The following is a 72,089-nucleotide window of genomic DNA, read 5'->3' on the forward strand; positions in this document are numbered from 1 at the left end:
ATGACAGGTCTATACCACTTCAGAGATCTGAAGGGGACTCCTTACCTTCCCTGATTGTGGAAAAGCTCAATTCCCCTTTAGTGAAGTGAAGCTAAAAGCACTTCAGCATCTCACAAAGCATTTGGGAAAAGCACAGTGAGCATTGTGCAGCTCTGAGGTACTGACCACAGCAGAGAACATAAGTGTGCCCCAGGCAGCTGATAGGAGCTAGCTTTGCAGCCCTGTTTGTTTGCCCTCCAGACAGCTGAAGCATGCACTCCTCACACTCCTCTAAGCCTACCATGACACTGATGAAGAAGAATGATAAAACCAAGCAAGACAGTCAAATGTAGGACCCTGGGATGAACACTGTGTTTCCTAAGTGCAGCTGAGAGATGACAACATATCTAAAGAGAGAGGAAACCCATCCAAAAAGCACCAGCCATGTGCTAATTCCTACCTTGGCCAATGACCATGGTCACTTTGCTGGGCACTTCACAGCTTCCATCAGTCAAAGATTTTTGTCTTTTTCATCAGTAGCTTTGAGTCTTGCATATGGGAGGTGTTATGCATGGAAAGCTATTATTAAACAGAACCAAGCTGCTTTGTATTAGCAGACATGATCACATTGTAGCATAATTTCAAAACAGATTTATAACTCTTCTTCTCAAGAACACGTAACATTTTATCCAGACAACCCTATCAGATTTAATGCAAGTAACATGTTTAATATCAGCCAGTGACATCAAATCCATTCTGCCAAAACACACAAAACCTACGTAAAAATCCACACGTAAGTAAAATTCTTGAGTACATTACTTGAGTAAGGTTTAACGGATCTTGAAATAAAGTATTCTGTTTAACCAAAAATAAAATTTCACCCCAATTCTAAGCAGTTTTGTGCATAGGGAAGAAGAAATTTGCAAGAAGTACTTCAAAATATTCATGCTGCGTTACATAAAATTTGCAAGATGTAAAACGCATCTACATAAAAGCAAAGGCATCACAAAGATCCAGCCATACCTTCTCACCATCCTTTAGAACAAGGCAATAAAAAAAACTCTAATATTGATCACGACTATCTTACATAGTCTGTATACATCAAAACCATTTTTAAAAGACAGGTTTGTGACATAATAATTAATTTCTCTCTCTCTAGCTGTGAAAAAGCCATGTGTCCCAGTCATAAAACACCCTGCCCCAAAAGCTTTGCAAGCAGCTGTGTGCTACTGCTTACAATAAGAAACTCCACAGGACAGGAATTGGCATTCATTCATACAATTTGTACTATTACCCATAGAGGAAATCAGTACTTTTTATTACCACCCAGAGCTGTGATGCTCTGTGTTTGGAACTCGTGTCTGACAGGACTCCAATCTAATAAGCAGCATCAGACACAGTCTTGGTTTGCTTCAAGCTGGGAGAAACCAGACAGGGAATGATTTCCACAGGTGTAGGAGGTGGCACTCTGCTTAAGGTTCCTGCATGACATTGGGACACCTGGTATTTGCACTAGTTCCCCTTTTTGTGGGGGAGATCTAGAACGTCTATCTGACATAACACAATTGGATGGTAATCCATTTCTTCAGACTTCATTCACCTAAATGGGCTTTCATAGAGCTCTATCACGTTTCAAACGATAGCATCATTCTCTATTTCCAGCCTACAAATCATGGGGTAAACATTGCTGAGTCAAACCAAACTCCACAAGAGATCTACAATCTGAAGGGACTGCATAGGAAACGTTTTGCTTCTGAGCTCCTACCGGTACAAAACATGCTACATTAAAAATTATCATCGCTCTGATGACCAATAATCATCCATTCACCTCAGGCACAGTCCTCCCCCTCTTTGGTAGCTGAAATCAACAGCCATTTTAACTGCCTCATTTCAAACCACTTACCTGTTTCACTACAACACTCAGGTTTAAACACTAATGTCCTTTTCAGACTCATGGAATCAATGTCTGAGAGTAATTGCTGGCCAGCCATACTCTGTTTTTTTTTTTCCAGCAATCTCTCTAACAGGCAAAGTCAGCTAAAAAAAGAACAGTTGCTTCAGATAAATCCTATCTTTAACTCTGCGCAAACATTTTCCCATACTTTTAACGCAATGATAAACTAAAAAAAAAAAACTGATGGCAGAACAAAACCACAACATTAACATTTGACTTTTATAAGCATTTTGAATTTTATCATTAGTTAATGTGGGGTTTTTTTTTTTGCATGCAGACAGTTTTATTTCGTATATCTTGTTGCATAAAATGATCATTAAGAAGATATATTACGTAATTACTCTGTTCTGTTCTACTTCAGAGTAGGATTGCAGCCATAAATTTCACACACTATGCACTGTATGCAAAGGTTTCTGACAGAACCCCATGACCACGACTAACAGAATATGGGGAGAAAGTGTCATTCCATTTGACAAACTGACTGGTATCACTGTCAGCATAATAGTCCCAGATCTGCAGCAGAAGAGAACAACATTGATTGTCAACATCAAAAGGGTCAAGATGAATTAAATATTTATGGCTCTGGGCTGTGCTGACAGCTCTTGATGTGCTCTCAAAGCCAATGCATTTCTTCTGAAAGTTGGCCCACTAAGTCTGTAGTGGTTTCTGATGTTTATGTATTTATTTCCTATGCTATTGACAGCCTTGCATTGCAATGAACCAGCAATGCGCAGCTGAAAACCCCACATTTCCCATCTTCCTCAGCCACTGCCATGCATTCCTTTTCATAGAGGAAGCACAAAGTATTTGTTTCAGTAAAAACATAGTAAAAGAGCAGTAAATACACAAGAAACAACAAAAAAGTGGCTCGTATATAGATTTGTGCATCCATTTTCTCCCCAAAGTTGCTGAAAATTGGTGAAAACTCTAAATGCTCCAATTAAGAGTTGGATCTTTTTTGTTGTATTCCCATTAACTAATTAAAAACTAATAGCAGGTGAGACTCACCCTATTCTTAAGACTAAGTTTGTACAGTTTCAGTGACTGAAAGCATGGTAACATGATTCTAATATTAATAGGTGCAAGTGAATGGAGTAACTCATGTAGCACTGAAGCCACAGAAAGCCAGGAGTGTAACAACTGCCTCCCAAAATGATACAGGGGACACCAGTTCTTAACTAACCTGATTTTGCCCACCAATAGATTGCAGTTTAGGTTAATAGCACAGATTTCTAGATTTAGATAAGACCTTGAAGTACGCATCTAAGAATACAGCCTGACTGCAGTACACATTAAATGGGTTAAAAATATCTACCTACCTTGAAAACACAGACATTAATAGGGACTTGCCATCTGAAACTCAATTACTAGTCGATTCCCAAAGGGACTGGGATGGAACTCCTTCCAAAGAAATGAAGAAATGCTTTCATCAATAAGGAAAAGTAACTAAAGCAAAACTAGCAAAGGGAATTGGTATTGAAAATTCCTGCAAACTGAGAAAAGATAAGAGTACTGACAAAGAAATCAGAGCCATTTGGGAAATGGGCCCATTTGAACAAAATAGATCTAAAATAAAAACTCACAAAATTGCTCATCTGGGAAAAAGAAATCTAAAAAATTCTGAATGCAAAGGTCTATGCAACATCCAAGCCTTATTTCTGCTGAGATCTAAGCCACGCAGACAGATATTTGTCTATTTCTAACTCATCTCTACTGATCAACATCCCACAGCCCTGGCAAGTAAACTCAGCCTCTAATTTTCTTTCATAACAAGAAAGGCTTCCCCTCACATCTAGAGGAAAATATCCTCAGCTGCAATTTCAGTTCACATTTATTTCTCAGCCAGTCCCCAGCAGGCACGAGCACCAAGGCATACTGTGTCCTTGCAACAACATTTTACAGCAGCAGCCTGCAACAACCTGCCCTTTTCCCTCAGCTGTCTTTTCACAAAGAACAGTTTACTCAATTTTTCTTCCCTGGTCCTGTTTTCAAGACTAGGGAGCAATACTCAGAGAACAGCGATGGAAAAAGGATGGGTTGCAGTCAAGAAGAGACAACGTGAGCTCCCAGCACAGTTCAGTGGCAAAGACTGAATCCATTTGTTTGAAATGTTAAAGGAGAGTAGGTAAGACTGCCTTCATGTTTTCCACTTTTAAAAGGAGGATAATGAACTAAAGATCCTCCTCTTTCACTGCTGTGAGCACCTGCCTTACTTCTCATTTGAATTCACCCAGTTTCACTCTCCAGCACTTGGTTATCATTCCTTCCCAGTTAGATTAAGAAGTCCTCCAGCACCCTACATTTCCTCCCCAAAAAAATACTTACCTTCTACAGTGCAACCAAACCACCTTTCCTTCTTTTCGATAAGCTGAACAGGCTGCATTCCTGGAATCCACTGCTACAAGGCGTACTGGAAATCATTTTTCCAAAGTAATTTGCCAAGATGAGATTTGTAATTTTCTCAGAAATTCAATTTTTTGAAAGCAGTATTTTGAGAGTTTCAATCAGCCTGTGATGAAAGCCAGAGTCTTTCCTGTACACTCATCTTGATATCCCTTCTATCCAAGGGAACAGTTTCATGGTGAATTCCCATGGCTCCCTCCCCTTCTGCATCCATAGTACCTAGGCTGACTTCTTGATTGCATAAATCAGTGCAAGGTTCTTTGTTCCTATACTGCCAAACCCCAGTATCCACACAGTCCTTCCAAATACACAGATCTAGAGTTCTCCCAGCCAACAGATGGTCTACTGTTTCCACTTTGCTCGCCTCTCTGTTCAGCTAGCTCTGTGCAGACAAGAGGAGTGAAGTGATCCTTATGCTCCCAGTCTTCTTGAAACTCAGCATTCATCTCCAGCCGCACCTGTATTCACCTCCATTTTTCATCTTTTTGTATTTCAGTATTATTTTACTGCTCACTCTTATTTTCCCCTTTGTTTTTCTACCTTTTTCCACCTCTGCTTTCTCCTTGCTCAACACCCCTTCTGTGTTTTGATCTTGCATTCGCACCTCCTTTTTCAGCATTGCTGTGTGGATACCTTCTGGCTGACATTTCCCATCCCTTCTCCCAGTATTACCATTGCTCCCTTTCATTTCATTTTGAACCAATTCACAGTAAAGGCAAAAAGAAAAACCTTGACTGCTTCCAAAGTGTATTTTCAAGCTCTGAAAATCTGTCACGCTTAGTTTTACAGCCCACATTTAATGAACAAGTTAAACCACTGGCAAAAAGACAACAAGGCAAAGAACCACACAGAACCGTACAGCCTAAGCATGAAGGCTGATCTGAAAGTAATGCCTCCAATTTGATTATGTTGGCCCATGACATCAGAGTTGGATGATGGTGGTATGGCAGAGAAAATGGGCAAACAGACGGGATGTGTCTGACATGGAAATGAGCTTGAAGCAAAGGTGTGGTATAGAATTCCTCCATGCAGAAACGATAGCAGCCATTCATTGATGAGTGCTGAATGTTTATGGAGACCGAATAATGGATGTCGGCACAGTGAGGGCTGGGTGGTGCATTTCATAGTGCTGACACTGACAGTGGGTCACCTACACTGGCACAGATGTTTACAAGCACAGTAGGCAAGCTCTTGTTAATCAACAGTGAAAATGCACAGTGGTGAATGTATTGAAAAACAGTGTTTTATAGCTGAGAATTTGTTCTATCAAATACTGCCTTTGTGCTCTTTGCATCTGTTGCATGGAAATAAATAGGAGGCATTACTCACGGAGCAACCAACATACTCTCTGCCCCAATGAGCATCAACAGCCAAGCGGTGGGGGCATTTCCCCAGACAGACTGGAAGCCCAGCCTCCAACACAGCCAGCCATCACATGGGCAGGGCGCCGAGCCTGAGCCTTCATCTCCTGCAGCATTCTCCTCACTACAGAGCAAAGCAGCCTGAGCTCACCTGCCCACTCGTTTTCCCTTCCATCTCCTCAGTCCTACTTATATTCATACATATAATCTTCTAGGGAAGAAAAAAAAAAAAAGCTGATCTCAAATTATCAATATTTGCCAATAAAAATGTTTAAGTAAAGCTTCACCACCAGTTACTAGTGAATTAATAATCGTGTGATGTTTCATTTTCTGACCTACATACAAAAGAGTTTTCTCTAGAAAACGCAACCTGAGATTAGTAGGCAACAGCTAATTTTCCAATTAACTGCAGAACAATTCCAGCTTTCAGCTTACATTATAACCAGAAAATAAGGTTAGGACAGAAAAATGCTTTTCCACATTAATGACATTTGGCACCAGCAATCCGCAGTTACTTTGGTGCAGTACTTAAATGACTAGCAATTGACACATAAAGCTCAGTGAGCTAATGGCATTCCGTAGCAGCAAGAAACATACTTCGTCAAGATTATATTTCCTCAGGACCAGATTAATCTAGTTACAGTTTATTTATTTATTTTAAGGAAGTGGCATTTACAGACACGCAAGGCAAATTATGTGCTTATTAATTTCTCCTGGTTGTGTTGTAAGATGTTACTAGCTCCAAGAAGCCACTCAAAACAATGCGAGTTCACTGTTGTCACCCTCAATCACTGCATATGAAAATGTGTGCAAAACTCTGTTGATATCATGCACATCTTTTGCAAATACCATGTGTCTGATATTCCCTCCAAGGCTGCAGACTGAGCAGAAAGAAAGCAGCATTTGCTGTAACAAATGTCAGTGTTGATTCTTGCCAAGACAACTCTTCCATGGATAAGCATTTTTAAGAAACATCATGGGCCAACGTTACTAGAAGCTTCCATATAAAAGTTTTTTTTAATGCGTTTGAAATAAATAACAAAACTCTATGGTTTTATTGCAGAAACACTTTTCTTCAAATCTGATTAAGAGGTGTTAATTAAGTCTAAAAGGGCAGCGACGCACAAATACCACTGGACTGCATGACCTTTCAAAGAAGGAATCTCTCTCATAGGTCATTTTCATAAGATCACATAATATCCCACATTGGAAGAGACTTGCAAGGATCGAGTCCAACCGCTGGCTCTGCACAGCACCACCCCCAAATCCAAACCATATGTTGAGAGCATTGTCCAAATGCTCCTTGAGCTCTGGCAGCTCGATGACATGCCCACCACTCTGGTGCAGAACCTTCTCCTAACTTTCCCTCCCTGACACAGCTCCGTTCCACTCCCTCAGGTCCCATCATCATCACCAAGAGACCAGCACAACCCCTCCACTCCCCATTTCCACAGACATCATCTGTCTTTTCCCCATTCTCTGTATTGTCTTTTAAACAAGGAAACGCTGAGGTTGGAGAAGGAGTTTGTCTGAAGTCAGTGCACTGAGATTTGTGTGGTATCTCTGGTCCAGGCTAGTTTTAGATACCCAAATTAGCACTTTAAAGGCTCCATAAGGTGAACTGACAATGCCCCATGACAGCTCCCTCCTGCTATCATGCCAATTTTTTGCATTATTAATGCTACAGACGCCTCTACTTCAAAGAACTCCACGATGTTTCAAGGAACACAGTTTCATGTACACACATGAAGTGCTTTCATGAGGGTTTATTCTTAGTTCAGCAGTATTAACAAGAAGGAGCTTCTTAACGTTCAGGTCAAATTGGTTTGGCATTCAGATTTCAACCAAAAAAAAAAAAAACCCCTCACTGTATGTAGATAGGTTCTAGCATTCAAGCTGTTTTGAGGCTGCAGGTAAAGGAGAATCAGGAAAAAAACTGTGAGAAAAATTTGAGCAAATGAAATTTGGTACAGCAGACAAGTGTAATGCATTCCGTGCTGGACTGCTGTGAAGCAGAAGTAAAAAATTCAACCTGGAACTAGCATGTAACCCTTCTGTAAGGAAATATATATTAGAAAACAATATTTCCTGCGATCTAAGGTGGATGATCTAACAGGTATTTTCTGACTGCAGGAATGCAATGCATGAAGTATGGGTTACACGGGTACAACAGGAAAGGCAGTTAAAGCGTTCACTGGGATTACTTTGGGAGCTCTTCTTCGCTTCCTTTGCAAATCACCACAACTCCTAAGCTAAACTGCCGAACAACAGCAGCCCACGTGACGCACACGCGGGCGCGCCCACTGCTGCCCCGGCTCTGAAGCAAAACTCCCGCCGTTGCCGCGGCAATGCCAAGTCGCGTCGGCACATCTCGCGAGAGCTGGCGGCCAATGCTGAGACACCGGCAGAGCGCGGCTGTGCACAGCGGCGCTCTGAGCGAAGTAGAGGGGAAGCGCTCGTTAGGAGCTTTTGTAGTTAACTCTCATAACCGGAGTTCGCTATATGCAGTGAATCATCTTCTGGGACAGTGCTTCTTAGCAGCTAGACTGCTGAGCGGCCCCATTGGTACCTCATTTACAAACACAGTGCTGGGGCAGGCCATGAAGAGTCACAGTGCAGCCTTTAGGAGAGCATGGTGGTTACAGCACCTGGGCCTGCATGGAAATTACACGGAATGCAGAGTATTTGCCAACTACCAGAGTCGTTCAAAGGGACAGAGCAGCAAATATCAAGCTGTAAAGCCAAGAAGCTATAAAAATACAACAGGAAACCGAGGCAGTTCCAACATCCAACAGGATTACTTTATGAGCTCCTTCTTCACTTCCTTCCCAAATCACCACACTCCTAAGAAAAACTAGCAGAAAATAGCATAGTGCACATACGCACAAAAAATAAAACATTTTAATCACCTTGGATTGATGCATTATCAAGTTGAAGTATGTCACTTCATTGCCAGCTAAGCTCCACAGCGCCATTCCAAGACTGAACATCCTTTCACTGCTGATGGTCAAACGTGTGCTGCAACCAGCTAACAGCTGCACCTCTGCTGTTCGCGAAAGCTGAGCAACAAAACAGAAAGCATTGCAGAAAAGGCACTTTATTTATAAGAGTGCTTAGTGCTAGAAACTATTTGAACAGCTCAATCACATTCTCCTTTGTTGAAAAAGCCTTCCTCTGGAAGGCTGCCCACATGAAAACACAGGCTACATCACGTTGAGATGTTATTTTATCTACTGCCATCACATCAACACCCACTTCTGACATCATGGGCCAACATCAGAAAAGTAGAAGGCATTACTTGCAGAGCAGCCCTCATAATAGCTACCCTTGCCTTGCATTTTGGCTCAGATTGGTAAGTGTAAGGGCAGCACCAGTTGCAGACACATGCTGCTCACAGGCTCTGCAAAGGCCTGTCCCTGTGCCACCACAGCACCCATCCCACAGAGAACAGGCAGACAGAAGGATCAAGCATTTCAGGTAGCACCAGCTGCACACCCTGTGCTCTCATCATTCCATGGACCAGGCTTGCTTCACCACAGCGCCTGCTTCGTGTTCAGCATCTTTGCCAAAGCACACAGGACAGTGATGGGGGAAATGAAGGCTCCCTGAAGGCAGCCCCCCACTCTTGGGGGGTGGGGGGGAGGGAGAGTGTAGCCAGACTGAAGAAATGGGACAGGACAACAGAAAAACATTTCAAACATTTATTTTTTAAACTACTCTACTCTGTATACGTGGCACTGCTCGCTTGAATCTTCTTTGCCACTGGAGATAATCCTTCTTGAAATAGGGGTTAGAGTAGCAGAGTAACTGCAAAGCACAAAAAGGAGGAGTTAGTTACCAGCATTTCAGAAGTGGAAAAACAAAAATACAATCACTAAAAATCTCCAGAGACCAACAGAGAGGACTCTCAGAGGCAATTTAAGCAGGAATATGTGGGAATAAAATGTTTTGGTACAGCCCTATTAAATACATAGGTCACTGCCAAAGTAATGCCTCCTATTTATTTCTGTGGAAACTACAACTACTACAAAGAGCACAGTCATATTGTTTGATACAGCAAGTCCTCAGCCACAAAACAATGTCATCTCTCACCACCCTTCTGCACCATCCACTGCCTCACTGTGCTCACATCCACTCCTTGGTCTCCATAAGCGTTCAGCAAGCAACCATGACCATCAATGGGTGTCATTTCTTTCCACGTGAAAGAATTCAGCTCCACCTCTGATGTCGTGGGCCCACATAAAATGGGAGGCATTGCCTTCAGAGCAGCCCTCATAACAACCACCCTCGCTTGCATTTTTGACATCTGTGAGCTGCAGAGAAATGTAGGATTCTCTGAAGCATAAGTACCCAAATATCACTAGTTGTCAGCCACCTCCCGTTGGACTGACTGGCCACCAAACCCATTGTCCTAAGAGCTATTTCACAGGGAGAAGGACTACATACCTCACTAGGAGTAGAAACCACTGCTTCCTCTGCCAGGAATTTATTACTTGAGGCAGAATTTGGGAAGTCCCCCTCCATAATGTAGAAGCTGTGGTGGTGAAGGAGACGAACAAAACCTTTCATGGTGACAACTCCAAAAATTTGGAGAGGCCCTCTCCTGGCCAGTACTTCTGTTATGAAGGACGGTTCCTCAGTCACTATGAAGTGTCCATCGTTGCCCCACCAGATGGACTGGAAGCGATCGCTTTCAACAACTTTTCAGAGGTTTCTCAGAAAGGAGCAGGATGACAAGTCCTTGGCTCTGGCGGAGCACTTCTCAGAAAGATGGTGACATGGTCTTTCGGCACGTGCTTCCCCAGTTTCTGGTGGGGAACTCTTTTCTTCTTGGAGAGGTCCTAAGGTAGCATCCTGAGCTGCTCTTTTACCACTGACTCGACGGGCAGCAGAAGCCAAGACTGCCAAGTCAGTGTTTGGAACAGAAACACCTGATGCTTCTGATGGTGTCTCCATTGGAATTCTTAATTTTTTGCCTTGACAAATCTCTGTCCACAACCAGCCAGCAAGGCCTGTCCTGCCACCAGCAGGAGGAAGTACAATGGCACCCGTGCTGTGAGGAGCAGGATCTCTACAAACATCACTATAGTGATACTCCACTGCATCACAGCAACATCCAGACCAGAGAACGTTGCTGGCAAAATGGGGCAGTGAGATACACGTTAATTAAGGAAATGTGAGCCAGGATATTTATGCTACCCAAACCAACAGATAAAAAGATACCTATATTATCCCTGGGTACTTTTTTATTAATGAGTTCATTGGATATATTTCTGTAGAAAGCTCTTTTTTGTCTATGAACTTCCAAAAGACATTCCCCTTGAGGGAACTGGGATTATTCATGCTGGATAAGAGGAGACTCAGGTGAGAGCTAATTGCTCTCTATAAAACTTCCTGAAAGGAGTTTGAGGAAATGGGGCTTGGCCTGTGCTCCCATATAACAGAAATGGGAAGAAAAGAGAGGTGATGGCCCTACGTTGCACCAAGGGATGGTCAGACTGGACATTAGGAACATTTATTCTCCAAAAAAGCCAGTATGCAGTGGCACAGCTTACCATGAAGTTGTTGAAGCCATCATTCCTGGAGGTGGTCAAGATCCACGGAGATGTGGCACTGAGAGATGTTTTCAGTGGTATGATAACAGTGGGTTGATGGCTGGACTTGGTGATCTCACTGGTCTGCTCCAACCTTAGTGATTTTGTGATTCTGTGATCAGAAATTGTACCAGCAAGCTCAGTTTTTTTTTTTTTTATACCAGCAAATATTTCAGTTACATTGTAAAAGCATCACTTCTCTTTTAGAAATATGCATACAAATTATTCATATTCTTACATAACAGCTCAGTGCATTCCTAACAGCTTGCCAAGATGGCTTGCCTTTATAAAGATACAGAACAAAAGAGAACAATAGTACATAATTGCTTTACAAATGGATTTATAGAGTAATTATATCATTAGTCCTGAGTGGTTCCAGCTTCCAAGTGTTCTGCTGCTAATCTTTTGAATACTTTTTTTGTTCGGAACTAAGTGGATATCACTGGGGGGAAAAAAACTTGCATGGCATAGAGCATATGACTTCACTTAGTTCCACTCAGCCCATTGAAGAGGAGTGATTTCCTATCCCCACTACCCTTAAGACAGACAAAGGAGGAGCACCTGACAGCTGCTTCCGTGTACTGCTTTAACAGTAACTATGCTCCCAAAGCATCCCACCTTGAATTTTATCTGTCTGGATGCAGTCATCTGTGGGAGAAGACTCCTGACCAGTCTGCCTGTCAGCCAGCACTGAGATCCACAGAATGTCAGCATGACACAGCAACAAGGCTTCTTGACAGATCTCAACATGCTCTAGGTCCACCACTGACAGCTTACCCGGCCTGCAGCCAGCCCTGCAGGAGCACATGCCCACATCTCCCTGCACTTTGGTTCCCCCCAGGACTTCAATTTCTGGATAACGTTGTTTGGAACTGCGCTAACATATCAGAAGTTATAATCAACACATCTGCAGCTACTGTGACCGTCTGCTACCTGCGAGCTAACTACAACATACAGTCCAGTGCATCTGATTAGCCAAGGACAGCAGAGTTGCTATCAGTTCAACACCTGCTCCCTCTGAAAATGTTTTGTCCCCAATAGCAGTAGCTGTAAAGCAATGTTCTGACACAAATTATTTCTGTTTCTCAGTGCCTTTATCTTTCTTCTGAACACTATCTTCTCAGATAGATAATTCATAGGGAAGGAGTCTTTGATAACATGTTGGGTCAGATCTAGAGCTGCTAATCCTATTTCTGACTTAGAGCGTATTCCAGTTTCCTTTACTTAATTTCTTCCCACGCATGAAACCCTATAGCCAATATCTCTGCAGAGCTTAGCATTTGTTCACAGCATGTAGATTTGACAAGACTAAATGCATTACTAAAGTAATTTAGTTGTTACTGCACACAATTACATAGGCTAGTCATCCCAGCAGAATGCTCCGACTCAATGAACAGACAAGAACTACTACAGAATCTGGTTCTATTCGCTGAAGCCACCTTTGTCAGAGAGATCTCAGGTACTACTATACTTCAACATGAAAGCTGTATTAATCATGTGTAGCTTACCATGATATAACAGCCAAAATCAGTAAGAAGTTGCATTTTGTAATGTATTAAAACATGTAGGCAATACACCACTCAAGAAGATTAGTTGTTTGCCTTTAAAAAACGTAAAGCAAGCATCATGTGCCAATAAATACTGGAATGAATACCCTTGCTCAACTGCCCCCCTTTCTCAGTTAGGACCCCTGAGGGCAGACTGCCCAGGACCACTGCCAGTCAGGAGTGGAGTGGTTGCCTCCAAGGACTCAGTCTCAGTCTGCTCTCCCAAAGCTCAAGGTTGGGATGCTACTACTTGCCTTACTGCTTTCCCTGAAGATGAAAAGCTCTCCCATCTTAAAGCTGCTGTCTCCAAGAACGCCCTCAAACCCACCTGCCCAACCTTGCTTATGAGAGGCAGCAGAACATCTGCCTCTGTTGTTTTCTTCATTATCTGTTTGGGAGATCTCATCAATGCACTTCAGAAACTCTCTGCATTACCTGTGCCCAAGTTGCCTTCCAGCAGACGCTGAGGTGGTTAAAGCTCCCAGCAAGAACCAGAGCCTACAAACATGAAGCTTCTTCCACTCTTCTATTTCCTCTTCTTAATCATGTAGTACAGATTAGACAACCACCATAATACTACCCACATTGTCCACCTGCAATCCTGGACCCACAGCTCTCTGCTGGCACATCACTCACTGCAGCACAGACCTCCATGCACCCCTGCTGCTTTCCAACAGGGCAGCTCCCCTCCTTCCTTCCCTGCCTGTCCTTCCCACAAGGCTCACATGCCCCGCTGCAGCACTGCTGTGCAAGTATCCCACTACACCTCTGTGGCCTATGAGGCTGCAGCTCTCTGATTCCTCCTGCCTACTCACCATACTGCTTGCTTATATGTGCACACACTTCATCTGGGCATCAGTCACTCTCATACAGCAGAAGTGAGCGTATCTCACCCACCGTGCTGTCCTCTCTGTAAGTGTATTTCTCTATTAAAGTCATTTTCACAGCAATTAAATAAGACCCCTGGGGTACCTTCCTTCTCCCTTTATCACTTTATTCACAAGCTAAAAATACCTCATGTACACTGCTTAACGCAGCTCATACCTGACAGGTGTGAAAAGACCCATTATACCATCACATCTGAGCCTCCAAAGTCATTAATGCTGCAAAACATGAGTGACTGACAGAGGCTTAGAAAGGTGCCAGAGAGGGAGCACTGGAAGGTACAGAACCATTTTGGTGAGACAAGAGCTACAATACTGCTTGCACAGGTTCTGGACAATCTCCAGAAAGCAAGCAATCACAGGTCACTCACCTAACCAGGGTTTTGTTTTAGCAGTTCTTAATGCTTTGCAGACAAAGTGTTTCCACAATACCACAAGTAAAAGACACTTGAGAGATCCCTGCACATTTAGTAGCTGGTTCCCCACCCACTGAAAATACGAGCACAAATGCTCTTACGCTGGGCTTTGCAAGAACAGCAGCTATCGAGCCACCTTTAAAACATGCATCCCTCAGTGTTTGCCCAGAAGGAATGGAACCACATGAAAGCTAAGAAACATGGGAATTGCAATTAATAATTACTGCTTACCAAGAGCTTATCATTTCTTAACTGTTTTCAAAACATTAATTAAATCACGAAGGCAGGAAAAGAAAAATAACGTCATTGCATTGACAAACACAAATGCTGTGATACACTAATGAACACATGCTATCTTCAGATTCACTACCTGACCCATTCCCTATATGTATCCAGGACAGCACGTGCTGTTTCGTCCTATTCTCAGCTCTAAGGACAGAGAAAGTTTGGGATTTTTTTTTTTTTGTATTCTGCTTCTTCCCATCCTCAGTCACCACATAAGGATTAATCTAAAATAGGAGCAGTAAGTTAAACGCTAATCTTGTTTTTAAGACTGACCTCAGTAAACATACAGTGAAGCTTCCTGGGACTCATCTGATTGCACAGTCAATCAAAGAATGGTTTGGGTTGGAAGGAACTCTTAAGACCATCTAGTTCTAACCCCCTGCTATAGGCAGGAACACCTCACTCGACACCAGGTTGCTCACATACCCATCCAGCCTGGCCTTGGGTGCTTCCAGGAAGGGGGGAATCCACCACCTCTCTGGGCAACCTGTTCCAGTGCCTTACCACCCTCACAGTAAAGAATTTCTTCCTAATATTTAGTCTAAATAGATCCTCTTCCGGTTCAAAGCCATTTCTTCTTATCCTTCCTATACTCTCACAAAAAAGTCTCTCCCCAGCTTTCCTGTAGCCCTCTTCAGGTCCTGGAAGGCTGCTGTGAAGGTCCCACAGTGCCTTCTCCAGGCAGAAGAACCTCAGCTCTATCAGCCTGTCCCCATAGGGTAGGTGCACCAGCCCTCCCATTATCTGTGTGGCCCACCACTGGACCAGCTCCAACAGCTCCATGTCCTTCTCATGCTGGGGGCTCCAGAACTGGATGCAGTACTCCAGGTAGGGTCACACAAGAGCAGAGGGGCAGAATCACTTCCCCCTCTACCTGCTGGTCACACTTTTGATGTAACCCAAGACACGGTTGGCCTTCTGGGCTGCAAGCATACGTGGTCAGTTCACACTGAATCTTTTAACAACCAACAGTGGTTGAGGAAGAGTTCAGCATCTACAGAAATCTTTCAAAAACAAAGAGATGGGGCTCTTTCCACCTCAAAAAGCTGTACAAAAAAGTCAGTGACAAAAATCTGAACTGAATAATCTCTATTTCAGAGCTAGAAACTGATAGCTAAGGTTAAAAATCAAGAATTAACTACCAAATAAATGCCTTGAAATGACAAAGACTGAGACTCCTACAGATCATTATAAATACTGAAATTAGTGACCCTACCTTCCATCAAGTTATTGGTGTTCTCTGCTAATATAAAATACACCCCAGATTTTAGCATCAGGTCAAGATTTTCAAGTGCAAGTTACATGCAACTGTTTATTTCAGACAAACCTGATCCATTCTCAGTGGTAAAGCCCAGAGATAACACTTTAATATTTCCCCATGTTATGAAACATTTTAAAAGAACCCTAAGTTTAATTCCTGAGTAATGAAATTCTCAGGAAAGCTGAAGAAATCACATGGCTCAGCCCTTGGAAACATTCAGCGCTTTACTGAAAGAGGAAACCGTGAGTATTTCAAGTGATTTAAATAAAAATGCACAAAAGAAATGGAGAGAAGAACTGCAGCTCAAGAGTCCCATGTATCTGCTGGTGACTGACATTCTTGCTCTACGTTCTCATTCTGCCAACAGTGTGAGGATTTGACCCTCTCCCACTCCCAATGCATTTGTGTTGAGAAAGTGAAGAATGATCAGATATTAGACTGATAAGTAACACGAGAGCCCAAAATGTTCAGAATGAAAAGGTGTGAAAATGCAACTTGCTCAGCAGAGACCTGAATCAAAACAGGCTGCTCCACGCAGCCAGCAGCAGACTGCCCCAAGCATCGCCTCTGATCTGTAAATGGAGGTTTTATTATTAAAATACTGTTGCCTCCCCACTGAGCCCTCCAGGAATACCTACTCAGCAGCTCTCAGCCCCACTCGCCTCAATTGCACAAAGCTTGCTGCCATCAAGGCCTGCACTTGAGCCACAGCTGAGAAGCCAAGAGACCTTCCCAGCTGAAATCTCCTCTTGTCTTTTTACAGCTGAGTGACAGAGAAGCCCCAAACACTCACTGCTCCTCATCTCACCTCAGCTGTCACTGAGGCCTTGCACTCCAGTTAACAATGACACAGCTGAGCGAGGGCATGCTTGAAGTAGTTTGTATTAGCAACAGGACACTGAACTCCCACCCAGCTCTACCTACAGGTCAGTGCTGTCAAAAGATGCTGAGATCTAAAAAGCAGATTATTATAGCTTCCAGGTGGGAGAGAGCAAATCAGATCATTTAGCAACAGAAGCTCTTGAATGAGAGCAGTAATAGTATCCCTTCCTGTATAGCGTTTTAACCCAGCCCAGCAAGTGTCCAGATCACTGACAGCTGAATGTGCCAGGCATATCTAGGAAAGGACTCCTCTTGTATCTGCCTAATTTCTTATGCTCTTTCCTTAAGCACCTACTACTTATCACTCTTAAAAAGATCCTGGGACTTAAGTCTAAGCTAATGCAGGTACTTGCATGTTTCAGATGAGATTCAGAATGAGGCTGCTTGGTTTTCCCCAAGACTGTCTAAATTAGACAAACAGGCCCCAATACTCTTACTGTGCATCACGCAAAATCTCTTTACCTACAATCCAACAATAGAAAGCTGCACTTTAAGCTGTTTCACAATGGAAACTCTCCTAAAATCTCTTTCGATATCTTGTCAAAATCAGCATGCTCTGTGACTAGATGACTGTCAGAGTGATCTATAGCCCCTAGCTAGCACTGTAATATAAGCTAAATTGCCTGAGTCACAAGCAATGATAGAGTCATTCTACAGGAAATTGGAAATCAATTCTTGTCATCACTGTACATAACTCCTTTATCAGAGTTCCAGTTCACCGGTGTAATGCAAGGGAAAGAGGCTGGGAACTGACAATCATGACAAGTTGAACAGTCACACACAAATATATGAAGTGCAGAAGTTCTGTCTGGAATAGCACTTTCCATATGGTATGTGCCAGGTCTGAGCAGCCTGACTGGGTAAAATATTAAAGGTTAACAGTGGTCACATACTTGTAAGCAGAAAAAGCCATAGGTGCGTTGCATTGTGTTACATCAGGAGGATGTATGTACCTGGGGTTAGAGCCTGAAAACGGGACCCACAGCCAGGAGGGTGTTCTTTGTGCAATGAATCCTGGCAAAAGAGAAGGGACAACCTTCTGCTAAATGACATACACAGTTCACAAGCTGTTTCGGAAGCCAGGGCCACAGCATCAGTGCCAGCAAGCTTACCAACAAGTCATACAATTTGCAACGCTTTCGGTCAGGATGCCATTACCAGCAGTAAGTCGTTAAATCAGTGTTGTTAGTAAGGAGGGTCCAGTCACTTGATCCTCAGAACTAAGAGGAAAAAAGAATCCAATACATTGCTATTCGTAAAGAATACCATCGCCTTTCTGTCGGTTATGTTACTCCGTATGTGCTAATGTCTCATTTTTACCTAGATTAATCATCTAATCTCATTAAAACAAGTACTAAATTTGTTTGAAAAGTTATATATTTTTTTAAATCTCGAAACAAACAACTTTTATTTCTGCTTCCTGAAGTGCCTTTGCAGGAAAGCAGACTCACCAAGCTTCCAAATATACACAGCAAAACCACAGCCACTTCACAGAGCTGCAGAATGGTTGAGGTTTCTTTACACAAACACTTCCAACTACATCATACTGACAGTCTGGGATGCAGGAATATGATCAGTGCATGTGGAGTCCAGCACAGCATATTCCTGAGCTTAACACAGCAGTCCTAACCAAAAACAAGCACTCCTACCAAAATACAAATTCAAAGAAAATGTAATACAAAGAGCTCTGTGTGAAGCGTATGAAAGTTTTGTTTCTTTCTCCCTGGCTAACTAGAGAAAAAGCAGTTCATCCACAAACCAAATGCAATTGGACAAACACTGTGGGTTCCTCTCCACGAGAGCCCAAGGGAAGCACTCTTCCATTAAGCAGAGCACAGACCATGAAGCAAACAACCCAACATCCCACCCATTGCCACAATGACTGGCAGAGCTTGGACTGCTTTACAAAGAGAGTCTGTTCCTTGCTCTGAAAGAGCTGCTTCACCACACTGCAACAATGTCTGGCATTAATCAGGCTAGAGGAGAGCCAAGGGGCTATCAGAAAATGAGAAACTAAATGCCATCATCTTGTGTTAATTAGCTGGATTTAGTTTACATAAGCCACTGATCTTTTTATTCTTACTGCCCTACAAATCTAAATATGATATTGTTTAGATTTTCATAACTATGTCTGAACAAAAACTCATTCATTCTCAACTTCTGAAGCATATGAATACTTTTCAGCTCTTCCATGCTATCACTCAGAAATATGGCTTTAGATGCTCATTTTTACACAGAGAGTAGTTGGGAAAGGAATTCATATTTCATAGCATAATAGTTGCAAGTTTTGTGTTGTTATTATTATTATTTTTTTTTTTTAAGAAAAATATAATTCCTTATTTCTTTCTTTTCAAAGCAAATTGAAATCCACTCTCTTGACATCCCAGAAAGACACTCACCACCACTCAGAAAACCTTATAGGAGTTTAAACGCACTATCCACCCTTAATGACATGCCATTATTCACTAAACTGTTAAAAATTAATCTGGTAGATAGGAATTTGGTCAGATGTTTGTTTGTTTAACATCATTACACAGTTTTGAACCCACAAACCAAAGGAAGAGGCTTTTAATTACAGCACATGGAAGAAGAAGAGCATGAAAGCGTAACATTTAATTTGCAGAGCATTGTTACACAATGTGTATTCCTTGGTGGCAAAGCCAGCATCAGAGGTTCCTGCTGCACTCTACCTCTCCCTCCTTCTTGTTCCCACTGAAATGATGTAATGCTACGATTCATATCACTGCAGTAACCCAGGATATCATTGGCTATTCCTGAAAAAGTGTTGGGATCCCTATAAATGCTTCTAGGACAGCCTCAAAAACATCCCACAGCTCAGGCAGAAAACACTGGCCTGGAAATAGAAGTGACTCAACATACATAGAACTTCATGCTAAGTGTCCATAACATACCATCAGTGCTATTACTGACCTGGTTCACTGCAGGCTGGCACACAGCCCTTGTAAATTAAGCCATTATGATACAATGCTGGTTAAGAACAAGCTGCTGTAGTCACAGGCTTCCTCACAAGAATACACTGGCCTTGAAAGGACCCATAAGCCTGCCCTAGAGCACCAGGTTGATGCTTCCAGTTGAAGAAATACGGGCCGTGCAATTCTGACAGCTCACGCTGCTTCTGATGGTGTCTGGTTCAGTCTGGAGTGCCAGCAAAGCAACAGTCACAGTAAGTCCTGCAACATTCATGCTAACAGCCAGCCAGCCTTCAGGCCCACAGCCATCCTGCAAAAGCAAAGCAGCTCTGCTTGCTGATCTGTGCTTTGCTTGTGCAGAATGTGATTCAAAAAGCCCAACAGTGGTAAAAGCTACTCAGGTAGTAGAGGAATATTGCTTGTGAAAAACCAGAGGGTTACCAGGGGGTGTTAGTGCTACTCATTGTTGGATCCAATCCCTCTTCCCCTCTCCAAAATGAGACTTTAAAGTATTCAGGTAAGGAACACATGAGCAAACTGTGCCCAGCAAAAGTTGTGCAAGTCATGAATCTCCTCTATAACTGCCATCATAACCACGGGAAAACATTTTATAGCTGTAATAACCCCCTGTAAAGGAGATTACCAAAGCTAACAGCCATGATTGAAAATAACTGGTCCCAGCTTTGTTTCAGTCCTCAATTTAGACACTGTTTGTTAACTGCTAGTTCTTGCTGAAGCACGGTGAATTTTGCTTGGTAAATCATTCAAAAGAGTGTTTCTCACTATATTAAAGAGGCTGAAAGGGGTTAGGAAAACCAATAAATTTCAAAGTATGGAAAGCCACAGACACAGAGAAATCTTTTATCAACACACAGCATTGTAGTGAGGCGCATCCTGACATGAAAAACTAATTTGCATGTTTACTGATGCATTGTGGATATTTGTTCAAAGCCTTTAACATAAGCTGTTAGTTACGCAGCACTGATTCATTTAAGTTCTGATGATTTCTCAAAGTTTTAATTAGTTCTGAGGAAATGTTTTATGCAGAAGTCACAAGTCACCGTGAAGCAGACCTTCCCCTCCCTTCCTCCTGCAATTCAAAATCCCATGGGAGAAGTCCTGCATATTAGATTTGAGCAGAGAATGATAACACTCCTTAAACAGAAAGCTGCAGCACTTGCCTGGCTGTCACACAGCACCCTGCATATTAGCACCCAAAGTGCTTTACAACGACAGCACACCCATCCGCATTTCACAGACAAACAACTCAAACTGTGGAGACATTAAGTCATGTCTTAGGGACGTATCACAGAGGTGACATCAAGAGATGAGCAGCAAAGGTTTCCTGACTGCTGGGCAGTGTGCTTGCAGCAGCACGAAGTCCAGTGGGAGGAGCAGGTAGGTCTGCACAGCCCTCCATCACATCTGCAGCCCATGCTTCCATCAGCATGGGGTCACGCTGCCAGGTAGAAGCTAAGAGGCTCACTTTCACCTGCACTCTTTGGAAGCGACACTGTGAGCTCCTGGCTTCCCATTGCCTCCCTGTGCCCCCTGCTCAGAACACTGACCACCACTCTGTGTTCAGTCCTGGCGCACTGCTCAGGAATCACATTGCAAAGTCATGGATGGCATCTCTGTCTTCACTGCTGTGATGGTGGTCAGGGCTGGGTTTGGGCACATGGGACTTGCTGAGAGGATGGCTTTCTGCATGCTTCTGTTTTAAGTTTTTTCCTTACTCTCTTATTTGACACATGGAGATTCTCATTGCCCGAAACTCATTAAAACTGATGACTCTTACCAACAAAGTGATTAGATGAACTCAAAGAAGCCAGTGGTCCTTCAGTCCTCTTAGAAGTTTCCCCCCATCCATTAAAAAGAAAAAACAAACACTGGCACCAAACCTTTCGATAGCCCATTTAACTGACTGCTAACCCATTACAATGAGGCTGTATCTCACAGAAGAGAATAAGCACTACTCTGCAACAGTTAAACTACAGCCTTCTTAGCAATTCCCTGGGTACTAGTGATTCTGTACAGTCAACTTCAGTTGAGATATTTTAAACAAGCCCTGAATGCTCACAGATAAACCCCTAAGGATGGTTAAAGGAATTCATTTGGGATGCCAAAAGCTTTGCTGGGAAATTTAAGTTACCACCGAGATATCCAAATACAGTATTCAGGGACACTGCAATATCCTTAATTATCCACATTCCTCTGACATTGCTCAGTGTTCTGTATTTAAAAACCACACTAAAAAGAGAGAAAGCCACATCTCTGTAAACTGATGCTCATCCATCTACAGTCATCAGGTAAAACCAACTATTTGGGATCATGTTTTGCTCACACAGCTTTTCCACTTTGCTCTGCTTAAAGCAATATGATGACAATGCCATCCAAAGGGCTCACAGGTTGCTACAGAAAATACCATCAACTACAATCTAATGACACTCGGTGGTGGTTAGATCATTCACAGTTGCTGACTGCCTACACCGATGGTCAATGGTTGAAATTTGGACGATGAGTTGCTTGCTAAGCTGCTGTAATAGTCATTGAGGATCCTAGGAACAAACACTGAACTCCCACTGGAAAATCCAGGATACTTTCATTCTCAATTGCTTTGATGACCAAGACTAGATAAGAACTGTGTCCCCCTGAGATGCTTCAACGAAAAGATGCTGTGTGTTCTCTTGCTGCTTTACACAAAATTTTACACCAAGCATGGCTTCCCTTGCTGCACTCTGACCATCCTCTGTTATCCGTGGTACTTAACACGTGACTTACACATCATCCATTGAGGTTTGCAGGGGTAAAGGAAGTGCAAAGTGTTTCACAGAGTATTTTCCGTATATAGAAGTCAATCCTATACATATATATATATATATATTCATTCCACAATGGTACAGAGCATCCATAGGTTCAGATCATTCCCTTAAGAGTTGATGCTCCAGCACCAGACATTCTTCTCTGTGGGTCTTGCTCCATGGAGCAGGAAGCAGCTTTGTTTCCACATCACTGCAAGTCATGGCCAGGAGCCCCAAGTGACACAGCACTGCAGGGCTAAGGCTGCTGATGTATCCAGCTAGAACAAAAGTTCAATAACAGTCACATCAAAGAAAATTTACTTACTACAGCAGGGAACATTTTTGTGAAACAACAGCACCATCATCTGGTCAAAGGGCTGCTCTGCTTCATGCCTTACTAGATTGCTCATGGACGTTTTGGAATCCATCTCAGCAGCTCAAGATTTTACATTATGATGCAACAGCTCTCCTGTAATCACGCTTCAATTACAAGTATATATATATATATATTCACTCAGGAGTCTTTTACCATTTCACTATTGTTTTTCATTTGATACATCAGATCATTGTAATTCTGCTTCTGAAGGCCTGATGAGGATTTTAAGCTGTTCAATCTTACTTTGCAGTGCAAGGAACAAAACACACTGCAATACACTACTTCCAGTGGTAGTACTGAGCCACTGGCAAACAGCCTAGGCATGGGAGTGTGATGCACCTTAATCACAGGCTGGGTACTAAATTAAGCAGCACTGTTCATCAGTACCACTAATGAAGTAGCAACAGGGCATTTACCAAGTGATTTTTAAAGCAAATATCACTGATCTCTTAGCTCTAAGCATTTAAGTGATGGATCCAGAAGCAGCTCTGCCACCTGGCTCCCCTGGGGAGCAGGGACGTGCAAGGACAGTAACCCTGTCAGCAAGCACAAGTCCTGCTGTCTGCCTGACCACACCTCCAGCTCCCCATACTGACTGCCCCAGCAATCAAAGCAAGAACTTCATGGGGATGTATTCCAACAACCAGGTTGAACAGGGTGCAAAAACTCTCATGTTCAGAAGACTTCCTGAAAAGTTTTTAACTAAGCCAATATATTTCAAGAAAACATTTCTCATTCCTAGAAACCAGCATTATCTATTGTAATAAAAAAAAATAAACCTGAAATCAGTTAGCTCTTATCTGTCTCACCTAAATTCATCAAATTCAGTCTAACTGAATTGTATCAAACAGTCACAAATGAAGCTGGCGTGAACAGCAGTGCCCATACAAATCACACCTAAATCAGGCCCAGATCACAGGCAAACACTACAGAAGATACATTCTGAATACAAGAGGTGCTGTCTGACATCAGGAAGCACTTCTGTGCAGTGCAGGTGGCAGAGCACTGGCTCAGGGCACTGTGGAGTCTCCTCCTTGGAGATGGTCAAAGCCTGCCCTGACACAGACCAAAACATCCTGCTGGGGGTGGCCTTACTGCAGCAGGAGTCCAACCAGATGAACCCAGGATCCCCACCACCATCACTCACACTGTAACTCTGTGAAGACAAACTGCTGCACACCATAAGCTTAAAAACTACTTAAAAACTAGAGTTTCAAAATAAAGTCAGTTAAAGCCCTTCAGAAGTAAATCCACTGATGGAAAGACCATAAAAACACAGTGCCAAAATTTAACAGCTGTATGCTTGGGTATTTCAGTAGATGAATGCTCTGTAGTATCTCAAATGTTCTGTTACTGCTAGCCAGAAGACATTCAGTAATTGAATGCAGTTTGCAATGCAGTCGGGAGCATGCACATAAGATAACCACACTGGCACTGCACAGCTCATTGTTCTAGGCTACAATTGACAAAACTCTACTGATGAAGATTAAATGCAGCTGCAAGACCCAAATGAACAAGATGGACAAAGCGCTGGGGAAAAGAAATAGAAGAATATGAAACTCAGCAGTCATACATAACTCGTGAGAATAGCTGGGAATATTTCAACATGCATCTTTGGTTGTTAAAAGGAAAACAGAACATCGAAGACTTGAATAAAAACTCATGAAAAATGAAGTTGTGTGAAAGGGCTGCCTATCTGCAGTAATGGCTATAGAGATAGTCCACAATGAGTGCTTTTGTTAATAGCAGAAATCACGATACTTCAGGAATACACAATAGGACACTGCTAACTTTTAGAGTTGCAACGCTTCTCAGATTTTGGAGTCTGCAGGCATTTATCTCAACTCACTAAAGCAAACACAACTGTCTTCTGCTATATCAAAAACTGAAAAGCTGCCAGCAACACTTACGCATACTGCAGAAAACATTCTGCATGACTTCCATCTGGTATTCATCAATCTAAGTGGATGTAAGGATGGCATATGTTAGCATTCTCCCACAGCTTAGAGAAAGTAACCATCTTGCCCTCCTTGGTGGAGACATCTCATTTTTTTGCATCAGATATTTTTTTATTTAGTCATTTTTAAACACGCTTCAAACTCTCATATTGGAAGGCAGCCTTCTGGGCATTCCCAATGGACTCACCACACTGCTGCATGGTGCTGTGCCATGAAAACCCAGCACAAACCTATCTACAAGTCAGTGAGTCTGACAATCAGGTCGCACAGAGCTCCTGTTTAGACCACACCACTAAAAGATATGTAGGGTGTTGCTTTGCCCAAGAACAGACATCACCCTCTATATGAGAGAAAAGAGAAACAAGACTGAAACATGCTTTGTTTTCCATTATTTGTACTGTTAATTTTGCTGCAAGTCTTAAAACCAAATAGACAAGCTTAGACTCCAAGATCAAACTAAAAGTTCCAGACTTTTTTTTCCTATCACCACCAATGGTGTATACTTTTCCAACAGCCTCATTGCAAAGGGAAAACAGCTCTCTCTCTACATGGAGACAAATGCAGAGATGTATATATTTACTAAAATACAGTCTGGAGGATTAAAGACCTAACATGGTGGCATATTTAAGTGCAAACAAATGGATGATCCAGTTGAACTCTGGGAGAACACAGGGGCTCAAGTTTCTGACTGATAAACCACTGCCACAGTGCAAAGCAAAGCCCAGGGAGTTCGTGGCAAGATTCCCTTGCATGTGAGCAGACACCAGCCCAGGTTCCAGGCTCATAGCACCAACACCAAGCCTGCTTTCTCAAATTTCAGCTAGCAGATGTGCAGCAGAGTTCTATCTGCCAAAGAGGCACAAGCTTGTGTTTGTTCTCTCATGTCGTCTTATTTTAAAACTGTTTCTATTAAATAAATTTAACAGCAAGAAATGCCAGACAATGTTGGATGAATAGACAAAGGAATTCATCAACTATTAAAAAGCAAAACCAACAAAAATAGGTTCAATTGAAAACAGTCCCTCTTTCCCTTCACAACTATTTTCTTTGAATCTGAAGTCCCAGTGCTGTTCTCTGCATTCCATGATATTAAACTCCTCAAAATTGAATGAGAAACACACAAACCTGAATAGCAAGCTGGCAGCAAAGTTGTACCAACTACAGGGAAATGAAGCTTTCAGCATCACCTGCCAAGAACAATCCAATAAGGATTATTTCTAATGCTTTGTTTCATAAGGAAGAATAATAATTTTTTGCCAACATGGCCAGAAAACGTGATATGGAGAAAACACATCAGTGCAGAAAAGCAGATCGAGAGAGTCTATACCAGCCTTCCCTGCCCAGGCAGAATTAGCTGTGTGTTTATCACCATGGGATGTTGTTCAGACATTTAAACACGGTGGGGCTTTTTGTTGTTCGGTTTTGTTATGCTTTCCCTATAACATTACAGCCCCAGTATGATTTTTTTTTTTTTTGAATGGCAGCTCAGTTTTTGTACTGTGTTTAGGTAAGATCCTATCAACGTATTGGACAGCAGCCTGAGGACTGATCTTTGTCCAAATTCTAACTAACACAGGAAGAACGCAAAGTATCAGAATTGTTTAACAAAGTTCTCTTGACAAACAGGAAAGCTGCAGTCACCTCAGTGCCTGGTTTGGGTAACAAACCATTTGTTGCCTGAACCCAGCCCTGCAGCTGATGGGCTCCTTGGCGCTTCCCACCTGCAGCACTCTGAGCAGTAGAAGATGCTGCTGGCAGCTGAAGATGGCAATGCCTCCCAGAACAGAAAAAAAATAGGGAAAATTACCTTCAGGCTCCCACCCTCCCCAATCTAATCCTTGTTAAAATGATAACTGCAATAGGAAAAAAAAAAAAAGGATGGAGTGACACAGTGTAAGGATGTGGGACAAGGACTTACCACGACACACAACATCAGTAGCGTATTTGTATAGCAGGAGCACAACTTCCAGTTGAGCTTAACTATTCCTTCTAGAAATAAAACAACTCCTCAGTGAAAGATTCCCCAACTTGAGGGATGTTGTTCCACTGCCTGATCACCTTCAGTGAGAGTTTTGTACCGGATTTCCTGATTTTAACACCTTCAGTTGCAGATTCCATACACTGAAAGCCTCAGGCCAGTTACCACTAGGTGAAAGCCATTTTAGAAGCAGAACCATCCCTATATTAATTACCCTGAACCTGAGAAAAGGTGTGGAAGAGTGATCTTGATGCAAGTGTTCCTTTATACCATCTGAAACTGACATCCCATTCCCCTAACTATCAGAAGAAATCTTTACCATCTACATTTAGGGTTTTTCCCCCCATATTAGTGCTGCAGAAGAAACGATAACTATTGATTTCATTTGTAACTACCCATTTTTCTCTTTCCAGTGTGACATAGTTCAGTAAAATGAATAGAAACAGGAGCAGTGCTTTATAGTAGCATCGTATTAATGGCTGCGGGACTAATCATATCTAACTGAGCTGTGAGCATCAACAAGCCAAACCTAAAGCAGAATATATGCCTGCAAGCTTCATACTTAATCTATTTGACACAAATTTCATTTTTACATCATGGTACTATACGTGTTCAGTTGCATCATCTGTAGAAGCAGTTCAGTTTTAGCTGTTTGGCCACCTACCTCCTGCATCGAGTAACGTAAAAACTGAATAAAAATATATGAAGGTCCTTCTAACCTCAGCAATCACTCATATTGTGAAAATCAGAATAGATCAAGAATTGCTCTTATTTTTCCAGTCTTGCCTCTCATCCAAGCATGTGGATTCAAACAGTTCATGTCTATTCATAATTTATTGGAGCATTTGCAGTTTACATCAGAAATACAGGCCTTGCCTGCAGGAAAAACAATGACTAATAGCTGAAAGAGTGCATTGCAATTAGTCACTGCAAAGCACACCCGCGCTCACTGCTCAGTCCTCGAGTGCCAGCAAAGTCCAATAGGGAAGTCTGACACAAAATATGTCATCCAGAGAAATACACCACATCCACATGGCTATAGCAGTTAGATCACAGACTGATTTTCCCCTCCTGGTTCACACCTGAAGGAAAACCTATGTTTACAAATGTTCCCAAAGAGCTGAGCCCCTTAAGGAAGCTGATGGGAAGAGCTGTGCTCTGATTAAACTCTCACCACCAGGACACACTCATTCTCCTTTGGAAGACCTGGACCAGACTGTATTTTTTCTTTTCAATTCCAGCACTAAACACAGAGACAAACAATTGCAGGAGCTAGAAGATGCTGCTGCTCAGAGGCAAGTTGCTGCTCATCTGTCACCTCTTGCTTGTGTAGAATGGGGATTCCACTCTGGTGATGTCTGCAACTCAGCAGGACATTGTAATTGATGTCCCTACTTCTCACAGTCATTTCTTCTCTCAATATGCTTTGCCAAATATCACTCAGGATTCACCTGGGTGCTATTCTTGACATCTCTGCCATAGGGATCCTAGAGGGATCCTTGGATAAAGTCAATCAGGAAGCATTTGTACATCTCCAAGTCAGCTTTACTGAAAAAGCCTTTTGCTGACAACAGTGTTCACCTCTGTGACCCTTCTTTCAAGATTCAGAACACCTCCTGTATAAATCCAGATGTGGAGACAAACACTACAATTGGTTCATGCTCTTCAGACTCACAGCAATGCAAGGCATTTTGCAAGCAGGAATTTCATGGGCAAAGCAAAGCTGGTTTAGAGATGCCTGAGGGGAAAGGGAGCCACAGCATTTTCCTTTTCTCCTCTTTCCCCCCTCTTCCTCCTTATTAACAGCTGGCTTAGCACACACTTCCTCTCATGCCCTGGCCACGGTCAGAGGCTGTGCACTCACACTGTTTAGATGAGGATCATGCCTTCTTCATTTCTACAGTTGTTACAGTTGCAGATGGTCACAATTAACAGCTTGCTTTGGAAAGGCAGAGGACAGTGCATCTGGAAGGGGTTCTTTGTGCTTTTACAGCACTGAAGGAGTTTCACATTAAGAGTTTCCAGAGTGCTTTCCAATAATCCAGGTGACATTTCTATGGGATTTTACTACAGATTTTATTTATCGTTATGGACAACAAAGCTTATGGAATTTGAGACATAACTTGGTTAGTTCTTAAAGGCAAGCTCCTTCCATCTGGGCAGGTTGCTAGGAAGAAGGAAAGAAATGGAAGATTTCAGGAATACTAAAGGCCCTCTCTGTTCACATAAAAAGCATGTTGCCTTCCTGAATACATTATGCTAAATCTGCATGCAAATGAGAAATGTATAAATAGAATTGGGCATTAACTGACATAAGATTTTTTATATTTTTTTTTTAAATGGAGATGAGGCAGAGGATGTTATTAAAGGAGTTAAGCTCTAACATCTGTTTTTAATTCTACTAGCTTATTTGTCTGTTTATACCTACAGGCTTTCAAGACATCACTTAACACTACTAATTAAAGCTGAAATTTTTGTTCACAGCAATGCTTTCTTGTATCCCCTGCAAGCACTTACTCGTGTCCCTGCTGTCATTGCAGGTGACAGCTTCTTGATGGAGGAATGACATGAGGCCAGAGTGCCTCCACAAGGGATGGGAAGAGGTTCACCTTGTCCCATCTGACAGAGGAGCAAGTGATGGATGGCAGCAACCACTATTCTGCCCACAAGTCTTTGTCTCAGCTCTAGGCTGGGTCATAATCTGACCTGTTTTCTACCATGGCTGAGCTAAGAACAAAACAAAGGCAACATTCGAAAGAATATTTCTAAAATGCCTGAGAAATGGAGCTCTGATTTAACAATATGACATTGACTACACAGAGAAGATACACCGTGTTACAGGTGCACACACAATCCAGTTTTTCTTAGCACTGAGAATCCCAGCTGCACTCATGCCTTAAGGAAATTTGGCATTTTTTCTTCAGGACAAGCAACACAATGCTCGTTTGAGAATAGCAGTGCACAGGCAAGCAGTCCACAGCTATGGAAGTGCATGCAGAAGTGGCTGAGATGACTTGCCATAAGCACTTCACAAAAGAAGCCACAAAGACAAGTACCAATGAGTTTATTAATTGCTTCACACTTTGGACTTGAACCTTCAGACATTCAGCCATAAATATTGTTCGTTAGCCATTTGCATCAGTTTTGCTTTAAAACAGACACATCACACCATTCCCTGCATACTGGTGAGAGGTCAAGCAAGCTGGCAAGAGGCAGCCCATTATAAAACCCCAGTCTCTCAACCCTTGCATCATACATACTTTCCATCATAAGCCTACTATCACTCATGCACCAGCATATGGTGACAGCTGTGATGCACAGTGGGCTGAACAGACAGACTCACAAAAAGAAGAGAATTCTAAGAGGTAATGAGTGAATCTCTGACTGTGCACAGTATCATGTTCACTTCTTGCCATGCAGTGGTTTTATTTTATTTTTTTAAACCAGGAATTTCACAATCTGAACAGACTTTCTTCTCCTTTTTGGAACTGCCAGTGTGCTTTAAAGTGTATTTTTAAACCTGTTTCAGTCTGGAAGAGAGCTTTTGTTGCATATACTACAGTGCTTATTACCTTGGGGCTTGGCTCCCTGGGTGAGGTGTCTAGACATCTCTGCAGTGGAAATAACTGCACAGCCTAGCACTGTCTTGAATCCACTAGTTTTAGAATTAGGAGTAATTTCATGCCCCAGGTTGCCATAATCAAACACATCTGTTGCATGGAAATTATCCACTGCCATCTTGACTGCAAAGCACAATATGCCCAGATTATCCATGTTCTAAAGATCAACTTTACTTCCTAAAAGGCTGCATTAAGCACCACACATCATAACACCATCAGCACAGGTTTAGTCATTCCAAGACTCGTGTGGGACTCAAACAGAACCAGAGACTCACTTTAAAGATAGGAGGACAATTCAGGCACGGTAGGTTCGATGAGTAATATTGCAGACACTGAGCTGCATGCCAGGAAAATAAAAAAAACTGTTTGAAATACTTCCACAAAAATGAATTAGAGCACTCCTCTCAATCATTCAAAACATGAAAGAGTTATAACAAAAACAACCATTCATTCAAGTCAATTTTTAGCTTCATTTGTCTACAGCTATACTTCCATAGTTTAATACACAAAAATATTATGACAGATATGCAAATCTGATATTTTCAGGCAGGAAAGGTGAAATCCCTATCTATAAAAGCTTCAAGTCTGATCTTTAAAAGGAACCTGCAGCTGGCTTCTGTCATCTCTCTCTCCTTCATTCAATAAGCAGACCCACAGCTTAAGAAAAATGAGGATTTAGTCCACAAGAGGACAAGAACCACATATCTTCCCCTACTAGAGCAGAATTCACCTTTTCTATGTAGGAAAACACTTTGGCATTTGTCAAAGAAAAAAAGGGTGAGAGGTGGTTTGTGTGCAGCCTCCTCAGGTATTTAGATGTAAAACTTCCCAAGTAAATGAAAGAAAATTTGAGTAATCCTATACAAGTATTTTATATTAATTTAGAACACTGTGTTTTATGCTTTCTTGCCTTATGTAGTCTAATACTGATGCTGCTTTCCCACCAAATAAGGGAGACATTTTCTTGAAACTCCACAAAACAGAAGTGTTCTTCCCATTCATTTTCCCCTCCTTGCTGCACTTCCTTTCCTGGTCTAAAACTCAGCTCTCTAGTCATGCTGGAAGCACAAGTTGTGCTTGTTATGAAGCCTGCACCACAAATGGGGCCCAGAGAACAAATTCCATAACACGAAAGTTCAGGAATGCCAAGAGTTCACCTCAGTGAATGTACAAATCAAATAAATGTGGTCTTAGAGCAGGTTGCTATGATTATATCCATAAAAAAAGTTGAAAACATTTCCTTAAGGAGACCTTATTGAATATTTAAATGCATCAGAATTAACAATACCTATGATGTTATCAAGGAAACTCACAAGCTAAACATTTAATCTAGTGGAGCAACAGAAAACTAGGAAAGCATTTCCTCATTTTAGCAGTGTTTTAGGAACGTGTGCTCTGCACTTCCTTTTTAAATGTTGAGTTGCCTAATTGAAATGCAGCTCATATAGCATCCAGGCTCACTTCTGGATCACTAAGAAATTGGTCCGATTTGAAAATGTCAGGATCTGGTTAGCAATTCAAATGACCACAGTGGTAATTACGCCTTTTCATGTTCCAGCATGTTGCACTGCATCAAAACTGACACAAATGCCTGGTTTTATAATATCACAGCATGGAAATAAATGTCCAAAACGATATGAAAATGTACTAGTAAGAGATTAATAACTGTTCTTCTAGGAAGAAAGATGGCCCTTCTCAACCAGTATATTTAAAAGAAACCTTCTCTGATAGCATCTCTCCTTGAGGGAAACTGAATTATATTATCACTCATAAGCTATAATCATTTCTGTCAGCACCAGTCAGAGTATTTGAAGGAAAGAAGGAGGAGAAAGAGGGAAAGGGTTGTGGGGTAAAAAGAAAAAAAGTAGTTCAATCTTATAAATAAGTCCAGAGAGATACAACTTAAAGGTTCCCCTCCAGCATTTTGTTCTCTCTCCCATCCAGCAGATGAGAACATATTTCAAGTGTTTTATTTTGATCATAAAAACAGAGGAATTATGTGGATAGGGAGTAATGCATCATGAGCGATGTGCTCTGCTCTACAATCTTTGGTACCAATGTGTCATTTTGAGATATAAGCCTAAAGCAATATGGGCAAGGAAAACTTCTTTCTTACTCAAGAAAGGAGCAGGGAGAGAAGTCTTTCCAAGTCTAATGTTCCCCCAGAAGTCACATACCAGAGTCACTAGTTGCCTCCTAGATACAGGATGGTTTGAACAGCTCAGTACTTTGCACTTCTGCCTCTTAAAGGAGGTGGAGATCCCAGTCAGCACATCCCTTGAGCAGCTGTTTTATCTGATAGATCACACAATTCCAGTCATACACATGACAGAGCACAATAGATTGGTGCCATGCCTTCACAGCTCTGCTCAAGCCTTAGAGAGCCCATGCTTCCTCTGTATCTAATGCTTTCTCAGCACCTGGGCATGGGTACTGGCATTTAGAACAGAAGGGATCCATTAAGTTGTAATGGAGACACGTTATTGTTAGACAACACCCTCACATCAGCTCCTTCAGTGTTTGAGGGATTTTTGTTGCTGTTCTTTTAACCAGTATCTACTAATTCAGCAAACACCAGGGAGTGCTGCTAGACCTGCAGGTCCCTCGACACATTATGATAGGATAACCTAAGTACTGATGCCAGAAGGAACAGTTTTGCATAATCCTGGAATCACAGAATGGCTTGAGTTGGAAGGAATGGCTTGAGTTGGAAGGGTCCACTCATTTCCAACCTTTGCCATGGGGCAACAGCTGCTGGGAGAGGGGAGAGAAACACAAAGAAACTGTCCCATGCTTCAAGTTGTCAGACAGTACAAAGTCATGTGCTATTCTTCTTCCAACATGTTTACTGCAAGTGTCACATCTTACTGTAATTTGAATCCAATTTATGTCATTGACAAGATAACCAAATTCAGTCCTCACTTGTTCTTGCTAGCAGTAGACATTACAGAGGAATAAGGAACACATAATGAAAGCATTCAAGATCGAGGGTCATACAAAGCATGAACCAATCTAAAGCAGCAGGAGAGATTGGCTGTGTAACTGGTTTCTCCCAAGCTAAAGTAGTTTTAGTTGGGGAGAGGTCCAAAGAATGTTTTCCAACATTTTCACAAGGTGCATAAATTTTGCAGAGAACTGTTAACTTTATAGCTCTTTTCAGACTTGGGAGGAAGAACTACAGCCAAGATTGTAAACTAAGGCTCCTGCCTAACAAAGCAGAGCTGTATGGCTATGCTCAGCCAAGCCTTTCAACATCAAGACATTTGTGCCTTACAATCGTGTGACCCCAAGAGGCCACAAGAACATAATCTTCTCTTTCGCAGAGGAAAAAAAATCAGATAGTAACGACTGACTGCAGTGGGTAATTAATGAGCCTCTATTCCAACGTAAGCCAGAAATCCCCAACATTTTCATCTAGGTAGAAATCACATGTTATGCACTCAGCAAATAGACTTATTCTGCAAGCAGGTTTCTTCTGTCAAAAAGAAAGAAGTCAAAAAAATACCTCAAAACCTTATTCAATATCATAACATAAGGTATCATAATACACACTGAAGAGAAAGCAATGAATGAGTAAAGCAAGAGAACTATGCAGAGAGGCAGTGCTCATCTGGCACAAGATGATGTAGAACATTTCTTATCTTAAAGTGATCAGAAGTCAAGAAAAAGCCTGCAGAGTGATCTGGAATCCACTTCTGCTGGGACAGTTTGGTGAAGAAATGCACTCAAATCCACATTCTAACAACAAGTAGTGGATGGGAGTTTACAACGGAGCTTGTACATCTCTACATGCTATCTAATTCTTCTCCCATCTCTACTTTTAGATAGAAAAGTGAAACTATGATAGTTTTGAAAACATTCTCAGAGTATTAGAAAATGAAGAATCACTCCTAGATTAACATTCTTTTCAATTTCCACTGTAATTTCTATTTTCTTTTTTTCTGCTATAGTATTTAAGTAGCCACAGTGAGAATCAAGTTATTCCTTCTGCCTTCAGTTCCTGAAAAGGCAAAATAAGCAGAATATGATGTTGTTCTGCTGGGAAGGCTGATCCCAGATCAATGCCCAACACCTTGGCAATTGGTCAGACAACATGGCCTAAGACAGTACAAGATAAGGGCAGAAAAAACAAAGAAACAGAAACCACAAGAACATGACTTTTAAATTGATCTCTTCATTAGCATTGCAATACAAATGCCTCAAAGATTCTCAAGTACACATAAGAGAAGCAGCAGCACAACTTTATGATCCCGCTCACACCTATCTAGGTGCACAGAGCTCAGTGAACTCTTATAAAGCTTACCATACTGGCCAATACTTCTAGACAGAAACTCTCTTTTCAGTTCTTTCCTACTGGGAAAACCAACCGACCACACAACTTTGGAGTAACTGATGGGTCTTTTAAGCCCTGCATGTACCTGAACACACAGTAGTATACAGCATCAACGCTTATGCAATAGTTACACCTCCTATTGCAGAGTGCCAAAGTCTGAGATCAAGGAAACTGCCGTGCCACAGTCAGCACCCAAAAACTAGAAGGTGTGCTCAAGCAGGTCATCATGGTACTCCCATTATCATTTATAAGACTATGCTGAGATGGTCACCATTCATTTTTGCAAGCAGAACAGGAAAAAAATTCTAACTAGCAACAAAAGTTGGAAGTACCTCCTTTAAAGAAATCAGTCTTCCATAGAACAAAAACAAGTGAGAAATAGTGAGGCTTTTTTTTCCATATAGATCTCAACATAAAAAGGGCCAACCATATGCCATAGATCCTGTGTGTGAGCTGCAAACAATAACAGTAGTACTAATAACAATTATTTTTTTTTAAAAGAAAAGCAAATTGGCAGACTGGATTCCCAATGGATGAAAACAGTCTGACAATTTACAATGAACACATGTTTGAAGTCAGCTTCAAGTAATATGCTAACAAGAATTATGTGCATCTGTTTCATGCTCCCTGAGAATAATGCCATCAAAACTGAATTAAAATGCTTCAAAACAACACAGTCTGAACACGTCTTGGACTAATTAAAATTAACCACGTTCCTGAGGTCAGCAGCTTACCCCTTTGGACATCAGCAAATTCTAGCTAAGGTCACTCATCAAGCAAAATAATGAATATCTGTGTTCAAAAGGCATGCACAATACATTTATTTAATTAATGTATTATTGGATTGAAGGAGATTTATGGAGTCATTTCAATTTTGGAAGACCACAAGAGCACTCTTTGGTCATACCACTGTGGAGTCTTAGCAGTATGCAGTAAAGTAAATTAGGTCAGCAGTAGAATTTCAAAGCTTTGACAAATTATTAATTAGTTTACAGTATCGTTTGATAGGAAAACAACTTATTGCTACTAAATAGTATAAATTAGCTTTCTTTAATTCAAATAAGCAAAGGAAACTGTAGATCTGTTTTGCATGTGTATTACTGAGGCTGTGGCACTGTCAAGTTCCTTATGTAAGTTAGATACTCTTATCCTAGTTGAAATGGAGCAGAAAATCATAACTGGTCACCAAATAAACATTCAAGATAATGCAACTATTTGGAAGCCTTTGTCTTGTTTTTGGTTTTTTTTTCCTATACAATAACTAAATGGGAAAAACTAAGATCATGATACAAATAAAATAATCAGATTTTTCAGCTCACGCTACGCTGAACTCCAGATCAACACAATGATAACGGATTAAGATCCTGGATCTACCAGCAATGCTGCCTTAGCACACAGGAGGTGGTGGGAAAGCTGGCCAAGGTGTGCAGTTATCATCAATAGACCCTGCATCAGTGGCTCTACTTCTCATTGCAATTGGATCCCCATCAAGTGGAGCCTCTGGGTATCACTGCAATATAAATAAATATTTAGGTGAGAAACTGATGGTTTTGAAGTCCACTGTTTCCCTTGCAAGCTATGTGCTAAGGCACTTCCCTTGGGATCTGTTCCTGTCTGAACACCAATTTACTCACCAAGTTCCAACTGTTCCACATGATTATCAGTACTTTTTTTTTAAAAAAAACATATTGGCACTAACAAACTGTGAAACCTACAAAATGAAAATAATCTCCTTATGTCTTAAAGCGTGGGGGGTGGGGGAACAACTCATTTCACCAGGCGCTGATCTGATTACTCTGTGAATAAAGCTAATCAGTGTAATTACACTGTTTAGAAGCGCATGCTATGGCCCCACAGATGAACAAAAAATACTTCTGTAGGTGCCAGCTGCATTCCAGATTTGCTAAACTAGAATTTTCTGTCTTTTTTCTTTATTATATTGGTTTCAAATTATTCTTTCAAGTTCCAATCACGTGCAAAGAATTGGAGGAAGTTTCCTACCTTTCCAGCCAGAGCATTTAGTGAAAAAGCTAATAATTTTTCAAGATGAAGCACAGTAATTTCACACATTGTGATGCTACGTCAGGAAAGGGCTGAATTTAGAAATCTCAAGTCCCACTCAATTACCCTGAGAAGCATATCAGCATTTTACTATACTGCTACAACGTGGACATTACCTCCACCATCATCTCTGTATTTCAGCATTAATATGTAAGTTTGCCAAAGGATCCTAACTACAGAAACAGCACTCAGGCTTAGTAAAAAAAAAGCAGCCCCTTAGGTGTCCAACATTCTTAACTAATTGACACGAAATAGGTGAGGATGCTGTACTGCCCATTCTATGAAGAGCATTTCGAGAGAGAAGTGGAGGAGTCAATGTGATAGCCTTCCCTTTCACATCCAGCAGCAGGCAGAATTTAATCTTATACTTCCCAGAACTTGTTTATGATCTGGGAATTCCAGCATTGTCTTTATCCCGTTAATCCAGCTCCGAGTTGAAATATCAATGACATTTTCTCACATATTGGTTTTCAACTCGGAGCTGCTGAACCTCTTGGAGGATTCTGGCTGGGTGTGCTGCCCTCAACAAATGCATTTGATGCTCATGTATAGCCTCTTGGCTGCTTGTTTGCACAGCCATCTGTCAGGATGGCATACTGCCTGCTTACTAGGTGGTGTGCCAGTTTTACTAGTGCAGAGATGCCAAGAATAGGTGGTTTTAAATACACAGCCAGCACCTCTCTTCTTACCACCACTCCTCCACTATCTCAGTGGAGGCAGAAATAGCCACTCAGGAGGCTGTAAGTCCACCCCGAGTCCTCACTGAGATCATTAACAAAGCTTTAAAACAACAAAAGTACCAGGAGATGAAGAACTACAAAATAACCCACTCATCAATAGCCTGGAAACATAGCAGCTGAAAATCTGCAGAGAAACCCATATGCATGAAGTGCTATAAACCCTGGAGTGAACCCTCTCATTTGAAAAATGAAAATGCCTCAATGCTATTAAAGATGTAAAGAAAATTAAAGCCACTCCAGCTCTGACACAGCACCCGTATAGAAAGAGGTTTAACGCATTCAATTTACACAGTTGAAATTAATTTGTTACAACTTGCATTGTTTTCTGTTTTCTTATCTCTTCAATTTAAAGCTTGCCTCCATCGTGATGTTTTACTGCTAGAATGTGATTAATAGAGATGTGAACATGACTCACTCCACAGTAGCTTCATTTCTGTACAAGCTAAGACCTAGCATTCGTTCTCCAGGGTCTTAACGTCTGAGCCCAAAGGCTTTACCTGCTTCCCTCATCCTGATACAAAGCAATGAATGTCTGCCTGCAAGACTGAGGACATGAGCCTACATCATGAGTAAGGAGCCTCTTGGCCAGGAACATGGCAGCACACAGTCCCAGGACTCTCCCAGTAGCAGGAGCCAATTCCACCCAGCAGCAAAGTGGAGGAGTTCCCATGGGATGGGGAAGGGCCTTGCAAGTCACTTTGTGCTCGTGTTTAAGAAATCAGCATGAAAAAGAGCAGGCTTTAGGAGGGGTAGTGAGAAGGTTTGCCCTCATACCAAGTTCCATGCCAGTGCTCTAGCTGCAGCAACAAGGCACAGAGCTGTATTTGCTGCCCTCCTGCCTCACCTCAGAGCCATCTGACGGGCTCCACACTGCTGGCACAGGCAGAGCATGTATTAAAAATTAGCCTCAAGGCTAAAAGCAACAGCACAGGACAGATCAATCACACAACATTAAAAAACAACGTTGATGGGGTTCCAGCACACACACGTGGGGTTCTGAGGAGGAGGTGAGATCCAGCCTGTGCACATAAACACAACTGACCTTTTTTGGCAGAGAAGGGACTTTTGTAAACAAGTGATTTTCTCCTGTTCTGAGGCATGCAAAGGTGCCAATTTTGAAACACATCTGAGCACTGAGTACAAAACAAATGCTTTCCAGCCCTGAGTTAGGAGTTCTATTTGGATAAAGTCCATTTGAAGGAAACAAAAAAACAACACAACACCTCATTCTTACTCTTTCAGACCCCAAAAGCGACCCATATTCTCTGTTCTTCCTTACATTGTCTTTGTTTCTTTCCCTCCACACCTTTCCTCCACTCTTCCCATTCTGAACTCCTGCCCAATTCTCAGGTCAGGTAATGCCACCATCCCCAAACACATTTACCTACATTTGCCAAGTCACTTACAGCACCTCCCCATCTGCGCACCAGAAAGAAATTATTTGAGCCCACAAAGCCAGAAACACCAGCTAACCTAAACTCACTGAACTCCACAGGACTCTAGGAAGTTCTACCCCCCCAAAACAGTGCTAATTATCAACAGCTGATCCCATCTTGCTCTGACAAGAGAGGCTGGCACTTTAAATAAGGATTTCATGTTAAATCCCATCATACATTTGCATTATTAAGCAGATTAGCAAAGCATATGCAAAAGGCAAATTTCTTGTTTGTTCTGTGCAGCAGTTGCCATTATTTATGGATGCGTTTCAGCTCTCTGCTACGTAGAGCATTATGAACTACACCACTCTAATGTTTCAATAGAAAGACACTTCCTCTTGCAATTTATTTGTGAAAGATGCATGCATAAAGGCATTCTTCACAGCTCTTGTAGTGTAGCCATTAAAAACCGTTTGAAGTCTTCCCACAATTGTTTGTACTTTTGGGCAGCAGGCCAAGTGCACCAACTCACACTAGCCAATTTTAACACCCTCACATACCCATAGTGTCACCTAGAGTCTCCCCCTCATGCAGCCAGCTTTAGGCTCTCCAAACAACCCCATGCTAGTGACAGAAAGGGATGCATGTGTTCCGTCATCAGAGGGTTAAACCCTCCTTCAGCAGAGGTCCCACAAGGTACTGTGGTAGATCTCTCCACCACTTCTGGCTGGCACTTGAGAGCAGACACGAAGGGAATTCCCTGGAAGTGCTCCACATTCTATAGCTAACCAGGTCTACTAATAGGGGGTTCACCTCAGGGATGCTCATCTAATGCACAGCCAACAATAAATTGGGTCCTTGAGCCCTATATTAAGGATGCACACAGTGGGAATTCCTGTCCTTTCAGCTCTGCTCCCAGTTCTTTGATGGGATGAACAGACCTGACTTGGATCAATCTGTCAAGAAAGTCATGGGGAGAAGGAGTAAATCTCCAACGCATTCTCTTGCAGTGTTGCCTGCTCAGGAAGAAGCCAAAACGATCTCCAAGCCAAGATGCAATTCTCACTCAGTGGATGAGTTGCTCAATTTGTGCATAGCTTCCTGAAATATCTGTATTTATCTCCCATCTGAGAACTCGCTGCACATTAAGCCAAATTCCCTCCATTCTTGCTATTTCTACACTATAATTACGTTACAGATTTCATAAGCTAAAGCTGCAAGAAGCAACAATCCAGCTCTCTTTGAATGGGAGCAGATTACACTTGCTCAAAATTCTATAGAATTGTTTATGTTTGCATGATTTGCAAACCGCCATGGGGAATGAGGATTACCGTAACCAGCATGTTTGTTTGGTTTTCAAAGTGCTTGTTTTTCCATCATGCAGCAGATAACATCTGCACTCATCATGCCTTAGCACACCAAGCCTCCAAGATGAATAATTATAGCAGAGACATGAGATAAGGCTTGTTGGAATATCTCAGCTGATGCACTCCCTTGCAAGCACAAGATCAGTGTCCTGCAGCTCCCTTGAAGAAGATTCTACCCAAAGGCAAAATAAACTCATGGTGCCAATACCTTCTCACTCAGCTATCAGATTTTGGTCCCCCATACCTTTAACACCTTTGTTCTTATACATCTTAGAAATAATGATTTGCACTTTCTTGGGTATAAGTGACAATATTAAATACAATAAAAACACAAATCTTCCACCTACCATTAGCAGAGCAAACCAGATGAAATCTCCATTACTGAGCTCCAACCTTGTATTCTCTTCATATCTCACTGCCATGATTTGGATTTCACAGTCCTTCTCTCCTTTTGTTATGAAGAGCAGAAGCCTAGTAATAATAAAGATTAACATATAACACAGACAGAAAATGATCCTTCTAAGTAGTATCTCCAAGGACTACATTTTCAGGTAGACACCTCATTCTTTTCTGTAGAGAACATGAAAACTTTGCTTAAATACATCCAATCAATTCAAGTTTCTGGGAGTTTTAAATGATGTCAAGCTTGGCCCAGCATCTGCACAAGAAAGTAGAATTTTAGTGGCTATAATTACAAGCAATTTCATTCAAACAAATGTATGTATCTGCAAAAAGTCTAGTATCTATTTTAGGAAGTAGTCAATTAATGTTGCCTCTGAGCTGCTATTGCTGATGCTTACTGATAGTCAGAAATGCCACAGAGCAGTTTCCTAAGTTCTCTAGGAAAAATGTGGCCCCAAACTGATTTTGCATATAAAAATAGCAGCACTGAAAAAACACCCAAGGATCCATTATACGAGGAGAAATTAGTTTTCTGAAGAGAAATTAAAAGTGACCATTAGTATTAAAGGTAGAGTAGTTATGCTTTGACTCCAACTACATCTGAATATTACCAAAAAATTGTTGATTTATAGATGACTACTAAAGCTATTTTCTGGGCAAACGCAAGCCATGTAATTTGTATCTTGAACCTTTAACTCCCAGCTTCAGGGCTGCTATAAGCAAGAAAACATATATGTATCCAGCAACATCCCTGAAATTAAAGATATTAATTTTCCTCGTGTTCAACTCACTTAAAAACCACTTCTCCAATCCAACAAATGTCCAAATCCCAACGTTGTTCAAAACAAAAATGAGCTCCTATTCACTCCTATTCTGACAGACCAGCAACTCTGCCATAAAATTAGAACTTTTTCTTCTTTGTGTAGCAGTCACTAGTTTCCAAATTAAAGTATGGCAAGAAGGAAGTGATTCTTTACTTAAGAGCACAAACTGTGGGGATATGAGATGGAAAAATCAGTAACAAAATGCTGCAAGGTGAAAGGAAGGAAAGTTGGCTGGCAGAGTTGTTTGCACTGCTTTCTTGGTGAAACAAAATACTAAAAACAGCCGCAATGTTAAAATTAACCAAATAAATGTCATGTTCTAGCTTATGATCCAAAACACACCTCATCTAAATCAATGGAACATTCAAGCTAGGAACAAGTTTCAATTGTCTTATTCTCTCAGGTAAAACAATTCAAGGAAGTCAGCACAATTTTTTCCTTATTTTGCTCTAAGCTTATAGGATTTTGGAAGATAGATGGTCTTTATTCTGTCACTGCTGTGGTTTCCTAGCTGTGTGAATAACCTTCCTGATATTACCTCCACTTTAAATATATCTAACTGGCTTTGTTCCCAAAATTGAGATCAAGAAGTCACTGAGAATTCTGAATTAACACCTCACATCAGATGGAAATGAATTGGGTGACCTGCCTCATAGAATAACAGCTTATCGCACGCATCACCTTTTGAAGTTTGAATGTTATCTGTATGGATGAAGTAGAAAAACTTATCCAAGTAGAAGCCATTGAGCATCTTAAACAAAATCTGTGCTTCTTCCATGGCTTCTCCCCAGTTTCACACCAGCTTAGTCTCTTATTTTAACCAAACCAGTTTCCAAACTAATTTTTTCCATGTTTGCTATATGTCAGCATAATATATTCTACAGCTAAGTGACAGCAGCTCCCTCAAGTGAGAGTCTCGTTTATCATTAGGACTCTTACACCCTTAAATCACACCGAGCAGAATAAATCATTAAGCCTTTCTGACTTTAAGGAGTTAAATGAAGCTGTTCCCTGCTGAGATAATATTCTCTCCTGTGTGAATATTCAGAAAGTTGGCAGGAACATCCCCCAGAGTTTTCACATCTACAGATTCCCACCACCAGTTGTTCTGGGTATCCAAGTCATCATAAGAAGTTCTCAATGAAATATCAGGCCATAGTCCCACAAAGTCATACCCTATTGCTTCAGATACAGCCCCCTTGTCTAAATTCCTCATTTCTGTATTTCAGACTTCCTTCACAGACAGGAATCTCCTCTGTGTAGAACATGGTTTACCTCTTCTAAAGCAGAGGATCTCATTCCCATGTATCTGGACAGATTTCTTAACAAGTCAGTGCAGACGAAAGAAAGTCAAAATAGCAGAATATATTGAACATTCATGACAAAAAGTTATTACGCTGCATTCAGCCTCACCCACATGAAAGGATAGGCCAGCACATAAAGGGCTTAAACATCTTCTAATCATGAATCAAAGATGACAGCTATTGCATGATCTCCTAACACATTTTTAGGGCTTCTGTTCTCAGGCTACACAAGTTGTGAAGGCATAGATGAATTAAAACAATAAAGGCTTTTAATCCAGTTGAACAAATGCCAAATCCCTGTAATCCCCACAGACTCTTCCTATGTAGCATTTCACATTTTAAAAATTGAAATTTAAATACAGAACAAAAATGTTAAGCATTCTTGTTCCACAAGAATCATTCTTCTGACTTTCAATCCCTGTCTGTTAGAGAGAAAGGAGTTTATTCTTATATTCTAAAGGATAGGCACGCAGTATTCTGTGAACAGACACTAAGCTTGCACATAAGCATATTTCCCAAGCACCAAGCACTGTCAAATAGTCCTCATCCCTCAACAGGGCTTTTTACCTCAGTTTCAGTGTTAAAGAAAACTCAGTAAGAGTTTTCACATCAGAGTTCATTTGTCTGTAGTTGGCCCAGTGTCTCAAACCTGATCCAAATGAAGCAAGGATGGGAAATCCTGAACAGAATCCTTTGACAGGAGCAAAACTTGCTGCCATTGTATGAATGGGTGATGGACAAGAACCATCTCACAGCTGCTGTGGATGTGGCACTTAGGGACACAGTTTAGCAGTAGATTTATAACATTGAGTGGATGGTTGGACATGCTGATCTTAAAAGTCTTTTCCAAGTTTTTTTTTGTATTCTCATTGCCACTAAGACTAGTGGTTTCCCATAACATAAGCTTCACACCATCAAGAAAGCAGTATCACAACAGACAATCATGCTGGGGAAGGCCAGATGGTCTTCAGAACCCAGGTACAAGGGAGTATATCTCTAGTTCAATGGTCATCTTAAATATAGCTTGAAAGATTACTTTTTCATTAGGAATCCAAGATAATCTAGCAGAAGCTTTAGAAAAAGACTATACATAGGAAGAGCAGCCCAAGAGATCTCTTCTCCTTGCTTCTGTGTGGCAGCTGAAACAGGGGACTACATCTACAAACTGAACCAAGTTATTTAAACATTACAAGGGAAAAAAGAAGGTGCTGCAGAAGACCAAAAGAACAAGGTGGCAATGGAGACATCTCACATTCAAAGTTATGCCCCAGTGTCTCACAGAAAGCCTGGCAGTCACTAGAAATCTAGTTGCTAGGAGGATATACACTTAACCCCTTCTCCAACACAAATTTTACAGCCCTAAGAAAAAAATTGCTTTCCAGTCTTCTCCATTCAAATAACTGACAGAAGTCATTTTTGTCGTTGCATTGGTACTCAACTGAAAACCTAAGCGTGCTAGATGTTTCCACATAACTCAGGAAATAGATATCAAATAGAAACTCCTTTCTTCTAATCATAGTGAACTGTTACAAGTGCTCAGTTGTGTTTTTACTCATCAGAATAAAAGTTGTTTCTCAACTCCAAAAGTTGTACTCACTGAAAGCAATGGTTCCTATCATTTTAACATCAGGGTAAAACTGAGATACTACACATACACAAATGCACACTGACTACAAAGAAGCCACATTTACCACCAGCATGTGGTATAACATGGAAATAATAAATGGCACAAAGACAGATCGCCAGCTGTAGAAGATGCTCTTTTTTAATTCATCACCCTATTTAACTGCTGCTTTACTTCACTACAGTTTGTATTCAATACAAAGCAATCACAAGTGTTTTACTGGACTAAATATGGAATAATTTGTAGCAATTTAATCCAGAAGACAACAATAAAAGCTTTAATATCGCCTCTTCTGTTATTTTCTATGATAAAAACAAAGTTTTTTGACTCTCAGAAATTCACCATTTGGTCCTAATGTACTTTGATGGAAAATAGCTTTAGAGGTTTCAAAAAGCCCAAAATAGAGAAACATCTGCTAAAATTTAGGTGCAGCTGTTTAGGGGAAAGTCCAATGCTAGAAAAGCCAGTACTCCCTCTGTAATCAATAACAACTCTATTAAAAACATCAGGGAACAGTGTGAAGTACTTGCCCAGGTTCAAAGTTCTTTTTTTATTTATTTTTTTTTTTAAAGCACTGACATCTTTTGGTCATCAAAACTTGGAAAGACTTTGTAAATTAGTGTCACACAGGTGTTTCAGCCAGAGTCCAACCAAGCCATAGTCGGTTGCTTTTCCAAAGCAATCAGAATTGGTGCAGTCTTAAGAAGAAAAAGCCCCAAAGCACGTTATCCAGTTTCATTTTTGGTAAAGAAGGCCTGCTGTATTTCCTGCTTAGAAGTGACTGCACTTCAGTGATGATCAAAACAACTTTATGTTAAGACTGTTATCAGTTTTGGGCTCTAAGAACTCTACAAAGCTTTGTCCACAAAGTCTTAAATAAGAGCCTAGTCCAATAGGACGAGAGGGAACGCAGCAGGAAAGGTTCAGGTTGGATATTATGAAACAAATTCTTCTGAGAGTGGTCAGGCACTGCAATGGGCTGCCTGGGGATGTGGTTGAATCACCATTCCTGAAGGCATTTAAGAAATGCTTCGACGTGGTACTAAGGGACATGGTTAGTGGGCAGCATTGGTGGTAGGTGGATGGTTGGACTAGATGACTTTGGAGGTCTTTTCCAACCTTGGTAATCCTACGATTCTGGGAAATGGCATCACTACTGTTTATATACTGGGGGGAAAGATTCATGATATTTACCTAGAAGAATAATACATACAGCACTGAAGGAGAACAGACTATTAGCCATTGAGTGGAGGAGTAACTCCCTTTGAGTTGTTGACTGTGAATTGAACTCAAAGGGCCAGACAGACCAGTTTTTCAAAAACACTATCAATCACTAAACCTGTATAGAGCATTACACCCTTGGGAATGACAAATACTATTCAAATAAAGCTGTGTCTGCTACTGTTACTGCATAACATCCAAATAAACAGTGAAAATACAGATGACTCAAGAAGCTAATGCCTGTGAATTTAATGAAAAAACATAACCTACCTCATCTTCGTCATATTGGTGAATAGAGTTATATGGTCTACTTAAGAAGGAAGAAAAGGCATTATACTCTTCACCAATTACCCAAATCAGAGCAGCTGGAGCAAGTTTATGATCTACAGCCTGTCAAGCTTCAGATACTGTAGCCTCAACACCTCTCACATGGGTTGTACAGATCCAAACACTTAGTGAACCTCACTGTAATAATGGCAATAATGCACTAGAGCTGTATTTTAGAAAGCAAGACAAAGCTTGAGTAGCCTTAAAGTTTTTACTGGAAGAATGAGCAGGAAAGAGTCAAAATACAATTCACAACCATAATGTTGGTATGGAAAACACTCGATCTGCCACAAAACATTGACCTAAACTATTAAGTGTTTTGGAAACAAGCATGTACTTCTTACCTGTCTTCTGTAAAATATTTGTGTTTCCTATCCAATCTCCTCAAAGTAGCTGTTTCAGTATTAAAGTGCAAGAGCCACTAACTGAACTTTGAAACACACTCCCTACAGCACAGAAGACAAAAAAAAACAAAGAACCCCCAGGCTCCCAGTTGTAACAGAACTTACTAGTGCAGTGTTTCCTCAGAGCACAAGCAATTCCTTTAACCAAAATATAATTTTCTAAAAAAAAATATTTAGTTGAAGTGTATAGACTTCAATACCTTTGCACTGTCACTTGATGTTTGTACGTTTCCTAGGACTTCCTATAGAACAGGAGTTTTCTCACCTCAAGCACTACATCTACAGCCCAGGGATGCTACAGAACTAGTTTCACAACAGGTCTGCCTCTGAAGAACCACTTCCCTTTTACTGCAAAAGATTCGTGAGCAGGAAACTCATAAATGAACAGAATGGCTTCTGTATGAGGCACGACTTAAGCAGACAAGGATTCCTCAGGAGGAAAGGACATAATGAGAGGGGAAAGCGGGAAGGGCTCTGAAATTGTAGGGGCATGAAATGGAACGGTGGTCCATGTATTCCATACTGAATCAGGGAGACTTTAAGTAAGGCTCTGAGCCACAGATGGTTTGAAAGCAGTGATTCTGAAGACTGTCTCTACACGCTTGCCCTATTCCTATACTCTCCCCAGTACCAACCACTGACCCGTGTGCAACACAGCACAAGCTTAACAGACCTTCCTTCTCTCCTGCTACAGTCCCATGCTGATGATTCCCCTTCAGGGAAAACTCAGAAGAATGGAGACAGCTAGAGACATCCAAGAGAAAATAGGCTTTGCTGGCTTTTCAGACTAACAGCAAGGGACTGTGGCAACAATTTTATTTGTATTTTTTAATTATTTGAGTCAAAAGAAAACAGCTTGTCACAGTCAGCCTTACTGCTGCACAATGTGCATCTCTGAGCACAAACACTACCCAGAATATCCAAGTGACTTTTAAAAGACTTTTATGGATATTCCACTCTCAAAGGATGCCGGGCGAGATCAATGGACGCCAACTGAGATCATTATGTATGACTTACCTTGCCCATTTCCTTCCCTTTCTGCCTTTGAGGCTCTTTTAGTGCACTGAATGTCTTTCTGGGGAATTTCATTTAATATCTTGGCAGCATACTCAATTCCTCCTGTCAGATCCTTGAGGCAGTCCTATAAATAAAGGGCAGAATGCTTTATTACTAGAGTCAGCAAAAGAATTGTGCACAATGATGTCCTTACTCATACCACAACGTTATTAAAATGTGCATACAGTTTCTGTGGTTCAGAGGCAAAGGGAGTCAAGCAATTGCAACTTAATGGCTTCAGTTCCCTCTTCTCCTGGATGTGTGTCACACTTTGTATTTTGAGCTCTGCTCCATATAAGCTGCCATCTCAGTCCCCTTTACTTGCATTCAGTCACTCAGCCTCACATCCCACTGTTCTTGCACAGACCTTCACATATACTTGCGTTCTCTCTAAACTGATACATAATAAGTTCCAGAGGCTTCCAATTGCAATCTGCGTGCTTCAAGTTTTAGCAAAGGGCTGCCTGCTAAGGCAAATAGTCTAAGCTCAGGGCTCCAAGGCAGCCTCTGTATTTCCAGCAGCACCCAGCATGCAAGGGACCTGGAAGAAGCCACACAATCCCCATTCCACATCCACCAAAAAATGCTACAGCCTGTTGCTGAAGGAGAGTGTCTTCGTAAAATAAATTTAAATAGGAAGCAGGTCATTGCTGAAAGTATTAATTTAAAACTAGCCTACTTCAAAAGACTTCAAAGTACTTGCTAGTGTTACAGAACAATCCATCCAGGAATGACTTGCAGACACATTGCAGCCAGACTTGTGATTTGATCATGATGCTGCTCATCTTATTCGTGTGCTCTGTACCCATGGGTTTACACGATCACACAAATTTTACTTTTTTTTTTTTTTAAGAAATGTGAAGAAAGCTCTGAAGTAGGACCAAACCCTACTACTTGAGCATTGGGGAATTGCAATCCTACAAATACTAACATCAAAAATGTCACTGGCTTTGAAGTGAGCAAAGAGAGAGAAGGAAAGGGGACTTGCTCCACTTGAATGAAATTTTATGATGTTAATCCTTGCTAGAAGGGAATGTGCTGACTGTCAATTTCAGTTCATTTTATGGCAGAGAAATGTACATTTCACCTAAAGTGCATCCTTCCAGAAAGGGAAGTAACTCCACCAGCTTTCCTTTATGATACCCACCAAAGAATGAATTATCACCAAATGAACAAAGACAGCCTGCACACACCTCTTTCCTTCTCTCACATTCTTGCTGCAGTTGCAAGTAAGATGCTGGAAGCTACTGTCACCCTTATGCCTGCCCTCTTCACTTCACCTCATCTTCAAAACAGATAAAGTCAAATCTTACAACTGAACTTTATGAGAGAAAGACAACATTCAACTGACAGTAAATCTACACACGACCAACCCAGAACATCTTGATATCTGAATGCTGGTTTCGGGAAACTTATCTGCTGGGCTCATTTCTTAGGATGAGAGGCAGACTGGATAGGGATGCTTGCAAGCACTTCGTATGCAATGCAAGCTTGCAGGCTTCTGCTCACAGGGACTCTTAACCACAGAGCAGATGGGAGAAGTTATAAGTGCTCCTGCTACAAAGTCTGCCAGCAGTGAAAGAGAGATGCTGTAAAAGGCAGACCTTCCAGAAGACCTACAAAATACCTTTTAAAGGGTGAAGCTCTCAGACACTACTGGAGCAGTACTTCGAAGGAAAATGAATGAATCGTCCTCCATTTAATAGTGCCTTCCTGGATTTTAGTGTCACTGTTCTCTTAGCAGAGATAACTCAGTCTTGTACAAAATAGCAAGGCCATGGAAGACACAATAGGAGTACTGCTATGACCTTCCTTCTGGCCCACCTCCAGCCCAACTGTAACCAGCCATCACTTATTGTGAATGCTCAAAGTTTAATTTCACAGCTGCAGAGTTTCTCTTTCTAAATCCTACACTAAACCAGGCTATCCCACCTCTTAAAATTCTAGCACAGGCCACAACAAAGGTTTCAAATAGCAAAATTATTGCTGGCCTAGAGTCATAGCTGATACAAATCAGCATCAGTCTACCAGGCCTTATTCACTATTTACTCAATAAGACTCAATAAAACTCATTCTGTTCACATTAGTCATCAGGTTTCTCAATATGGATGTTATAGTGCAACTTCTGAAGTTACAATAGCAGGTTTCCATGAGGACTTCAGTTTTAATATAATTTAAATTATAGTTACATAGTTCAAGTAAAGTTCCCCTATGCACACATATGCAAACAGATAGCTTTTAATCACGCACTCAACAAGGAACACAAGCACTATGACCAGCAATACAATTTCATGTACACTAAGGCCAGAACCAAAAGAATTTCTGATTACTGTAGTCATACAAACAGCAGCTGCCATCCATTAACGCAAATCAAGATGTGGGAAAATAAAGAGTGCCACTACACATGGTTCCTAATTATTACAAGCCACACAGTAAACTAACAAAAAGTGACATTGTTATTTGAACTGCATCCAGATTAGTTTCATGTCTCTTATGTAGAGCTGTAGCAAAAAGGGAGGGGACTGTATATCTCAGAGCAGAAAGATCTTTTGACTTGACATGTGTTGATGGCACATGGAAACTTTGGTTTCTATTTACCTATAGAATAACAACAAAACAAACAGTCTCAAGAAAAGAGAAAAGGTTTGGGAAATTAATTCAACTTCATCTGAAATAGAAAAAAGTAACTAAATTACATATCAAAGAATTCTACAAGTCATTTAGCAACTGACAAATGTGGACATTATACATGAAAAATAATATGGCCATAGAGTCCTGATATGTATTTTTTCCCTTATACATACACAATTCTCATTCATATGTAAGTTGTGTTCACAAAGTGAACACAAATGATTTCACAGTCAAGAACTAAGATAGCAGTGGGATGCTTTTAGACATGAAGTAAAAACAAAGCCACTTAAAACCCCATGTATGTCACCTTAAACACCTGTTTGGAACAGGTATCAATGTCAGACTCAGGGCTGGAATGTCACTGCTGCTGGCAGGGCACTACCATGAGGACATTGTCCCACTCACACCATCAGGTGTTGTTCATGCATGATCAAAATCTAGTTGTAAAGGCAAAGGAGAAGGAGCCAGCAGGGAATATACCACAGAGAAAAGGGGTAAGGAGAAAAAGATGAATTACACAAATACCAACAACTAAAACACTTCCCCTTTGAAAGAGAGGGAGGGAAGTTATACAAAATCAGATTTTACTGTAAACAGGGATGATCCTGACTTAGAGTTAACGTTTAGTTCATATAAACACTGGAGCTTAAAATTAAAAGATGTTCCCACAATGTTTCTATTTAAAATCTACCGAGAAAGAAATCTTCACCCCTGTATCTATGCTGAGTTTTGCTCTAACCTGCAAAAACACAGGCCCTCTCTGCTCGACAAAGCCAATGGAAAATGTACATTAAAGCAACTCCCACTTTTAAATTGTGCTGACCTGCACATTACCTTTCATTTCAGAATCTGTACATGCCTTTGATTTGAACCACAGAACAGCTTTAAGCAGAAAAGGAACTCATTTTAAAAGACTAGATATCTCAGAACTGCTCTCAGAAAGCATTTGAGTCCTTTCCCAGAGGCTCATTCTTCCACTGTACAAAGAAGCTAAACCCACAGTGCAGAAATGCTCTCTGCTTTCTAGACCAGATGCATCAATGTGCAAAGCAGTTCTGCTGCTGGGCATCAGCCTGCATTTCAGGATATCTGGATTCCAACTTCTTCCCCCACCCCCCAGATTCATTCCACCCCAAGGCAGCTACAGCAAATTACTTCATTTCTTCTGGACTACGCTTCCCATAAGTAGATAAAAATAACTCCATGGTTCCCCTCTGTGCCTGCTGATTGGGATTTCAGGGTGTGCAGGTTTTTAAACTTCATTTGCACAGTGCTCTAGGATTCTGATGCTGCTCGATTCCCACTAATATGCACCAATAACAAAGTAGAAAGCTCTACTACCTAAAAGAAAACTTCGGGGCACATCCAGGCTCAGCCTTTCAATGAAGCAGGCACTGTTGAATCCAGGTGCAGCAGCAGACAGCCAGGATGGAGAGATGCAGAATAGAACTGTTGCAATGACCAGCAAGTCTGCAGGCACAGCTTCTCTCTCTGAATTTGTAGCACATGGAACAAAGGAAGCAGAGTGCTAGAGAGGTTACAGAGCTGTTTAATCATAAAAGATGTCCTACTAGCTTACCATCAACATTAAACATGATGGAGCAGAGAACACTATGGCATTTCCATGGAAATTCAAGTCGTGAAGTTATTCCAAACACACTTCACTGAGGTAGAACACAGCAATACTTGACTATTTTTCCCTACTGAGGGGACCATATCCTTCTGGAATGAGACAAACACTGACAGACCTAAGAGGCAGAAGCAGGCTCAGTAGAGGGCACACATTTATTGGGATCAAAGCAGATAAAGCACTATCAGCCATTAAACCTGGCCAGAGAACAATTGCCTGAATTATTTGTGCAAAAGTAGTGCTATCCTGGGACACTTCTCATCTCCCCCTTTGCTAAAATTCACAAGAGTCCTCATTAAAGACATGAGGGTGCATTAAATGAAGGCAGAACTTAGAACTAATTCTAAATACGTGCTGGTTTAACGGAGCCTTGTAATCTGCTCAGGTGCATTACATTTGTGATTTCCTTAATATTTCTTTAATGATCTTGGAAGGTAATTCTCCACTTCACTGCAAATCAGTTTTGTTCAGACACATTCAAGTTTTCCCACAGCGGAGCAAGCAAGTTATCAAGAGAACTAATTAGCTTGACCTTCTGTTTGCCCAGTAATGAGAAGTGCATCAAACAGGTTTCTCTTTTCATGTCTGAGCCTGTCAATTAAAACACAGGCTTTCTACTCATTGATTGTCCTCGGGAATATTTACCTTAGGCACAGCTAATATAAGCAATGCCCTCTCCACTCACCTCCTCACACTATCTGGTAATAGCTTAGGATTTTCTGCAGCAGAGGGAAGCAGCTATGAACATAAATCCCTTTGCAAAAATCATAGGAAATTATTCTGAATTCAGTGCTCCTTAAGCAAATTAAGAGCTACAATCTCAGACACTAAGGCACCCTATGGGCAAGAGCCACTTTCAATGTCACAGAGTGACAGAAGAACTCATCATGGAAGAGCTGAAGAGAAAATAAGGTGTTGTCTGCTTTTTTTTTCTACTTTGAGATAACCCAGAAGTCATATATGTGAAATCCCAGACATTTCTGCAAGATCTCTGTATTACCATAGAAAAGATTTAAAACCTAACATAAAACCATAAGCTTTCCATTCCACAACCTCAGAGCTGTACATTCATGACATCACCTGGATATTTGCAACCAAAATCTTGTAACACAACATTTTCTCTGCCATTCTTTCCTCTGAAATGAGGCTGACCTGGGATGCTGTATCTCAACCAAAGCCATGCTGATTAGAGCACATAGCCAAAATGCAGGATGTCCAATTTCAGTTTCCTCCTTTGCTTGAGGGTGATTCAATCCCACACTTCCCACCAGTCAGGGCAACTCTGAGCCCTAGAGTTGCTATTAGCCCTGGGCAAAAAATGCTGCAGATTTGAATGGGGATGCAGGCGGATAGGGGAAATTAATTTTGAGTTTTCCATATGAAGGAAACCAGCCTAAATACAGAGCCTCAAACAAAGCAACATGGCTATCTTTCCATTCCTCGCTTTTTTCCCCACCATGGTTTTGAGCTGATTTCACACTGATGTTGAAGCATGCATTAATATGCTTAAGACATATCCCATAAGATGCATCCCTTGGAGACACAAAGGCTGCAAGCAGCTTAGCAGAGGACTCACGAAACAGGGCCCACACAGCACCAAGTGCTGGCAGAGCACTGGGGTCTTGTGGCAGCTCCTGGATGAAAACATGCTCACAGAACAAAAGTGCTGATTTTGAGAATTGCACTTTTAGGCTTAGATACCTGAACTCAGCCCTCATTCCAGCATCAGCACTGCAGAGATTCTGGGAACTGCCTCTCCAGTGATACTTCACAGACCTAAAAGACCAAAGCCTAATGTTCTAAGTGCCAACTTCAGTTCTGTTTTACTTCACAGAACTAGCAGGCTCTGAGAGACCTGCACCCACAGTATTTCCTGGGAGAAAAAAAAAAAAGTTGATCTTAAATTGCTTTAGTTTCCAGCACCTTCAGTCAGTGCTCTCAACTGAGTTATTTACTCTGTAGTAAGAATAACTGAACCTCGGACAACACTAGGCATCACTTGTGTTCAGCCAGATGAATTATGAGCTGCCTTGTGGATAAAGCACTACCTGGGAACAGAGGCTGTCTTAATTCTGCCTTTGAACGTGCTGTGACACCTCAGGGAGGCCATCAGCTTCCCCTTCCCTCACTATTTCCACAGCTGATAAGTAGAGATAAACATAATCTGTCTTTACATGCACTTAGAACTACAAAGTAGTAAAACTAGGGGGGTAATCAGCTCCTCCTAACAAATAATACTCCCTTAAAACATTGACAGAAAAACACCCAATCTGAGAATTTTAAAACAAAACAAGCCCAGGGAATGCCCAGCTAGGAGCCTTGTCTCCTCTGCCACAGCTTTCTATAATCACCATGAGATCTGCTGATCCAAATTCCCCATTCATCTGATTTTCACAATGAGTGCAGACTCCATTGCCCACTCCCTTGGGCCACCCAGGAGCTGATGCTGACTGCCCCGGGTCCACAGCAAAGCATACTGAACTCAGAAACAGCCTCAACAGTACGTGCTTGCTCATATCAAGGGATGATAAATAAAAGTCCTTTGAACATACAAAAGAAATAAGTCACTAGATTGGGGAAACACCACAAAGTAATGCTCTTATTTTATAACAGAACACTATAAAAATGTATTTGAAACACGTTGCAAGGGCATCGGTCAACACAAAACAGCCTTCTCTCACTATCATTACCCGCATCATCTAATAAGAACAGACAACCAGGATGATAGGTCAGTGTGCTGGTGGCTGACATTTTTGATCAGCAACTGCATTATGCAAGATAGCATGATATACACCAAAGGGAAGTTTTCCTTCCACAGTACGCATCCATTTTCAACCAGAAACTACTCTACAGTATTTATATAATGCAGGAAGGAAACAAGATAGAAACTGGAAGCAAGATTAAGATTGTAATAGCTGTAATGTTAGCTGCATAATCGAATGGCAAAACTAACTCATTTATTACATGAGTATTTCTTTTTCAGTGCCATAAATTAAGAATATATTTTTTGCAGTTCTTCCTTGCCAGAAACAATTCTTTTATTCATGAACCTGCTTATTTTAAGGCTGAGCCTTTAAAGCCCATTAGGAAACATCATCAACACATTCTGTTTTTTTAATGCAAGGAAAGAAACATTAAGCAAGCTGCTGTTCTCATTTTTCAAAATAAATCCATTCTTCTCTCCCACATTTATATGGCAGTACCTAAAACACTGTTTTCAGCAGTTATTTCTGATTTACATGGCTGTGGAAGTACAGTCACAAACCTATAGCATACGTAAAAACGTCCACAGCATCTCCTCGTGTTGCTGTGTCAGCATCCATCTAACCAAGGACAGCACAGGAATTTAAAGTGCCATTATGCTGCAGTGGGAAAAAGCCTTGCTTCTTTGGCTAAGGATTATTATTCATGTTGCTACAGTGCCCAGAGAGCAAGACCCTATGCGCTAGTTGCTCTACATATCTCAAGACAGAACATTCTCTGAATATTTACAACCTGAACAACAAAACGAGAGCTAGGAAGCTGCAAGAGAACCCTCCAGCAGCGCTTGCTCAGGGTCTCCCAGAGCACCTATGGCAAGCAGAAGTGCAGCTCAAGACCATGTACTATACTTCTCCTCCACTTGGACTCTTTGCCCAGGACAGTGCTTGCTTGCTTATGCTTGATTTTGCCCCTCTGAATTACAACACATACACGAGGTGTTTCAGTATACCATGCTGTTATTCCTCTTACATACAAAGGAGGAAGTCGCCTTTAAAAAACTTTAACTTCTGCAGAACGTGCATCAGAACACTTACCAGTTATTTCCTCACTTTTTAGCAACAAAAGATAAAAAAAGTCCTCCTTCTACAACTGCAGCAGTGAAAAATGAAATTTCTACTTGAACCAATCCTCAGCAATGCTAGCTAACAGAGATGGGAGATATAATAATTCACATCTCTCTAATCCAGGTCACGAGGGACGGGTCTTATTCCAGTACTGATGCAAGAAGCTCAACAGAAGGATGTACCATACATCCCAAGGAGGACACGTGCAGAAACATTTGTGGCAAAGTTCCAACCTAGTCACTAATCTTCCTATTTCTGCGTCCAACTCAGGCAAAGAATATTTCTTCATCATCTCTTGCCTGATTTATGTTTTCATATACATATGACAGAAACCCATGCTACTCTTTTGTAATCAGACACTGGGCAGCCACCTGGCAGACTGTTTGTGCTCCAACAACTCAGCAGGTGCCTGTATAACTGAGGTACAGAAATCACTGCAGTGCTGCATGGGGTGACAAACTGCAGTAAGTATCTTACAGGGAAGCAGTCTGTTTAATTATATCTAGGATATAAAACCCTCCATGCAATTCAAAACAACAATACCTAGTGGCAGAAGAGAAAAACAGATGGGAGACGTTTTGGTATTTTTCAGATTTGTTTCCTACCTTATTTTGCCTAGGATATAATGTTGTAAGCAATGATTTTTTTCTTTTCTATCGGTGTTTACATCCACACTTCAGAGATGAAGACAAGTGCTGACCAACCCTGTTGTACCTATTGCAAACAGGAAGCACACTGAACACAAGGTGTCACAAAGCTACCATTTAAATGCAGATACTTAGGTACTTAACAGCCAAGCAAACACAATTACAAGAAAAATAAATTGCAAAAATCCAGTTGAGGTACAATAGTGTCATGCCAAAGGAGTTGTCTGATAGGCCAGAACAGATCTCCTAATTGGAAGAGCCATGCTGGAGTGTTATTGAGACACCCACGTCTACAGAAAAGCCCCCAGTCTAAGTTACAGTGAGGGAAACAGAGATGCATCTCACCAGTAACACAATGACTGCAGCATTCCTGCTGGAGTGTTTCCCTCCTTATCTAGGTCACATATTAGCTGGACCCTTTCAACCCATATATTTCTACCTATGACACATAGATCCAGTGAGACAAACTGAGTCCAATGTATTAATACTGCTGTCCAGATCACTTCATAGTCTTGAATAATAGGGATGTCACCACTCATTTCCATCCCACAGTAGAGTTAACCCTCCAGGCAGATAAGCAACCACACAGAAAACCCCAAGTCTTTTAAGGATGAAAAACAGAGACACTTGAGGGCACCTGATCTATCCTTGCCAGGCTCCAACAGGCATATCACCTTCCTGTGACTGGCACTGAAATGAAGCCTGCAGGCTGCAAAGCAACACTGACACCTGGTCTTTCTCCACAGCAGATGAGGGCATAGGCACTACAGACTTGGCTGGCAAGCTTAGCAATCACCTGGAGCCACTCGAAGCAGGAATAACCTACCTGCAGTGGCTTTGAACAGCTATTCGTGATAACTGGAAGTGACAGTGAAGTTTGTGAAGTCAATAACAGGTTCCTTTCCTCGAGACAAGGGGAACTGAATACATTTTAGAATGACCACAACAGTACACTTCAACATGCAGTCTCTAAACATAGAAAGTTACAGCAAAATTTGAATGACTGTGACATTAAAAAAAATTATGTCAACATGACAGGGAAGTATTAACTTCCTTTTTTCTTTCTGCTTAAAGAAGATGATATAAGACCAGTTTAATCTTTGAACTGCAACCAGCCAACTCCTAGTATACACTTACAAGTTCTACATAGTTAAGCAGAAGAATTTCTAGTTCCAACATCTAGTGAAAGCAGAGGATTTATGTTAGATACGTACCAGATCCATCCTCGGTGATCTCACAAAAGCATGAAAAAGGAGAAATAATATGAAAGGGTTCCCAAGATACATCTAGCAGAATCTGGTATGGCCCAGAAAGAGACAAGCTGCTGTCCTAGTAGAAAAATTAGCAAGCACAGTACCTGCTTGGTATCCCCAAAGCAAGATAACAAGATAAAGTCCTCAAGATACAAAATACTTATGTTCCATAAATAGCTTACAACCACTTTCCCTGCCTTAACAAAAAGGGTCATCTGTTCTGTTCTATGAAGAAGCAAAATTGCTTTTGACAGGTTCTTGGCGATACCAGATAGAGAACTCACAAGTAGGCCAATAGTCATACACAGAAAGAAAAGCCAAACTCACCCAACTGGTGAAGAGGCTTTCTGGACACACAGCATTCCCTCTCTAGAAGCATCCTCAGTCCAAGGGATGCTCTCCCTTCAGTGGCTGCCCTTATAGGAGCTCTACCCTGAGTCTACCCCCTCTGGTCTGGTGGGGAGCACAGCTGCAAACAGTTTGCCTATGCTCCCTGGGCAGCCACAGCCCTTCACAATCACCAGTTCAAGCCCTGACCTAATACTTCCCCCACATCGTTATAGCCCAGAGTTTTATTAGCTTTCCACAATATGGTCCTTAAGTTACTTCATTTAAAATTGACTAAAAGCAAATAAACTTTTCAGTAGCTACCAATGAAAAATGTAAGGAGAATATATGCTCTGATCACAGGCAGAAATTCAAACAAATCAGTTACAGTAGTTAACTACCTTCCAGGTCTTCTTCAAAGCCATGTGATAGGATTTAATCCAGACTAGGATATTCTGCACAAACACAGACACTTACTAAAGTAACCTTGACAACAAATAAGAAAACTATTCCTTGATTTACCATTCATAGTGTCACGTGGCACAATGAATCTCAGCATGATGCAGGCTGAGAAAGTAACTTGTTTTATGAACAGATTCCTCTAAGGGCCATATTCACAAAGCTTGGATTCTACTCAAGTCCCTGTACCTTGCATTTCCAACCAGCTGACTTGTAGGTGGATTATGGCTTAATAATATCCTTCAGTCCCAGGAGCTGTTATTTTCAGCAGCTGCTCCATCAGTATTTCTTCCACCACCTATGAGACACATGCAAATCAAATGATTTTCTTCATCCAGTTACACAATGACACTTCTATGATCATTGTCTGAACACTATGGACAATGACTACAGGTCATTGTCTTTCTACAGTCTTCAACAAGTATTTTTAATGATTTTTCTGAATTCCTGTCATCAAAAAGAAAGATGCATAAATACATATTCCCTTTAGAACACAATTAAACAGAGCTGGTATCCTCTTGATGCTGAGTTCTCAGCAGTGAATCTCCAGAATTATCACAACAGACTTCTCTGCTGTATCCTACAACGGAATGGGTGGTGTAAGGGGGGAAGGTTTGATAATAATAATAGGCAGCACCTTCAGCTTCAATCAGTTGCATGTTCCAAGACCACAGATTGCTTCTGTGTATGAAGAAGGATCTGAAATGCAAATGATCAAGAGGCCATTAGAGACATTAAAGATTTAGCAGACGTCCGTTCATCCTGTTTTTATTGTGGGGGGATAGAAGCACTAATTCCAAAGAAACAGATAATGAAATACAGCTACCATATTCTGCCTTTCACAGAATAATTATAGTCTCATTAGAAGCACTCTCACTGTTCAATCTTTAATATTTCACAATATTAAGGCAAAAAGTATTAAAAATAATTATTCCCCATGCAGGTCTAACTTTAATGACTGTTATTTACACCAGTGATTTTGCTTATAGGAAATGCATGAAAGGGAGATCCACCCCAGAGCTGTCTCCCCACACAATAACCTTCAGATGACTTTCCATTCAACTTGGCACTGGTCATACACTCTCCTCAAAGGGAAAGAACACCTGAGAACTCTGTGCTGCCATAGGATGAGGTGATCTTGGGATACAGGATCCTGCAATTTGGATTCCTTAAAGTAAAAAGATGATATAAACCTACTTTTCTTTGCAGGGCATTTCTGATATTTACTGTTTCAGAAACTACAATAATCTTTATTCATAAAGTCATCCAATGCATGTGTAAGCCACTGGAAGAATTTTCTTGAGATTCCTTTAGTTTCCATATCTAGCCATCTTTATGATCAGTTTAATGAAGGTTAATGCCCCTACTTTTCAACTAAAATTGGATCTGCACATTTCTATTTTCAGTCTGTGGGCTTTGAGCCTGTGTTATTGTCACAGTCACATCATGTTATTTCCACCAAAACAGCTGGAGGTTTCCAGTGTAAGAAGCAATTATTATGAAAAGTGTCAATGTGTCATTCTCCCCAAGTCAAATACTTAACTTCATGTTATAGCATTTGACAAGTATCCAGCTCTCAGACTCCACCAAGAAAAAAAAAAAAAGAGCACACATGCAAGTCACGAGAGAAAAGATCAGTTTATCCACTGCTATGCAAGCAAATTTTGACATCGCTGACTGATGCCACAGCTGTGCATTTCTGGAGTTTAATTGCTTTGGTGGAAGACAGGGTTAAGTCTGCATCATGAATTCACTGATTGCCTTGACCCAACAATGCATATACAACAGGTGTCATTCAAACAGCACTCTAAATAATGACACGCTCAATGCAAGCCTTTTTGAAAGTGATAGTCACAACTTACAGAGGGAGACAGAAGAAAACGTTCTGGCTGCCAAATGCATGGTGAAGAAATAGAACTAGCCTCTGCTACCTTCGAGACCTAAAAGACTCAACTCAACCATAGTGCTATGAACAAAGGACCATGCACATGCCTTTCTGCACAAAATCATCCCAAAGAGGACCCACACAGCAAAACTAAGGCACAGTTTAAAGCTCTAGCAGGTGTCCTTTTTAGCATACGGTATATCTACTAGCTCATTGCATCCAGTGGGGCAGTTGCATTAGTAAATAATAAAGCATAATACTGGCTAATAACAAGCCAGTGATCTGACCACATATTGCCAAGAGCAAGCAGAAGTCCCTACTACTGCATATTCCCTATTAATTACTGGCTAATAGACACATTTAGCTCAGGCCCAGCAAACCCAAGCATTCTGCAGCATTACCCTCCTTTAGGAACACAGATACAACCCTGATGTCTTTTCCTGCAGATAAAGTGGGTCTGCCACCTGCATGACAGGGGAGTGAACATTTTACTGCTTCAAAGGCTCAAACCATTGATTCAGAGCACCTGCACAGGTCCTGATCCAGTACACAAAGTTCTGAGGACGGACTTCCTTTCAGGAGCCTGCACAAGATGCACTGCACTCCAGGGAGGAAACAGCCTGGAGAGCGAATGTCTTTCTCTCATTATATTTTGGCACCATGAGGACCATGTTATTAATTTAGAACCTAACAGTTTGTGAAGTTATTTGGAGAGGAGACTAAGAGGAACTTCAGCAAAAAGCACTTCAGTATTTTTTAAGATGGTGTCAAGACATGGAAGTGATACAAAACATGAGATCCCAAATCCTGTTTTCTGCTTAGAAGAGGGAATCTCCTGCTAATATAGGAATATATTCTCCAGCAATGCATTTTATACTAAATTAATGGAAACTTTGAGCTGTAGCATATGCTTAATAGCTACAGTCTGGCTTTTAGAGCAGTGATGCAACTTTCTTATCATATACCAAAAAAAAAACAACCAACCCACATATGGATGCACTTATGTATGTCAGAAACACCCATGCAAGCTTTGATATTATTCAACAACATGTAATGTCCATTGCTAGGCAGTGCTTAAGGCTATACAGAGCAACTCATAAGTAAGCTGGTAAAAGTATACCATTTCTTCATAGAAAAATCTTTAAATTTTTAATTTATTAAAAATAATTATAATAAATCAATCATCATTCAGGAGAAAGACATTCTTCCACTCAGCCTAAATCCAGCAAATGCTTGCTCCTCTATAACAGGGCTATAATATGTCTGCAGAATCCAGACCTCTCACACTGAGAACTGTTAAGGGCTCTCCTTCTGCTACAGGACATAACAGGACAACAGGCAATTTTTCAATAGTGTTCCAGATTACAGACTGTCACTGACTCATTCACTAATCTTTGGTGACAAAACCCAAGGCAAGAAACCCAAGGTCCAGTCCTCAGTGTGTGCCATGAGGAAGGATGAGGGTGGCATCACTTCTACTTTCAGAAGGTGCTGCATACTGAAATATAAGAATTAAATGTTAACAGCACGTCAAAATAACCATAGAAATACAATTGCTAGCTTATAAAGATAATCAGATAAATAAATGGATATTACAGATGCTTTGTAAGTCCTGGTAATTCTGTTTCACACTCTGTGGAATTACCTGAAAAGGCCATCTCTATAATCTGTACTAAAACTCAGTGATGCTGTGCAGTTACACGTCGCACACTCAGCCACAGAGTGTCATCCCTGTTTCTTCCCCCAACACTTGCAGTTGAAGCAAACACTGTACCAGAACACAAGAAGATCACATCAAGGCAGCATCACAGCAATGAGAGAGAAAAGCAGTTTCACAGACAGAATGGGAGTTTGCTCATACACCTTTCTCCTGCAATCCAAGAGTGACATCTGGTGGGACTGACACTGCTGAACATTGGGTTTTCTTTCTCATCTACAAGAATGAGACATGCCTAACACTGAGAAACTGTCTGCCAATGCACTGAAGCTTTGTTCCCCACAGCCCTTTCAGGGGAGAAATAACCCAAACCTGCTAGCCTTGGCCATGAAGTAGGGTGTCTGTTCATGCAGAAACACAGAAATTGTAATACCTTCAAACATTGCTATCTGAGCAATACAGGCAGAGACACTTCATATATGGGCTTTAAAACCAATACTGAATTGTAGCTTGGAAGGAAAACAACGGGCAATGGTATTGTAATCAGATGCACTCCATTTTTTCTGACCAAATTTGACAAAAGGGTATGAAACTGTGCCAAGATAAGGATTACTACTGCAATGTCTAGCATCTATGGGCACTCTAGTATCTCTTTCCCATTCTTCATATAGCAAGCAGATATTTTTCAAGTAAATAATCCCAGATCTATTCATGAGAGTAGTATGAATTCTATCTTAGAATGAATGAAAGCATATTTTTAATGAAAATAGTTCAGCAGCTGCTTTATGGAATTAACAAATTCAGGAAAAGCCCTAATGGAAATCAATTAATGAGTTATTAGCAATGATATTCAGCAAAAGGAAAAACCAACACAGGGTAACGTCACGTCCTGGTTTTGGCTGTGATTGTTAATTTTCATGTGAGCAGCTGGCACAGTGCTGTGTTTTGGATTTGAGGTGAGAATAATGTGGATAACACAGCAAGGTGAGGGGAGATGAAGTTGTCTCCACGGGAAAAAAAAAATTCAGCTGCATTCTGAAGCTCTAACTTCATGCTTGCTCAATTAAAAGTGAATGCAAAAACAGTAAAACAGTGGAGCATTACTGCCACCTTGTGCTACACAAGATCTCTACAAATAAAAAGTTTTCCATTTGCCTGGGTTAGCTCTTTATTTATTTATTTTTTACCTCTTCTCTCCAAAAGCACAAAACCAGAACCCCAAACTTCTGTCAGCCTGCTAAGAGCAGAGGGTGAACGCTTCCATCTCACCCCCACCATGGGCACCTCTGGGGCCCAACTCTGTCTGGGCCCCAGAGTCCCATCCAGAGAGGGGGACCCAGCGCTTCTGGGTGCTCTGCAGCCAAGCATGGCCATAGAGATGAGCCCCCACTGCCTTTTGGCCAATGGTTCAACACCTTTATTATAATCATTCAGTGAACTAAATGACCTGTGCCTTTCATTTATGAAATGAAGCTCCTCATCAGTGCTGCTCGCAGCATGGCTTTCCTTGTCCTGTTCAGTGGGAAGCAAACAACTGAGACAATCTCTTTTCATTTATGTAGATCAGAGGTTCTGGTTCTGGCTGAAACTAAACGTCAGCACTCACTTTACATGCACTCACTTTACACAGACTGGCAAAGTTTCTGTTTGTTTCTATGACCAAACACATTTTCATTGAAGTTGTATTCTGATTGAGGTGGGGTTTTTTGGCTGCACTGATTTCCCAGGAAGATGTGAAAAGGGGATTTCATGATAATTCACTTGGCAGTCACATGCAGCTCCCTTATGGAGCAAAACCATACAATTTATTACAGATAAAATTGAATAGCTTCTTCATAAATGGCACACAAAAGCCTGCAAAATGATAATAGAAAACGATAGGTATTCTACATCATGCTTGAACAATCTCTGAAGGCTTCCACAAGATCACACTTTTGAAGAAACAACATCTGAATGAAACATGAATGCATTTTAACTAAAATATTTGGGAGCTGGACTAGATGGCTTTCAGAAGACCCTTCCAAATCTAAAGATTCTATGATTCTATGGTATTTATCTCATTGGTAATTCTGACTTTTTTAAAAAAGATTTGTTTTTGGTTTTTTGGTTTTTTTTTTTTTCATCAACTTTAATCCCTTGTTTCCAAGATCAGTTTCAACTGAAAACTCATTTGAAAACACTTGATGGTGATCATTTACCCACAGCAACTTTGTGTTGACAGAATTCTACCTCTGTCCATAAATAAAAAATATTTTCACAACTTAAATAAATGCTATCACAGAGATAGTAAGAAAGGCAATTGATAATCCAGAAAATAAAGATTTTACTTCCACCTCTAAATACAGAATCGATCTCTCAGAGGGAGTTAGGACTTATTTCTGAACTATCCTGGACACCTGTCCCTGTCATAATGGAAAAGGCCTTCAAAAGATAGCTTTGTGGCCATCCTCTATGATTCTTACTTCAGAAAAGAAACCCAGAAGGCTTCTCTACCCAGTGGCAGAGGAAGCTGCACAAAACGTGAAGTCTGCTCATGAGAACTGCTTAACTCACCTAAGCAAAGCATTGGTTCTGGCCAGGTTTGTTCCTTATCCAAACCAGACCCTGGGCAGCTCTGCTGCTGCTTCTTTCTCACTAAGAAAAGAAAGTAAATCTCAAAAATTGTGCAGAATTAGTTGTTTGATAATATTTTCCGACCCTCCATTCCCCTTGTTCTGCGCTTGGCACCAACATTCAGCACAACGTTGTGTACATAGCAAAGATGAATACAAAATGGGAATTTTACCTCACAGTTTCAGAACAGTCACTAGTTCTGCTAATTCTTAAGTTTTTCTATTTGTATTTCCCCTCTTCTCTCTCAACACTGCCTCTCCCTTTTTCCTGGCCCATATGCTCACGTTTTACTTCAGAAAAACAGCATTTAGGCCTGTGAAGTTGAGTAAAACAAATCTAGTCCCTGCTCGGGCTCATTTGAAGCTCTGCTGATGGAAGAACTTCACTCTGATTTGGGCAGAACAGAGACTAAACACGGAGCACCCCTCAGCCCAGTCATCCTGTGGTACGAACTACCACCACAGGTACATGCATGCCTCTCCTTTTTGACAAAACCCTTCCCAAAACAGAGTGAAAAACATGGTGCTTCCTTCTGCCTCACCAAGGCGTCTCAAATAAAAGAAGCATTCAACTGCTTTTAAAGGTTTCCCCTGGCTAGAAACATCTTCATACTTTCTTAAATGATCTATTATTCTTTATTAGGACTAGCAGTACCAGCCATGCCCAAGCTGCGGCCTGCAGGTTGCACAGCCCACCCTGCAGCCGCCCCATGCCATCATGGCGGCCCAGCTCCTCACACCAACCCAAAGCAGCCTTCCCTGGGCTTGTACATTTTCAGATGGAATGTATGGAGTTGCAGTTAAAAATGTCATTCTGTCTCTTACCAGGCTTTTGTAAGCCCTCTTCTACCAGAAAGAAATGCCCCTCACTACGCGATATTCATGTCATCATTTTGGCAGTACGCACGTTTGTGAACAATTATTGTCCAGGATGAACCACAGAAAGAGTGAAATTTCATCAAAAAATCTCTGCTGAACACCATGAGAACTCATCAAGAACTGCAACCACTGCCTTCAAACCTGACGAGTGTCACAATAACAAGGTCACATATCCCACTGGTTTTACGGGTTTATTGCTCTCTTTTGTATATGTTTAAATAAAAACATTAAACATTAAGTTTAGTTACTTTATATACATTAACTATACAGTATATTTAATGAGGGCTGCTCCAAAAGCATTGCCTCCTACTTATGACGTTGGCCCATGATGTCAGAGGCAGGTTGTTGGAGGTAGGGCAGTAAAGGCTGAACCTCCCCACCAGTATTCCGTGACGTGTTGTTGTGACAGACAGCAGCAGAGGGGCAGTCTGATAGAATGGTGTCTGACATGAAAGCGTGCACGAAGCAAAGGTGTGTCACACTGAATTCCTCCATGTGGAAAAAAGGCAACGGGTGACACTGATCGATGCTTGGTGAATGTTTGTAGAGACTGAACAGTGGATGTAAGTACGGAGAGGTGATGGGTGCTGTGTTTAAGCAGTGTTGACAGCCGCAGTGGTAACCCCTCCCAGTACAGATTTTTACAAGCATGACATGGTTCATTGCTGACAAAAAAATGCATAGATAATGATGGTGACCACATTGAAAAGTAGTGTTTTGTAGCTGAGAACTTGTTCTATCAAAGCGTTATTGTGCTCTTTGTCGTCATTTCCATGGAAATGAATAGGAGGCATTACTTTTGGAGCAACCTACTTATATGCAGCATAAGGAAATCCCTCTTCATTCAGTGCAGCCCAGGCAAGTCAGAAGGTTGGACACCCTTGAGCAGTATGATGGGTTTAGAGCATTCAGGCAAGGGAGTACTGCAAAGCTAATTGGCACACAGCAGCTGTGCCTTCCTTTTCCTTGCATGATGCTGCAGCTCTGCTTGTACAGACAGCCATTTTGCGTTCACTTCAATTAAAGGCAGTCATCAGCATGACTCCTCCACAGCACGCTCGCTGACAAAGAACCTGCAGTGGTTTGCAATCCAGAAGAAGTAATTCTGACAGCGACTCCAGACAGCCTTTGTGCATGGGGGGAAACACAGCGCTACTGTTCATGCTGTCCTCTAGTGAACACGCGAAGCATGTGTGTTGTGACAGCCACCCACGACAGGAGCTTGGCTCTTTCACTGAAGCTGTCGGCTCTCATTGTGTTAGTTCTGGACTCCTCCAGTTCAGTCCTGGCACATAAAGCCAGAACTGTGACTGCCACACGGGTATCATGGAAATACCAGCAACCAGTCAGTGATCTGAAAAACTAGCATCTTAATAGAAAGTAACTCAGATATTTCCTGGGAAGACAGTTTTTGGACTTCTCCAACATACATCGCAGCATAGTTTTTAAAGGAAAGAATTACCATTTTATCCTTGCCAGCTGCCAAGAAGCAGCTCTGACAAAGTAGTGACACCTCTTGCACTGCCTTCTCTCTGATGCATTGCAAGCTTCAACATATTTTTATCACTATGGACTTCCATTTTATATTGTAACTGTGTAGCTCATATTCAGAAAGGTCATTCACAGCTTAAATAACACACTTGTCTCCAAAAAACATGATAGGAGTTATGAATATTATTTTAGTTATGGATTAAACGTGTTGATAGAATACTTCACCCTCATCCTGTTTTCTGAGCAACACGGCTACTTACAGTCTCAAAATGAACTGTGTAATGAGAGCAATTTCCTACAGTGCCAGGCTCCTATGGGTTTTGTACAAACGTCACAGATGTGGATAACATCCACAACTGATTAAGTCTGCTCTGAGTGGTACGGGAACAAAGTATGAATTAATCACCACCAGAAGGGCAAAGGGTTGGAGGTGGTCAAAATTAAAATCTGTCATGTTTATCCAAATAAATCAGAGGTGAATGAATACATTGAAATACTCTGGTGTTTAAAAATAAATCTGTTTTTGCAGAAAATAAATCAAATTCTGGATGCAAAGCAGTATGCTCTAGCATACGTAAAGCAGATTTTCACTGCATGAAAGACAGCTTCCAAATTCCAGTTTGGGCTCTTGTCATAAATTCACGAAGAGCTTCTTGAAGCAACCCTTAACTCCTGTTCAGAGACACATGGGATACAGGACCATATACTGTACCTACCAACTGGTGTTACTGGGTACAATGGCAGAAAGGTGTTAGAGCTCACATGGCCTTCCTTTATGTGAATGGCCTCCAAATGACACAGGCCATACTGTGATGTTGTAACTAACATCAGTGTATTGCTCCAGTCATTTCTGTCCTCAAGAAACAGAGAAAAAGTGTCTGTCCTAAAGCATGCAGAGGGATGAATGAGCTTGTAAACACTTACATGATACTAGCTGACATGCAGATTATAAGGTAACCACATTTGTTTCTGTCAAGTTGTGTTCCTTGGAGCTTCAGCTAGCCAGAGAGTTAACATGGCCAGCTTTCACCTCCCTGCAGCAAAGGGTGGGGAGGTGGTTTGTCAGAGGGTGGCTCTTAGCTTTAGGCTCTGGAAAGCCTCCCATCAGAAGTTAGGAACTGATAACACATTTCCTAAAAGAAATGCATCAAACCAAGAGCCTCTGTGCTTTTCTAGCAGTGTCCTCTCATCATCAAACTTGGAATTGAAAATGTCATCAAGAAACTGCATATTATAGCTTGGGAAAAAGAGCTACTCTCTGCACAAAATAGAACGCATGAATGCAACTTCTATGCATGCCTGAGATGGCTATACTTCTAGTATCAGTTGCCACAATATCTGATGCTCCGTGTTCAGCAAAGAAGGGAACTGTTAAAATATGGGACACTGTTGGCAGGCCAACTCCTCCCAGTGTGCAAACAAATGCAGCATAAAAGTTAATAATAAACATAAGCAATCTTCCTCTTCTACTTCATAATCAGAATTCCTATCATTTTGCCCATATGGAACACAACTCTAAAACTTTTGAGTAATATATGGACACACAACCAAAAGCACACATATTCTGACTAGCTGTTGAGATCAAGACCTCCATAGGCTTGTGGATGGTATATCCACCAACCACACATGGGAAATACAATGTAGGGCAATCCCAAAGGTACATTCAAATACAAACTTTTTTTTAAGCTCTGACTCCTGGCAGTCTGGGCTGTCTCAGCTCAGTTTTGTTGTTGAAGAGGGCTGAGGTTAATCCATTCCATGCAATGCAGCATTGCTTGGGAAACCCAACAGCTACAGCAGGTACTCAGGTCAGAGCAGCCCCACTCAACTACTGGCTCTGTTTCTGCAGGGGGATACAAAGCCATCACAATGTGACACAGCACACATGCTGCACACTGCTTTCTGCCCTGGGATCATTGCAATACATCTGAATTATTGCTTTCCACTAATAAGGCACACTGTGTTTGTTGAGAATAATGCAATCACACGGGAGATTTTTAGGCAAAACTTTTTAAGGGATTATTTGACCCATCCTTCAACCATCTGTGCTCCTCGCTATGGCAAGTTCCCTGCTATTTAATTCAGAACAAAGAAAGCCAGCTCCAGATAGACAGTGACAGGGAATGATTTACTATCCCCATTTTACACTTGGCCAAACCTAACTGTAAATATACAAGGAGAGCAGGATTACGCAGTCAGGTGCCATTCTGCACAAACTAAAGCTCAAAAACTTCGCTTTCTAACCTAAAGTCAGACACCTACAACAGGAGAATTTCACTTGAGCTTTTTTCTCCAGCTGCAGCTATCTGAAGAGCAAAGTAGAACATTAATCTAACAAATTCAAACCTGCTTTCAAACTCATTTTTTATGACACTTCAGGTCTTACAGCGTTGGCTAATAACACTCGTACACCAGCAATTTTCATTCTGTAGCTCACACTTCTCTGAGGGGCAGGGAAGGAGAACCATGCCATGAACCACTCATGGCAGACCCACAAAAGGAATCTACAAAAACTGGTTTTGTGCATGCTGTATAGCAAGCTTTATGTGGGCCTATCTGAAATTTCACACAACTCTCTTGTAATTTGGAAGAAAGGCTCTGAGAGCCTGAAACGTGATGTCCACTGTGATATTCCAATGTCTTCACTGAAGAAACTGATTCAATTTTCAAGAAATACAAGTTGTTTTGACAGCTCTGTCCCTCCTCCATAGTGACAGACAGGACTTGTTACCATTCTGCGCCTCAGTTTCCCCATCTGTAAAATAAGGAGGAAATCACTGCATCTGTGTTTTATGACCTAAGACCTATCTGGGAAGAGATGTTATTTAAAAGGTATGTGTTGCTGTGCCTCTGAAGTTTACCTCCATAAACCTCTGCCCAGTATATCAGGCAGTCACCTTGAATCTCTGTCTCCTCTAATCACATTCTGGGATTCAGCACTGGATGCCACAGAGCTATAAACCATCTTGTTTTACTAACATAAATAATGACTGTCGAGTTGCTTACACATGGCCGGGGCGGGGGAAGGAGCACATCACAATATTCTGTTAATTGCACTCTAAATATTAATGTAGCTGGTGACATTTACACCATTCTGAGTCATACACTTCCAAACAATTGCCACACAAGTCCTTGTAAACAAGAGCAAATAAAATATGAGCAGCAGCAGAATGCAAAACACATCGAAGCTGCAGGATAAGCCATGCTAATGTTACGACAGCATTAAAACCAAACTTTCCTAGAACAACCACCCATACAACACGGGGAGAGAAAGAAGAGTTCATGTCAGCAGTATGCTAAGCAGTATTTCCATCACTCCCAGGCACCATGTAGGAATGTTTGAAACCCTGCACATCTTCAGAGGTGACTTGGTCATTCACACCTCAAAGGGTGTTGTTTTATTCAAGCAAGGGTACTATTTTTTGTCATCATTAATCATGCTTAAAGTTCTATATATGAACCAAGAAGCCTTTGTCCTAGCTACCATTCAAGCACAAACTTAACAACTGTTACTTATCCCTGTTCTTGCAAGTATACAATCATTATTTTAATAATCATGCATGTATTTGAGACCTTATACACAGTTCTCCCATGTTACATGGCCTCCCCTTCACGTGGCATCCGTATTTCCATTGCCTCATGGAGAACTTCCAAAGAAGAGATTGGTCTATGCTTATCACTTAAAAAACACATCACTTTGCCAGAAACAGTCTCAGTTCTCTGCAGAAGCATGACCCAAAATCAGTTTAAAATCAGTGGGAGCTTCCCATTAGGCACACTAGGCCTTGGAAAGCGCTTAAATCTCCCTGAGGAGTCATCTAACCTTCATTACTTTATGCACTGATTTGTACAGCAAATGAACCCTCCTGCTGTTCTCCATCCTTTGTATTGTTTCATCAGTTTCTACCTTCCTGGACGTTTCTGTTGCTTTTAATATAAAAAGGTAAAAATCTGTTTTAATCTCATTCTCCCTTATTAACTTCAGAGGAATCAAGAAAACTAGATAGGCACCAATCAAACCTCACCCTTTCTCTATCCATTGCCCTCAGCTGCTGCTTCCTACAGTGTAAGCAGTTCATTCCCAGGCTTGCTCAAAAACACAGTTTCCATGGAGAAAGCTTTAGCAGAGCCTCTCAGGGTAAACAGGACACAGGTAACAAGTTCCTCCTACTAGAAAGAGCCTCACTCACTGATAGCACTCTGCAGATGACAGCCTCCTCAAGTTTGCTGAGCTAATATCTATATAAAGGTAAACCCATCAGGGGGTTCCTTCACACAGAAATGTGCATCCTTGGCAAAATATAGAACAATGGAGAGGGGGAGAGGAAGCACCAGGAAAAGCTTTAAGAATAATGAGATTACAACTCTCACCCCCAATGTTTAGGTTCACTTTGGTATGCTGGGCTGCACAGTAAGATCCACAGCAGTATATCATCTAAGTTTTAGCAACACTACAACACAGCTGTGCCTCATCTCCCACAGCTGTGAATATGGAGGTGCTCATACCATACTAAGGAGTCTGCTAAGGGAAACAATTGGGAAGAACTCCACTGTTTGAAAACCATGCCTGTTGTTATGGCGTTCCCAGTAAATGTTTGCACTGAAAGCCTCATATTTGTTTTCATCCTGCATCAGAATGAGCACTTAAAGTTTCCATCATTTCAATCTGTAGGGAAATCAGAAGCTGACTTCTATCAGATGCAGGACTGTCAGGTGATCTTCACCCAGCTGCAGCATTGCAAAACCTACCACCAGGTGTAGAGCTCATCCTAGCTTTAGGCAAAAGGCATTGGTGCTGGGCAGCCTGCTGTTACTTCTAGCATCGTTTCCCCACCACAAGCAATGTATTTTCAGAGCGAGCATATTTGAAAGCATAAGGTATTAACTTTACTGCTGGAAAACCACCATTCTGACCATGGTGTCCCTTTGCCTGAACCAGGTCCTTGGAAAGTTGTATTCACTGAAGTTAGGAGTTGGCTTGAAAGCACAGCTCCATTGTACTGAGACTGCCTCCCTCCCAGGCATTCTGTATGTATGCATACTTTACCAGCAAATACAAACACTTAGGTCTCCCAGAAAGGTAATTTTTGCTGTAAATGAGAATTACTTTCACACACAAAGGACTTGAAGACAAAATCCTAATGGTACCTTATGGGTGAAGTAGTTACTTCAGGCTGCTTAGACCCATGTATAAAGCTTCAATTTAAAAAAAAAAAAAAAAAAAAAAAAAAAAACAAATTACTGAAGTGTACAATGTTATCTTTTTTGCCTCAGGACAAAAGAAAGAAGAAAGAGGAAGGAAAAATTGCCACATACTTAAATTTTACTCATTTTGATCATTTTGCACTTCATGGTAAATCAATCTGTACTGCTCCTGTGAGGGTTTAGGAGTTCTCCTTTCCTTTCATCTCACCACCAAATTCTTATCTAATTGTTCTGTGCTCCCACCTCTCTGTAGCAGCATTCCTCCGGGATGGAGGCAGGGTTCTCAGGCTGTAACTATCTAGCACAAAGGTTTTTGCT

At 41.3% G+C, this 72,089-nt stretch overlaps 1 long non-coding RNA gene across 1 annotated transcript; it reads right to left on the reverse strand.

The window, feature by feature from the left end:
* Window positions 1–8,113: 8,113 nt before the first annotated feature.
* Window positions 8,114–57,782, reverse strand: LOC116228201 (uncharacterized). The gene is made up of 6 exons (XR_016459182.1): window positions 57,584–57,782; window positions 47,230–47,353; window positions 40,454–40,577; window positions 11,253–11,403; window positions 10,144–10,831; window positions 8,114–9,504 (listed from the first exon to the last, which is right to left on the reverse strand). It is a non-coding gene; the product is annotated as an uncharacterized LOC116228201 (long non-coding RNA).
* Between the last annotated feature and the right edge of the window lie 14,307 nt (window positions 57,783–72,089).

This window comes from Phasianus colchicus, chromosome 21 (assembly GCF_987193195.1).
Source record: "Phasianus colchicus chromosome 21, bPhaCol1.hap1.1, whole genome shotgun sequence".
Classification (NCBI taxonomy): domain Eukaryota; kingdom Metazoa; phylum Chordata; class Aves; order Galliformes; family Phasianidae; genus Phasianus; species Phasianus colchicus.